At 35.9% G+C, this 72,089-nt stretch overlaps 1 protein-coding gene across 1 annotated transcript; it reads left to right on the forward strand.

Moving 5' to 3' along the window:
* Nucleotides 1–1,674: 1,674 nt before the first annotated feature.
* Nucleotides 1,675–31,563, forward strand: LOC121414355. The gene is made up of 14 exons (XM_041607510.1): nucleotides 1,675–1,838; nucleotides 2,509–2,670; nucleotides 3,337–3,501; nucleotides 9,734–9,898; nucleotides 10,566–10,730; nucleotides 11,396–11,560; nucleotides 12,175–12,339; nucleotides 13,005–13,169; nucleotides 20,804–20,968; nucleotides 21,635–21,799; nucleotides 22,091–22,255; nucleotides 24,402–24,778; nucleotides 25,532–25,633; nucleotides 29,375–31,563. The coding sequence occupies exons 1-14, from the start codon at nucleotides 1,749–1,751 to the stop codon at nucleotides 29,391–29,393; spliced, it is 2,235 nt and encodes a 744-aa protein (XP_041463444.1). The 5' UTR covers nucleotides 1,675–1,748; the 3' UTR covers nucleotides 29,394–31,563.
* Nucleotides 31,564–72,089: the final 40,526 nt, after the last annotated feature.

Below are 72,089 nucleotides of genomic sequence, written 5' to 3' on the forward strand. Positions count from 1 at the left end.
GGCAAACTGAAATTGCGACGTTTCGACTGCTCCTGCTAGTCTTCGTCAGGCAATAAAGTGGACACTCGCTGCGCGCTCCTTTTATACCGTAGGCTACGGGCCGTCGGTGCCGGAACCGCCGTGGTGTGATTGGTCGGCGCAACTGACCAATCAGAAGCCGTGGACGGTGCGATCGCCGTGGGGCTTGCGGACGTCGGGGAAAACCCGTCGGCTGCAGTCGGCGTAGAAAACAATAATAATTGAAAACGATCGGAAAAAATATTTCTTTTAGCGCATTCTCTACATTACCAATATGAACCAAAATTTGTTTAGGGTAAAAAGCTCATTTCACTTGAATTGTTCATGAGCACGGAAGATGAACACAAAATTCGTTTTTTTTTTCTCTCTGGTTCGTTTCTTTCCATTTGTTTCATTGAAACTTTACATGTATATGCATTCGTATCTCATGAAATTATGATGTTGTCTAATTATCTTTTGCATAAGGATTTGTAATGAATGTACCTCAGACAATGGCCCAAGAAGTGAAATTTGCGTCTACTGTTCAGTCAAAACTTTTATTTTGTAAAGTTTATATCATTTTGCCACTATGCTTCATTTCTGTTTAATAAAACATAATGTGATAAACACATCCAGAACTGAAGTTGCTTGAGTTAATAGACTCATCCAACATTAACAATAGTCTGTAGTATGAAAATCATTAATTTCAGTATGATTTTGATGTGGTATTTTTCATGGCGTAAGAAATGACGATTGTTAGATTTATGCTTTAAATGAAACAAGCATCTTGAGCACAGAACCCGTCTACATAATGATGAAAAAAATTGATAGGTATTTATATAGCGCAATCTATCAGGACATAATCTAATCCGAGGCGCACTGCTAATTATCATTACTCGACTTTAGCTATAGCTGCTTTTCAGCGTTTAGTGCGTTTGAGAAAATTAATTCTGCCGTGTATCCATTAATGGGTTGGGTTGGGTGCAGCACAGAGTGGATAAATTGCTTGCTGAAGGAAATTACGCCATAGCTGGGAATCGAACTCACGAGCCTCTGTTTCAAGACTAATACACTGGGCCACAACGCTCTACATGTAAATTATTAATACTTAAGATCCAACCTTATTATTCATTGTTTCTTACGTTATTCGAAATCAATATAGTTATTATGATATTTTTATTCTTATTCAGCAGTTAAGATATCAAATCATATTTTGGTTCCATTGTTGCTATTGTGTTCAATAAACCACTGCAGTTCTTGAAATTAAATGAATAAATCTATTTATCAAAACATAAAATCCTTTTAAAAGCATTTTAAATGTTAGTAACTCATGAACCCTCCAAGTAATTGTGCTATAACCAAACATGTGTTTCATCTTACTAAAAGGACTATATATTTCACCCTTTTTTATTGTGTATTTTCTTTCAGTTAATAATTGGGCTGATACTATCAAAAACACGGAGTGTGGTATGTTAGCAGATATGCAAAATGCGATTTCGATGAAGATTTTATATTATGATATCTTTTTGTATTACCATGATTACAGCCATGCTAGATTGGTGTGTTGTTTCCTGGGTGATATTCATGATAAATATGATTTTTATATACACATTTCTGTGTACGTTTTAATGAACAGTAACCTTGAATTCATCTTTATGTTACTATTATATCAGATTGAGATTCTTCATCACAATGAGAATCTCAGTGAACGTCCGTCTGCATCACGTGATCTCGCTCAGTTCATCTGTAAGATGAATCATCTGAAGAACCTCACACTCTACTACGGTCAGTATCATGATGACTTCTACTCAACAGCATCGTCGATGGCATCAACTTCAAAGGTAATATATATGTCAAGAGGTTTTTACATGTAAAGAAAGTAGAACTTACAAGCAAACCATACAAGTTCTGATTTTTGTTCATGCTCCTCATTCATGTCATTGTGCTGCCTTTGTCTATGGGGCTATGATGCCTCATATAAGGCGAAATTGTACATATCTTACTGAATTGTTATTCTTGTAAATGCTATTTGATTCCTCTAAATATATTTAGGGTATTCAGGTAGCACATATCTTATTCCAATTCATTTTAGAGTATTATGAACATTTTATTCAACAATTTGGTTTGATTGGTGCTATTGTGTTTCATATAGCACTTGCAATTCTTGATATTAAATGAATAATTCTATTTATCAAAACCTAAAATCTGACTAAAACGACTATATATTTCACCTTAAGTTTTTATTGTGTATTTTCAGTTAATAATCGGGCCGATACTTTCAAAAATACGGAGTGTGGAATGTAAGCAGATGTGCAAAACGCGATTTCCATTAAGATTTTCTATCATCATGATTATGATATTAATGTTTATTACCATGATTGCAGCCATACTAGATTGGTGTGTTGTTTCGTGAATAATATTCATGCTAGATTTGATTTTTATATCCCCATTTCTGTGTACGTATTAATGTACAGTAACCTTGATTCCATCTTTATGTTACTATTATATCAGATTGAGATTCTTCATCACAATGAGAATCTCAGTGCATGTCCGTCTGCATCACGTGATTTCGCTCAGTTCATCTGTAAGATGAATCATCTGAAGAACCTCACACTCTACGGTTGGTATCATGATGACTTCTACTCAACATCGTCGATGGCATCAACTACCAAGGTAATATATGTTAGGAGGTTTTTACATGTAAAAAAGTAGCACTTACAAGCAAACCATACAAGTTCTGATTTTTGTTCATGCTCCTCATTCGGCTGCCATTATTTTGTCTAATGGGGCTATGATGCCTCATATAAGGTGAAATTGTACATATCTTTACTGAATTGTTATTCTTGTAAATCTTATTTCATTCTTTCAAGTATGTTTCAGGTATTAAAGTAGCACCTTTCTTAGTTCAATTAATTATAGAGTGTTATGAACATTTTATTCAACAACTTGGTTTGATTGGTGCTATTGTGTTTCATATAGCACTTGCAATTCTTGATATTAAATGAATAATTCTATTCATCGAAACCTAAAATCTGACTAAAACGACTATATATTTCACCTTAAGTTTTTATCGTGTATTTTTAATTCATAATCGGTCCGATACTTTCAAAAATACGGAGTGTGGAATGTAAGCAGATATGCAAAACGCGATTTCCATTAAGATTGTTTTATTATCATGATTATGATAACAATGTTTATTACCATGATTGCAGCCATACTAGATTGGTGTGTTGTTTTGTGAATAATATTCATGCTAGATTTGATTTTTATATCCCCATTTCTGTGTATGTATTAATGTACAGTAACCTTGATTCCATCTTTATGTTACCATTCTATCAGATTGAAATTCTTCATCACAATGAGGATCTCAGTAAACGTCCGTCTGCATCACGTGATCTCGCTCAGTTCATCTGTAAGATGAATCACCTGAAGAACCTCAAACTCTGCGGTCAGTATCATGGTGACTTCTACTCAACAGCATTGTCGATGGCATCAACTATAAAGGTAATATCTGTTAGGAGGTTTTACATGAAAAATGTAGTACAAACAAGCCATACAAGTTTTAATATTTTTAAATAATACTCATTCTATTGACATCATCTCTAATGAGGCTATGATTAACTGTTCAAATCGATATTGTTCATATCTATACTGAATTGTTAATATATCAATTGTCAATTAATAGTTAACAGTAGCCATGAACCAATTGTATAAGTCTTTCGGCCATTGTTTACATTTTCGTTCAAGAATCTAGAACAAACAAGTAAGGGATTAGTGCCCCCTTATTTGATTCTTGAGCTCTACCAAATGATACATAATGAACTGATGATTTTAAGCATAATGCAATCAGATATATGTGTTTTTTCCTATTAATTTTCGAATCTTATTGTGTTTTGATGAGGGCTTTTTATGCAATGGAAAACTTACAATTTCGGAGGTTTGGACAGCATTTTATCAAAGCTAAATTCCTTTTGAAAACTTATCGAGTATTAAAATTGATTGACCCATTAACCTCGTCTACATTACTAGTATATTCATGATAAATATGTATCACATGACGAATAGGCCTGTAAGTTTTACCCAATTACGCAAAGTTGTTATCTAAATTGACTTTCGGATATATAACACTTACACTTCGTAATGCACGTTAATGTTTAACACTTAGCAGATTAAAAAAGGTGTGTTATGCGGGATATTTTAGCAGGATAAATTTTCCCAAAATGTGGTGCGTGACATTTTCGTTCTGGTCCTTCTCTATATAAATCAATTTCTCGTTTTCTTACCTCTGTATTGGGATCTGTGAATTAGATTTGTTTATTTTTTTATTCTAATTTTGATTTCAGCTGTTATGATTAAACTACAATCTTGATACATTGTACACTAGGGGGCATATCAGGCTCAAAAAGAGATGTAGATGTATTCGTCGGCATAGCAATAAAAGAACATCGGATTACAGATGAAAATCACAACATGATTGTTCCTTTATTACAAAGGCAAACAAATTTATTCGCTGCTTTCAATCTATCGCTGTTTTTTTTTTTTGCCTCTCTTTCCACGCTCGCCCCCCTCAAAATATTTAGTTCTTTCAGCCACAGATTGTGATTGCACTGATGAATGTACTAGGGTGTGGAAGAGAAATACGTTATGTTTTCTAGCCATACCGAGCCCGCATACCATAATAGATATTAGATAGATAGATAGATAGATAGAAGGATAGACATATTTAAACAGATAGATATATATATTAGGCAGAGAGAGAGATAGATGGATATATCATGTACCTTCTCCTCGTCCCGCCAACAATGGTGCGCGCCGCCTACAGGCCGAGAAAAAAGAGGAACGTATTTTTTTTGCAATGGAGTGAAATGAATTTGCAACACGAGTGAAATGTTTTTAGTAGCGAGAGGAATGGATATTTCCGTGAGGATAGTTACGGTCTAATACGGCAGCCTCATGTGTTATCCAACAAAAGTGAAAGGACTTGTTTTCTCTCAAAATTAAAATGTATCAAGTGAAATGCTTTTTTTTTTGAAAAGTGAAACATTTTTTTTCAAAAGTGAAATATATTTTTTTTTGAAAAGTGAAATATATTTTTTTGGAAAGTGAAATATATCTTGTAGAAGAGTGAAATATATTTCTTTGAAGAGTGAAATATATTTCTTTGGAAAGTGAAATATATTTTTGGGGAAAGTGAAATATATTTTTGGGGAAAAGTGAAATATATTTTTTTTAGAAAAGTGAAATATTTTCTTTTTGAAAAGTGAAATATATCTTTTAGAAGAGTGAAATATATTTCTTTGAAAAGTGAAATATCTTTTTTTTAAAGTGAAATATATTTTTTTGAAAAGTGAAACATATTTTTTGGGGAAAAGTGAAATACTTTTTTTTTTAAGTGAAACATATTTTTTAAAGTGAAATATATTTTTTTGATAAAGTGGAATATATTTTTGAAAGTGAAATATAACTTTCTTTAAGTGGAATGGTTTAGTGGAAGAGAAAGATATATTTTTTAAGTGAAATATATATTTAATTGATTCCCTATATGCGTGCCATACGCGTTTCAAGAGAAAGATCAGTTCCTACTAGTCGAATTCTGGTAGATTTTCCTTGTTCTTTCCTCAGCCTATAAGCACTAATCTCCAACTTGTAACGCTTCTCTTTCAATTTGGGAGGAAGATCTGTGCGAAGAGTGAAAGGCATCTTGGTTCCAGGGGGAAGCTTTCGCTGCTGTTCGTAGTATGCTTGGAGTATGGAGTCACCAGTGGCGTAGCTACGGGGGGCCTGGGGGGGCACGTGCCCCCCCTGAGATTTGGCGTGCCCCCCCAGGTGCCCCCCCAGAAAAAATTGGCAGAGCAAAAAAAAAAGAAAAAAAGGAGAAAGAAAAAGGAAAAGAAGAAGACAGAAGAAAAAAGAAGAGGAAAATAAGAGGAGGAAGACGACTGAATGAAATAATGTGAGGGGAAGACTTGCAATTCAAAAAGAAATCTTTTCATGTTTTCATCTTTTCATTACTATATAAAATTTTTGCTGGCGCTTCGAGCCATAATTGCCTGTTCGATGGGATTCATATCTTGCTCAATAGGCTGATGTGGAGCAAATTTTGAAGTCAATACGCAAAACATATTTTAGCTCGGACATCGAGCTTTCATTATTTATTTTTTCATTTGCAAATTTAAGTGCTCTGTAAAATGTCCGTTTTATGGTCTTCATATCAGCATTTTAAGCTCACGCTGCGTGGTCACATTGTTTGGTTTGCCAAGTTCTTATTGTCTACGTGTATTCCATAATGTTCCATTAAACAAATGTATTCAGAATGCCCAGATTTTAGGTCTAAATATTTAACATGCGTGATAGCGTGCATGTTCTTTATTTAAAATGTACTTATTATCCAGTTTTACATCAGAATATCAATAATTGTCTGCTCACGCTTCACGATCGCATTATTAATGATACCCAATTGACTATACACTCTAAAAAAAGAAGTGCTAATTCACCTCTTAAAGAGCGTGTATAGTGACTGCACTTCGGAGTGCTGATTTTTCTCGTTCAATTTGAACTAGACAAATCAGCACTCCGAAGTGCAGTCACTATACACGCTCTTTAAGAGCTGAATTAGCACTTCATTTTTTAGAGTGTATCATATTTATGACTTACAAAATATGAATAGAGCGTCCCGCTTTTAGGTCTAAAATCTAAATTTTCTTCCTCTCGCGCTTCGCGCTCGCATCAATTGTTTAGTTACATACCTATAACATTGATTAATACAAAAAGTGCTTAGAATTACCATTTCTTTTAAGGTCGGAATGTCAAAAAATTTGCTCGCGCTCGCATTATTGGAATATATACCGTCTTCGTGGGTAACTGTAAGCAGTCCTTGCAAGTCCCTTTTCGATAATTCTAGAACAGTTGATAAACATTTCTGTTCGCGCTTGGGGGGTACATATGAATCTTGTTCAGGATCACACATAACATTGCCCAGAAAATTAAATTTCAGGAAAAAATACATTTAAGTAAAAAAAAAATCGCTCGCGCTTCGCGCTCGCACTTTTTATAAGGCTTATGAGATTATTTTATGTTTATGTTGTTTTATAAGAATAAAACTAACAAGTAACTGATATAGGTGAAAATATAATTTCGGGCCCCGTCCCCTATTGGCGAAAGTCGGATCCGCCCTTGTGGACACATACACACCGGAAAAATGGCCGGTGCCCCCCCCGAAAAAGCAAGGACCCCCCAGTGCCCCCCCGGGACCGAAATTCTAGCTACGCCAGTGGGAGTCACGGTCGAACATCGTTACGAATCTTGCGATGATCGGATCCGGTGTTGACGGTGTCGCATCAGATCGAGCCTTCTCAGCTTGAATTCTTCGGGGTATGCGGTGGGCGTTCACTATCGGGATATCCTCCGCTTGCTGGGGCGAAAATCCAAGCTTGGAAATGGCGCTGCGTAATTCGGTGACTGCTTTCCTCTGGGACTTGTTGGTGCTTGTGGTGGGGATTCCGTAAAACAATAGATTCTGTTTACGGTCATGTATTTCCAATGCTGTAATGGCATCAGTCAGTCTCTTAGTCTTGGCAACATCCTTTCCCTCTTTCTCAACATTTGGTATTTTCACTTGCTCTATTTCAGTCACTCTATCTGCTGTATCTTGTACTGAGATTTGTAAATCGGCTAGGGTTGAGTTAATGGTCTTAATCTGCTGTTGAATACTCAAAATGCCGCTACTCAATGTATCTAACTTAGTACTTGCTGAGCGAAACCATCAAGATCTGTACGTAGACTCTTAAGCGCCTCCTCAGTTGTGTTCGTCGACGTTGAAGATATAGTGGTTGAATCTTCAGAACCAGAATCCGACCCAACCGCACGATTTCTGAGCAAATATTGTTTACCATGTGAAGGTTGAGAAGAAGCCATTGCTATTATTCATCTTTACAAAATATTATCAGCTGAAATAAATACGATTCGGGTGGATTTTGTCCCGGGTTTGAGGGCCGAAATCAAAACAAATCCATGCTGCTCTATGGTCGCGAAAAAAAAAAATGATGATCCAGGTTTGTTCATTTAACCGAATGTGGAATAGAGTTTAATGGTTCAATTAGACCCTTGTTTGATGACGTATTTTTTTCAATGTTATGTCACTATTATTCCAGATTGAGTGTCTTGACATCCATTACATTGATCTCAGTCAACGTCTGTCTGCATTAAGTGATCTCGCTCAGCTCATTTGTAAGATGCCTCATCTCAGGGAACTTAATCTTGGTTCTTATCCAAACAGTCTGAAATATCATGACGAGTTCTATTCAACATTATCATCCTTGGCATCGTCTGCAAAGACTTTCAGTTTCTTATTTTCTTCCAATTAGTGCAGTATGAAGTGATTCGGATATTCACTTTCTTCAACTCAAATTTGTCTAATGTTATATACCAGAGGAACGATATATCATTATAGTTCGAAGATTGTATATAGGAATAACGCGCTTTGCCCAGTTTGTATTATTTTATTATTCTGTTAAACATTCTTAATTATTATCATAATTTCATTATAATCCGTTATTTATTCCAGTAAACCGAAATGAGCAGACATTGCTTCAAAGTGGATTCCTTTTCTTTTATGTCCTTTATATTTCACTTGAGTTTGTGTTTGAATTGAAAGAGAAGCAGAATAAATTCAGTCAATCCCTTAATCAATCATGATAATCTTAATTTCACCATCTTAGAGTGACATACCCCAGCCCGCAACAATAAAGGGCTTTCCTTTCCTAACCCGAGAAGCGTTCAACGTTAGCCTATTGTCTGCGGTTTTGTGTGTGTGCGTGCGGGGGGGGGGGGTGCTTGTTGTTTCCAACCATCCGTCGAATAGGTAGAAATCAAGCATGTTTTCATCCAACCATTTCTTAACCTTGCGTCAATCATATTTTACGCTTTTGGTCTCATATGGAAGAAGAAGAGATGGCTGATTGATGTATGACTTTTTATAGAAACAGATAGCAGTAAAAGCCAGAAAAACTCAAAATTGCAAATTTTCTCGTGCAAATTAGATTGGTAGCACAATTTTCCATTGTTTTTACTCAGTCATGCATGCGTTATAGAAATGTTGAGGTGAATATCAAATACAAGAATCGAAGCATAATTATCTTTCCATTCATTTTAGGAGGAAAATTTATGATTCTAATGGCAAAAATTACATTTGATTCCGGTGTCCCTCTTTCGGTGACGCACTGTTCTTTACATTTTCCTTCTTGAATAATTGAAGACAATTACTTGTTACTCTTTTCCCCTGTTGACAATTACGTATAAAATAGAAACAAACGATTATAGAACAAACAACATCAGACGCATCCATCTAGTTATGTACATAATGTCTAAAATATTACGTTCAAATAATCTTTAGCATCATCTGCAAAGGTATATTCTATTTATCAAAACCTAAAATCTGACTAAAACGACTATATATTTCACCTTAAGTTTATATCGTGTATTTTCAATTAATAATCGGGCCGATACTTTCAAAAATACGAGTGTGGAATGTAAGCGAATGCAAAACGCGATTTCCATTAAGATTTTTTATTATCAGGATTATGATAACAATGTTTATTACCATGATTGCAGCCATACTAAATTGGTGTGTTGTTTCGTGACTAATATTCATGCTAGATTTGATTTTTATATCCCCATTTCTGTGTACGTATTAATTTACAGTAACCTTGATTCCATCTTCATGTTACTATTTTATCAGATTGAGATTCTTCATCTCAGTGAGAATCTCAGTGAACGTCCGTCTGCATCACGTGATCTCGCTCAGTTCATCTGTAAGATGAATCATCTGAAGAACCTCACACTCTGCGGTCGGTATCATGATGACTTCTACTCAACAACATCGTCGATGGCATCAACTACAAAGGTAATATATGTTAGGAGGTTTTTACATGTAAAAAAGTAGCACTTACAAGCAAACCATACAAGTTCTGATTTTTGTTCATGCTCCTCATTCGGCTGCCATTATTTTGTCTAATGGGGCTATGATGCCTCATATAAGGTGAAATTGTACATATCTTTACTGAATTGTTATTCTTGTAAATATCATATCAAATCAGATATCAAATCATGTTTTGGTTTCATTGGTGCCTTTGTGATCAATAAACTACTTGCAATTCTTGAAATTAAATGAGTAAATCTATTTATCAAAACCTAAAATCATTTGTAAAACATTTTGAATGTTATTTACTCATAAACCCACCCAGTTATTGTGCTATAAACAAACATTTGTTTCATCAGACTAAAAGGACTATATATTTCACCTTAAGTATTTATTGTGTATTTTCAGTTAATAATCGGGCCGATACTTTCATAAATACGGAGTGTGGTATGTTAGCAGATATGCAAAACGCAATTTCGATGAAGATTTTATATTATGATATCTTTTTGTATTACCATGATTACAGCCATACTAGATTGGTGTGTATTTCCTGGATGATATTCATGATAAATTTGATTTTAATATTCACATTTCTGTCTACCGATTAATGTACTGTAACCTTGATTTCATCTTTATGTTACTATTATATCAGATTGAGATTCTTGATCACGATGGTGATCTCAGTGAACGTCCATCTGCATCACGTGATCTCGCTCAGTTCATCTGTAAGATGAATCATCTGAAGAACCTCAAACTCTACGGTTGGTATCATGATGACTTCTACTCAACATCATCGTCGATGGCATCAACTACCAAGGTAATATATGTTAAGAGGTTTTTACACGTAAAAAGTAGCACTTACAAGCAAACCATACAAGTTCTGATTTTTGTTCATGCTCCTCATTCGGCTGCCATTATTTTGTCTAATGGGGCTATGATGCCTCATATAAGGTGAAATTGTACATATCTTTACTGAATTGTTATTCTTGTAAGTCTTATTTCATTCTTTCAAGTATGTTTCAGGTATTCAAGTAGCACCTTTCTTAGTTCAATTAATTATAGAGTGTTATGAACATTTTATTCAACAACTTGGTTTGATTGGTGCTATTGTGTTTCATATAGCACTTGCAATTCTTGATATTGAATGAATAATTATATTCATCAAAACCTAAAATCTGACTAAAACGACTATATATTTCACCTTAAGTTTTTATCGTGTATTTTCAATTAATAATCGGTCCGATACTTTCAAAAATACGGAGTGTGGAATGTAAGCAGATATGCAAAACGCGATTTCCATTAAGATTGTTTTATTATCATGATTATGATTACAATGTTTATTACCATGATTGCAGCCATACTAGATTAGTGTGTTGTTTCGTGAATAATATTCATGCTAGATTTGATTTTTATATCCCCATTTCTGTGTACGTATTAATGTACAGTAACCTTGATTCCATCTTTATGTTACTATTATATCAGATTGAGATTCTTGATCACAATGAGGATCTCAGTGAACGTCCGTCTGCCTCACGTGATTTCGCTCAGTTCATCTGTAAGATGAATCATCTGAAGAACCTCACACTCTACGATCGGTATCATGATGACTTCTACTCAACAACATCGTCGATGGCATCAACTACAAAGGTAATATATGTTAAGAGGTTTTTACATGTAAAAAAGTAGCACTTACAAGCAAACCATACAAGTTCTGATTTTTGTTCATGCTCCTCGTTCGGCTGCCATTAAATTGTCTAATGGGGCCTATGATGCCTCATATAAGGTGAAATTGTACATATCTTTACTGAATTGTTATTCTTGTAAGTCTTATTTCATTCTTTCAAGTATGTTTCAGGTATTAAAGTAGCACCTTTCTTAGTTCAATTAATTATAGAGTGTTATGAACATTTTATTCAACAACTTGGTTTGATTGGTGCTATTGTGTTTCATATAGCACTTGCAATTCTTGATATTAAATGAATAATTCTATTTATCAAATCCTAACATCTGACTTAAACGACTATATATTTCACCTTCAGTTTTAATCGTGTATTCTCAATTAATAATCGGGCCGATACTTTAAAAAATACGGAGTGTGGAATGTAAGCAGATATGCAAAACGCGATGATTGCAGCAATACTAAATTGGTGTGTTGTTTCGTGAATAATATTCATGCTAGATTTGATTTTTATATCCCCATTTCTTTGTACGTATTAATGTACAGTAACCTTGATTCCATCTTTATGTTACTATTATATCAGATTGAGATTCTTGATCACGATGGTGATCTCAGTGAACGTCCATCTGCATCACGTGATCTCGCTCAGTTCATCTGTAAGATGAATCATCTGAAGAATCTCAAACTCTACGGTTGGTATCATGATGACTTCTACTCAACATCATCGTCGATGGCATCAACTACCAAGGTAATATATGTTAAGAGGTTTTTACATGTAAAAAGTAGCACTTACAAGCAAACCATACAAGTTCTGATTTTTGTTCATGCTCCTCATTCGGCTGCCATTATTTTGTCTAATGGGGCTATGATGCCTCATATAAGGTGAAATTGTACATATCTTTACTGAATTGTTATTCTTGTAAGTCTTATTTCATTCTTTCAAGTATGTTTCAGGTATTAAAGTAGCACCTTTCTTAGTTCAATTAATTATAGAGTGTTATGAACATTTTATTCAACAACTTGGTTTGATTGGTGCTATTGTGTTTCATATAGCACTTGCAATTCTTGATATTAAATGAATAATTCTATTTATCAAAACCTAAAATCTGACTAAAACGACTATATATTTCACCTTAAGTTTTTATCGTGTATTTTCAATTAATAATCGGTCCGATACTTTCAAAAATACGGAGTGTGGAATGTAAGCAGATATGCAAAACGCGATTTCCATTAAGATTGTTTTATTATCATGATTATGATAACAATGTTTATTACCATGATTACAGCCATACTAAATTGGTGTGTTGTTTCGTGAATAATATTCATGCTAGATTTGATTTTTATATCCCCATTTCTGTGTACGTATTAATGTACAGTAACCTTGATTCCATCTTTATGTTACTATTATATCAGATTGAGATTCTTGATGTCAGAGAGAATCTCAGTAAACGTCCGTCTGCATCACGTGATTTCGCTCAGTTCATCTGTAAGATGAATCATCTGAAGAACCTCAAACTCTACGGTCGGTATCATGATGACTTCTACTCAACAACATCGTCGATGGCATCAACTACCAAGGTAATATATGTTAGGAGGTTTTTACATGTAAAAAAGTAGCACTTACAAGCAAACCATACAAGTTCTGATTTTTGTTCATGCTCCTCATTCGGCTGCCATTATTTTGTCTAATGGGGTATGATGCCTCATATAAGGTGAAATTGTACATATCTTTACTGAATTGTTATTCTTGTAAATATCATATCAAATCAGATATCAAATCATGTTTTGGTTTCATTGGTGCCTTTGTGATCAATAAACTACTTGCAATTCTTGAAATTAAATGAGTAAATCTATTTATCAAAACCTTAAATCATTTGTAAAACATTTTGAATGTTATTTACTCATAAACCCACCCAGTTATTGTGCTATAACCAAACATTTGTTTCATCAGACTAAAAGGACTATATATTTCACCTTAAGTATTTATTGTGTATTTTCAGTTAATAATCGGGCCGATACTTTCATAAATACGGAGTGTGGAATGTTAGCAGATATGCAAAACGCAATTTCGATGAAGATTTTATATTATGATATCTTTTTGTATTACCATGATTATTCACGCCTGATAAATGAGAATCGTGAAACTATTCGAATCGTGCGTTTTTTCGTGGCTTTTATTCAACATGATTTACTGTCAGTTTTACATGCCTCATTTTCCATGGTAATACATGAATACACATTAATATCATGAATCTTGTAATTGTAAAACCCACCTGAATTCACATCATATCATGAATATTGTAATTGTAAAGTCAGGGTAACACAAATACAGAACTAGTGCTGAAATCTAAGCTGAATGAGGAATTATGTGAATAAATGCAATCTGCACCCCATACATAAACCTTGAATCAAAATATGTGAAAACCAAGTAAGTAGCCAGAGAAGGGTTAACCCACGGCTAGAACCCCCCTCACAAACGAATGTCCCCCCTGCATTGCCACGAGCCCTCCTTGCTATCCGTCAGGAATGCCCGATCAGACGGGGAAGTTTTTTATGTACCCAGGGTGCACCGCCCATTCCCAGCTTTCATCAACGATTCCAGCAAAAGTTTTTCCAACCGGGGCCCCCATCACTTCCCTTCAGGTATACCTCCCCGCATGTAAAATCGAGCGAGGCTCCTGGTCGAAATTACAAGTATTACGACTGCTAATATCAATTCTAGTTATATGCAAGTGTGATGAAGGCCCAAATTGATAAATTCCGCCAACGAGCGAAAAGCTCGCCGCCAAAGAACACTTAGGCAAGATAGTTTGCACCTGAATATTTCACTTATTACATTCCAAAACCAGATAGAAAAATTCAATTCAAGTATATGAACAATTATCCATCTCAAGTATAATGAGAGCATGAAAAACACTTCAATATATTCAGCTGTTGGAAACAATCTCCCAATAGAAATACATTAAAACACAACCGTGTCAGAACTTTATTCACAATTAAAATCAAATTACCATGCCAAAACTAAACAATACATATGAAGGAAGACAAATTATGCCATTTTCTTAGGTATCATGATTTTTATACAACCTATTGCAAGCTTCAAATTGAAATTCGTTGGATCACTAATTTTGCTAAGTTAACAATGGTGGCTGAAGGCCCTCAGCTTGAACATATAATTAACAAATACTGGCATCCCAACATTGCTAAACCGGCAATGCATGCCGCACTGGGGGTACTGCCTCTTTCTTGTCATATTTGCCATAAATGTATAACAGTGCATAATTAAACCCTATGCACACAAATAATTCAATTGTGGACAATCGATCAATAAAATCCAACCACGGCATTTAGCTCATATCAAGTACTTTTACGCCTTTTGGACCCCTTGCGCCCGCCAATGCTCAGCGACGGCGCACGCACAGTCGCACAAGCGCAGCCCAGCCGGCTAGCGCTAAGGCTATATCAACATCTTTGCAAAAATTTCAATTATTTAATGGAAATGTTATATCATCAGCATTATATCATTGGAACTAGGGATAGAAGTGGGAACTTTTTTCAGGAATGACAAAATTGTTAACATGAAATTTCCAATGGTACTTTCCATAGAGTGGTAGACACTCGCGGAAAGCACGCGCAGTTAGTGTCCCGTAGGATTCGATATGATTCACTTCCCACTTAATTTCCAACAAATACGGTACATATCATACCATTCTGAGTTTATTCATTTATCTATTATTAGTATTTGTTATGGATTTCATATACTGTTCTGTTGCAAGATAAACTAAAATCTGAAACTGAAAACTTGAGCAACATCCACAGAATAACCCCATATAACGAATGGAGTATAACCATTTTTTGCACGTGGCCGCCGCGCCACGGTTCCACCCTCTTGGGCACGTGGACGGGACTCCACGGCTCCACCCTTCTTTTTCCAGGGCACGTGGACGCAAACCACGGTTCCACCCTACTGAAGTATTTAGTTAGTCACCTCACTCTTAATGCCAACAAACACATATCATACCATTCCTGAATTATAATGGATTTTGTATACTGTTCTGTTGGAAATAAGATAAAATAAAAACTGAAAACTAAAGTAACTTCCACAAAATAACCCCATATAACCCATGGAGTATAACCATGATAATTGAAGGCACTAAATCGATTTGAACATGAAACCTTCCCGTTCAGGACTACTCCGTTAGAGCTACACTCCTCATACTGCTAAACTAAGAACCAGTTAACATAAACTGGAATTTTACCCGGGATGTTTCATTTTTCGATTATGTATTCACATATCAACGTAAATGTCATATCAACATGAATGACTTTTTGTCTTATCATCTTCACCACATCCATGAAATAATTGTTTATTTCAAAATTCAAATAACATCCAACGAGTACGCCTTCAAATGATAATGAATAAAATGTGACGTGTCATACATTCATACATGCATACATATATTTATCCTGAACAATATATTTTTTGCATTCTTGTTGGCAAAAGCACGAGGCAAAGGGCTTTCTTCATGTGTTCAAGTTCCAATAACTTCCACTTGAATAATATGGAGGACCTCATAAAAAGTCTGAAAATGAAATCATAATGAATTCTTCCTCATATCATGGCTCATCATTCAAGAAAGCCCACTGTATCATGATGTTTCAAACATGAAATTGGTTTCCCTGCTGCGAAACTATTCCTTGAAGGCTAAGATGTGATGAAGACGTTGACCACTGCTCCAATTAGGGTAATTCCCGGCAGCATAGTTCTCAGGCTATACCCAGTTCAGTTCTATTTATTACAAGAGCGTATTAACGGCAAACATGACATCCATTACCATGGACTCTAGGCTATCTGGTCAGGAACTAGATCCAACCAAAGGGAAACTCTTTGGCAGCCAAACTTGGAGCGTTCCCGGTCATACTATAGTAGGTCCAATTGTCATCAAACCTTCCTGCCAGCCTACCTTGCCTCGCAGTAGTCCGCTTGAATCCATTTTACTTAAAGAGCCGACTCTGCAAAAGGAAACAAGAAAAAAGCCTGGGCAGAACACCTAAGTCTGTATCAAGCACCAAACGGGTTTGTCCCTCTGCTTTCCCTTTCGATTTATCACTTATTATGAGCTTAACACGAAAGGAGCAGCTTCCCGAAACATTTGAAAGCCGCCTTCATAATCATTGAATAATCAGTGATACTGCTCCTTATGTTTCATCTTTTAATGAAACATCTTCTAACTTTAATTTTCAAATTCATTACAGTACAAACCAAACCAGCGATGCAATATCATCTGCATACATGTGCGTGTCCGAACTTATAATATTTCAAAACCAGATTAAGCTTCAAATAATCTGTTTCAAATGACTATAACTATTATCGTTTTGATTATATATTATCATAATTATTTCAGTATTCAGTTTAGCTCTATATCACTGCAGAAATAATCGAGCCAAATTATTGCATCCAGCCCATTAGAAACATTTTCATAATCAACGGGCCACCAACAACATATTTCACACGCTGTAAAAAGGAGCTGTACTTTTGTAACCTGGTTTCTGATTGTGCAATCGGTAAATTTCGTTTGATTTGCCAGTTTACCTACATGGCTTATTGCATTAAGGCATCCGTACCGCGAAAGCAAAAGGGGGGGGGGATGACAGCATAGTGCATCTACATGTACAAGATTTTGGACTTTCCCATACAGGCCCATTACACTCAATGCCTTCCAGGAATTAGCTCCTCGTTTATTATTTTATTTGCCGCCTTAATCATTTATACCAAATCTATTATAATTATCCTTCTTTTTAAAATATCGTCGATATTATCTCAGTTCAAATCACTGACCAGCCAGATAGGCCTATTTGATATACCTTGAACCATGAGGTATAACTAGGTTCAATTGTGAAGTGCTTTTTCTATTTCCTTTTCACAAATAAAATCCACACAAATCATCGCACATAACGACTCCTATTAAATAAAGGTTTCTTATTAGGAGGCCTATAATATTATAACGAACTGCTCGTTGAAACCCTTTCGAAATTACCTCCCATATCAATTTGTTGTGTACAAAAAACGCTCCTTTTATAAGGCATAGAAATGGGACGTTTAACGCACAGTCACTAATACGCGCCGCTGTCTTCGCATCGTGCAGGCAATCGACGTGTATAGTGGCGGGCTGCTACATTGCGGTGCAGGGGTGTTCAACTTACATATCGTGAGCGCACTCAGCTGCGTGTTTTCACTTCTTCTCCTTTCTCTCCTTTTCTTATCATTTTTCCTCGCATTACTTGTTTTCATAAATTTCCCTCTCACTTTCCTTGTTTTCTCACTCCCTTCAGTTTTGTAACTCTTCTTGATCACTTGCATTCATTGGCACACCCCCCGGTCAAAAATGGTACGGTCCTATCCAACATACACTCAAGTCGTCGCTGTACGAATAATGAAAACGTGCAAAATTCTTCACGCGTTGCGTTGCCTAGCTATGCGTGTGTACTGTGTACACACAATGCCATCGGCTGAACCCGCCAAACTATAGTGACCAATTATTGCAAAAGCTTTTGCAAATGTGAAAAGTGACAGAGGTTTTTTTTATCCAATCAAAATAATTCTTAGGTATTCGCAATCTACAGCATTTTCTGCAAAATGTCTTTTTTTGATAGGGTCTATTGTGACGTATATATTTTTTACAACAATGTGAAGTCGCACCAAACGTTTCGTTTCCTGCACTTGCCAATTGGCTCATGTACAAATGGATTTCCAAAATCATCAAGAAAGGTTCCAAAAACCTCAAAAGTGACAGAACTTAATTTGACTAAAATTAAATGAAAATCATATCATGTTCAAGGTGAGAATCTGCTCTATTCTATTCTGTTTTGATAGATCACCTTGTTGACTCGTTTGGGAGATATCTTAGCAAGTCCGTCAAAAAAGGCGTATTTTTCTATTATTCTCCATAGGGAAATAATTTAACACGCTACGCACTGCAAAAAAGGAGCGCAAACAAATTGATATGGATTAGTATGTGCATGGTAAGTCTACTTTTACGTGTACCATGTTTCCTCGAAACCTCCACCAAGCATCGGCATTCAATTCATGCGCAAAGTGAGTTCCAAAAACCAATCCCTTTTCAAGGCGTAAATGTATAAACAGAACTGCTTGGTGCCAGGCGGAGGTATTTATATTTAATGTATAATCATTATCACACTGTACCGATAACATCAGCAATAATAGCATTATTTTCAATACTATAAACTGTAGGTCTAGTCCTTTTCCTTTAAAAGACTGTAAGAAATCCATACAATCACATGTCATAAAGCTAATAAGCCACATCCGCTACTTTTCAAGTGAATAATTCAACAATAATATCATGCCCGTTGCAGTCTGTGGATGTTCATTTGAAAACTGAGTAGACGTATACATTTCTAGTATAAGCTCTTCCACTACCGGTCTATCCACATAATCTTTTGACCGAGAACGCAGCTCTCACTGGCCCATATATCCAGAAAAGGTCACAGAGGTCAAATACTACTATAGTATTATAGGGCTAACTGAACCAGCTGATCTATCCCCAAAACAGACATGTAAAACCGCGTCTACTGTAAGTAGATCTAACGTTGGACCTAGCCTAACGTCCTCTGTGGTGTCACCATTAAAATGTAGTTCGAGTACCTGTAGTAGACTAGGCCCTACTTGTAAATTTATAACGAAGTGACATTTCTCACTCAGTTATTTATCAATACCGAAAAAGTTCGAACCTTTCGCCAATCCCTAGCAGACCCTCTGTAATTCGCACCAATTAACCTGTAATTTTAGAACCAATTTTTATATCGGCCTCTACTGGCCGAAGTTTTAGAACCTCAATGTAGGCATTTACTGAGGTAGACTAACCCCAATTTCCAACCACCGGCTGAAGAATGTATTTACATCCATATTAACCACAGCCATGCCTCTACTGGCCGATGAAATTGAAATGAAAAAGGACTCGGATCCTAACAACTGACCAATAAGAACATGATTTTTTACGAAATCTAAAGCCAGGCCTAGACAGACATACCTGCTCGTTACAAAGTGGGCCTCTTCTACGATTCATTTAAGCCGAACTTGTACTCTAAGACTAAGTTAGCAGTAGATCTAGGGCCTAGCCTATTATTTAACACCAAACCGTAGGCCTAAATCTAGGCTGAGTCTAGCCTAGATCTATTCCTGCTACCGTACTCACCGGATAGGCTAGGTCTTGTAGAGACAGGAACTTGTGAATTGTCTGGTAGTGTTACCGACCACAAGAACCCCGGTCCCCGTTCCGTCTGCCATTGCCAATCCAGACCGTCGCCTCAACTCACAGCCACAGGCAGACTCGGGAGCTAGGACTCAGGAGTAGGACCTCTGACTTCCGACAAACATTCAAGAGATCTACTCATATTGGATTATCATGATGAATCATAAGTCCACAGTATCAATGGCGTCGCCGACAATGTCTAACTTATGCAAGATTTCGTTGCCAATGTAGGCCTGGGCCTAGTGAGTCCCTGGCCTAGGGCCAGGGCCCGTGCTCAATTATTTTGTTGCCAGTCCCGAATCCTGCTCGATAACGACAAGAATCTCAGTCTCAATAAAAAGCCTAAGCTTATGAAAAGCCGAATGAACTGAATTCCATCTAGCAGCTTGAGTCACATTCTCATCATTCGTTCCAACCGTCGAAGCGAATATTTTGGACGTTCATCTCCGTTGAAAACCTATTTCAAATTGTTCCAGACGAGACATACACGTCCTATCTCGACAAAAGCCACGAAAAAATAACGCGATTCCGCGCCACCGGGATCACATGATGTGCATGCGATGTCCGTGTGCAACAGGGGCGCACATCCAGTAGCGCGCATGTTGTTGCCAATCAAATTTGTTACGTCACAATAAACCGCAAACCAAAACTAATCAGGCTTCTTGTTGCGTCACAATGAACGGTAAACCAACATTAGACGAGCTTATTGTTGCATCACAATGAACGGCAAACCGAAACAAACCAAAGGGGAGGGGCTATCAGGCGTGTATAAATCTTTTTGAAAGCGTTTCTGAACTCTTTAAAAATTTATTACAGTCATACTAGATTGGTGTGTATTTCCTGGATGATATTCATGATGAAATTTGATTTTAATATTCACATTTCTGTCTACCGATTAATGTACTGTAACCTTGATTTCATCTTATGTTACTATTATATCAGATTGAGATTCTTCATCACGATGGTGATCTCAGTGAACGTCCATCTGCATCACGTGATCTCGCTCAGTTCATCTGTAAGATGAATCATCTGAAGAACCTCACACTCTACGGTCAGTATCATGATGACTTCTACTCAACAGCATCGTCGATGGCATCAACTTCAAAGGTAATATATGTCAAGAGGTTTTTACATGTAAAAAAAGTAGCACTTACAAGCAAACCATACAAGTTCTGATTTTTGTTCATGCTCCTCATTCGGCTGCCATTATTTTGTCTAATGGGGCTATGATGCCTCATATAAGGTGAAATTGTACATATCTTTACTGAATTGTTATTCTTGTAAGTCTTATTTCATTCTTTCAAGTATGTTTCAGGTATTAAAGTAGCACCTTTCTTAGTTCAATTAATTATAGAGTGTTATGAACATTTTATTCAACAACTTGGTTTGATTGGTGCTATTGTGTTTCATATAGCACTTGCAATTCTTGATATTAAATGAATAATTCTATTTATCAAAACCTAAAATCTGACTAAAACGACTATATATTTCACCTTAAGTTTTTATCGTGTATTTTTAATTAATAATCGGTCCGATACTTTCAAAAATACGGAGTGTGGAATGTAAGCAGATATGCAAAACGCGATTTCCATTAAGATTTTTTATTATCATGATTATGATAATAATGTTTATTACCATGATTGCAGCCATACTAGATTGGTGTGTTGTTTCGTGAATAATATTCATGCTAGATTTGATTTTTATATCCCCATTTCTGTGTACGTATTAATGTACAGTAACCTTGATTCCATCTTTATGTTACTATTATATCAGATTGAGATTCTTGATCTCAGAAAGTATCTCAGTGAACGCCCCTCTGCCTCACGTGATTTCGCTCAGTTCATCTGTAAGATGAATCATCTGAAGAACCTCACACTTGACGGTCAGTATCATGATGACTTCTACTCAACAGCATCGTCGATGGCATCAACTACCAAGGTAATATATGTTAGGAGGTTTTTACATGTAAAAAAGTAGCACTTACAAGCAAACCATACAAGTTCTGATTTTTGTTCATGCTCCTCATTCGGCTGCCATTATTTTGTCTAATGGGGCTATGATGCCTCATATAAGGTGAAATTGTACATATCTTTACTGAATTGTTATTCTTGTAAGTCTTATTTCATTCTTTCAAGTATGTTTCAGGTATTAAAGTAGCACCTTTCTTAGTTCAATTAATTATAGAGTGTTATGAACCTTGATTCCATCTTTATGTTACTATTATATCAGATTGAGATTCTTGATCTCAGAGAGAATCTCAGTGAACGCCCCTCTGCCTCACGTGATTTCGCTCAGTTCATCTGTAAGATGAATCATCTGAAGAACCTCACACTCTACGGTCAGTATCATGATGACTTCTACTCAACAGCATCGTCGATGGCATCAACTATCAAGGTAATATCTGTTAGGATGTTTTACATGAAAGATGTAGTACAAACAAGCCATACAAGTTTTAATCTTTTTTATAATAATCCTCATTCTATTGACATCATGTCTAATGAGGATATGATTAACTGTACAAATCGAGATTGTTCATATCTATACTGAATTGTTAATATGTCAATTGTCTATAATAGTTAAGAGTAGCCATGAACCAATAATTGTATAAGTCTTTCGGCCATTGTTTACATTTTCGTTAAAGAATCTAGAACAAATGAGTAATGGATTAGTGCCCCCTTATTTGATTCTTGAGCTCTACCAAATGATACATAATGAACTGACGATTTAAGCATAATGCAATCAGATATATGTGTTTTTTCCTATTAATTTTCGAATCGTATTGTGTTTTGATGAGAGCTTTTTAATGCAATGGAAAACTTGCAATTTCGGAGGTTTGGATAGCAATTAATCACCCCTTTTTATCAAAGCTAAATTTCTTTTGAAAACATATCGAGTATTAAAACTGATTGACCCATTAACCTCGTGTGCATTACTAGTATAGTCATGATAAATATGCATCACATGACGAATAGGCCTGTAAGTTTTTTCCAATTACGCAAAGTTGTTATCTAAATATACTTTCGGATATATAACACTTACACTTCGTAATGCAGATTAAGGTTTAACACTTAGCAGATTAAAAAAGGTGCGTTATGCGGGATATATTTGCAGGATAAATTTTCCCAAAATGTGGTGCGCGACATTTTCGTTCTGGTCCTTCTTTATATAAATCAATTTCTCGTTTTCTTACCTCTGTATTGGGATCTGTGAATTAGATTTATTTTTTCTCATTCTAATTTTGATTTCAGCTGTTATGATTAAACTGCAATCTTGATACGCTAGGGGGCATATCAGGCTCAAAAAGATATGTAGATGTATTCGTCGGCATAGTAATAAATGAACATCAGATTACAGATGAAAATCACAACATGTTTTTTCTTTCATTACAAAGGCAAACAAATTCATTCGCTGCTTTCAACCTATCGCTGTTTTTTGGCCTTTCTTTCCACGCTCGGCCCCCTAAAAATATTCGGTTTATCCAGCCACTGAATGTGATTGCACTGATGAATGTACTAGGGTGTTGAGTTGTTAGCCATACCGAGCCCGCATACCATTTTACTGCACTTCGAAGGGTTACATTGAATGAAAATAAAAATCAAACGAGCTTTCTAGTTTGTTTCAAAAACTGGATGTCAAATGAGATTTTGCTCAAATTCATAAAATAGTTATGTACACATTTTAATTATCAAGCAGATGAGGAAACCAAAGAAGTCACCCACTTACAATTGTATTTTGATATACTTCTCCTCATGTAAAACAAAATTTGTCTCTAATGAAGGTAAATTGTCATTTTTGTAACGTCATTGTGCTTTGATGTAGAGTCTCTGTACTGTAAAAAAATATTGTTTAATTATAACGAGAAATTACGAAATGGATAGTGAATTAGGAGCATCGACTATATCGTTTGCATATCGGTATGCTACGCATGGTGTGTTTTGTGAAGAAAAATCTATGCCATAATTTTCTCATTTTAAATCCTTTTTTATGAAATCATCAGTGCTATGCTATTTCTTTCATTTGTCTCGTTTTATTTTATGTGCAATTATAGGTTCGCTGTTCGTATTCATGAAATAATTTGCAAGAACATGTTAGTAAATTTAGCCTTTAAATTCGAAAGCATATTCTGAATATGGGGTGCAGGAAAAGTTACTAGGAAACAATCTTAATGCATAAAAAAATGATTAAAATATCAATAATACAATCGTAGTAAAGAAAACACTTCATTGATAATTTGTTTTGGATGTTTTTTCTTCTTTAGCATTTTAGATAATTTCTCTCTCTCTTCATTATCTCCATTGTGTAAATTATATTGTTCAAGTTACATTACTTTGTGTATAAATAATCAATCTGTTGTCCTAATTATGTATTTGCACGGCATGTACACAATTTCATTTATTGACAATGTGTGAATAATTATACTTTCATATATAGTATGCTTATATATTGTCATCCGATGTGGATAGTAATAAATATAATGTTTCAACTAGTATGATGTGTTGTCATCTCTTTGGTTCACTATTATTTTTTTCATCTATTGTAGGATAAATGCAACACGAGCTCAACTGTAACTGATCTGACCGTTACTGATAAGGCACTAGAAGGATGGCAGGATTGTGGTTCGATGTTTGACTGTGTGAAGAGGATCACCATACAGGTAGAGGGCACGATCAGATGTGACGTCATCCAGAGGATCCATCTACCAGCAGCGAGAGAGCTCACTATTCCAACACATGAGCATGCTGATGAACCGGCTTCTCTCCACGATGATTCCACTTCACTACCTAATGCACTTCACAAAGTCTCATCTCAGCTTGTCAAGGTCACATTCACAGATCTCAACATCGGTAATAGTGAGGTTAGAGACATTATTCAAGCTTTCAGATCATCGGACGACCTCAAACTTCTGAAGATCGTAAGGTATGATATATTCAGTTTATTTAATACTCCGTTTGGTCATGACGAGCGTTTATCGGTTGATATATAGGTGCACCATTTTCAATTTTTCAAGGTTTGATTCTTTATTGTGGAGAATAGGTATTTCCTGAAATTATAATAAGAACCCCTTTTTGGAACTCCGTGACAATGTTAAACATGTACTTTTGAATATAATACATCATGCATATACAGTGCATGTATAACGTAAAATAAATGCTCATAAAAAAACGAATATGCGTTATGCTGCTCTTTACCATATAGAGATAAAAGCTATGATACTTTAAAATTCAATACCTCTTTGGCATGTCTGTCTACAATGTGGAACCCCACGTATTGACATGATTATTATAATGTAACATAGTTAAGATCCTACCAAATGTTTCCATACTTGAAATAGCGTAATGATTTGTTGTCTTACATTTCACTTTATGTTCATGGGCAATGGGCATGCATGGGGAAGTGCGCTTCTGGTTAAGGACGACAATACCTTGCTCTAACATTTTATTTCATTTTGATTTGATTTCATTTGTTGTAAATCTAGTTTTCTTGTAGTTACAATCTAATCCCTGCAACAAATAATTAAACTTATCAGTTTTGTCTCCGAAACTGATAAGTTTTGTCTCCGCCTTTGCCGGTGTTTTTACTTTGCGTTCCCCAGAGCAGACCCACCAAACACCAGCCTTCCCCAATATAAGATACACAAAATATTTCTTCTCTACACGTTAATACTATTAGGTTCATAAGATGTGGGACTGATGAGAGATTAGATCGTTTTAGTATTGATTCAGATGATGAACATAAGGTAAAGGTGGAGATAGAACATGGCAAACCAGTTGGGTAAGTCATAAGACCTCGTTTTATCAAACATTTCACTTTTTCAACATATTCAAGTTTCTTATACAGAGGAATTAGCTAGGTGTCTTTTTTTCGTGTTTGTTTCTCATGTACGAATTTTCTGTCTTCATTTACAATTGGCCATGATATATGGCAAGCATCATTGCCTTTTTTCAGATATACAACCAAATATAGTATGCAAAGTAAATCTTATCTTTGCATTGTGCTCTTCCATCTAATCTCCTTATATTAAATATTCTGAGAGAAAGTATGCCCTCGAATATTTATAATGAAGCAATATATGTGTTTTGGGTCGCGTAGTCTTAATCAGAGAAATCATATTGTAAATCTGCATTCGGGGGGGGGGGGGGGTAGTTAAAATAACACGAGCTGACTAAAGTTTAGAGTGTTTAAAAGAGTTGAAATTAAGATGATCTCCCATACTTTTTTTAGACAGGAATAAAATATGAACTGAAAATCAATGGCAAAACAAATACCTGAAATGAGCTAAAGTAACCAAATTCTTTCACCCCTGGCATGGCTACTGCTACTTTCTTACATTATCATGGTTATTTAGACATAGTCGAAATCTTCATGAACCTAAATGACTATTCAACAAAGAACTTGATCACTTGACCATAATGATAACGAGACCATCTGATGATGCTAAGTATACCTTGTTAGCTTACAATGCGGTACTTGAAAATCGAATATGATTAGTGATGAAATATATTTATCCAAACACGTTGTGAACTTATTAATGAGGGCCTTCTCAGCATGGTACACGCTGATTTACTACACTCATTATGCACACCCTATTTCGAAAATAACATGTCCTAATACATGTAAATAATCACTATTCTGACATTTCCTCTCTTTTTCCTCATTTACTTATTATGTTCTTATCCTGTCTTGTCCTGCATCTTGTTATGTCTTGTCTGCAATGTTTTGTCATTCCCTCCCTCTTCTTTTTTTCTGTCTAATGCGCAATATATCCTTCAAAACGGAGACATCTTTGTGTGACTAGCTTTGCATTTTTATTTATCAGTAATTTAAAATATGTTTACATTAATCTGATCTCCATCTTTTTGTTCCTTCTCTTTATTTCTTTCCTCTGTAATATGTACGCATATATAAATAGGTCGACAATATTTTTTTCATGTCCAAGGAGGATTCACACTTTACAAGCTTTGCTTTTAGCGGACCCTCCCCCCCCCCCCCTCATTTCCATTTTATCTCGACATGAAAACAGCACAAGTCATATTTTTGGTGAAATTGAGTTAAATATGGGAAATCGTTCCTTATATAATGACTCATCTTGGGTATAAATGATAAATCTAAAATCATCTCAGAAATTTCTTAAATAAAGGAGGAAAATCTGGTATGAGTGTAAGAAAAGCCCAAGTCCAGGACATGGGCTTTTCTTACATTCATATCATAGCGACCTCTCTGATTCCTTTACTACTTACTACAGAATTCTACCACGTATATGAATGTAAGAATGTTCCAAGTCCACATGATTCGTAAAGCGACCCAAGTTCACCAGACAAACGAACCCACCCACAAATATCGTGAACATTTATATTCCTAAAAAATATACACTTAATTTTTCATATGATACTTAAATTTGTTTTATGAAGTATTGTAATTTCGTCAAATATAGGCCTACATTAATTGCCCAAAATAAAATATCCAGTATTTTTTTCCGATTTTCTCGAAATGACGTCCTAAGGACTTGGGCCTGTTTCATATTCATATGCCCAATTGAATCGAATTGAATATAAAGTTCACTGTGTCGGGTTGCAAATTCCCGGGAATTTTCGCGGTGGAAACTATCCATGGGAATAAACGTGAAATTATTGGGAATTTTCGGCATTTTACTGGAATTTTAAAGAATGTTGGGAATTAAAAAAAATATACATTTTATGATATGTATATACAGGAATTGAAAGGGTAACCCTGGCAGATGAAGCTTGATTGTGTTTCGTCAGCAAGTTTATAGCCATATATTATGCTAAGACAGTCAGGGGGACAATGCAGAATTTCAATGAATTTCAAGTAACAGTTCATTACTGTTTTAGTGGCTGAATGCTACGTGCGATGGCAGTACATGTACACTTCGAATACACTGTTCATACAATGATGCCTATTGGATATTCTAATCATTTTGCAGATGAGGATAATCATTATTAATGATATTTATAACATTATTGTTAGTAGCATTATTAGTATTTTATCATCCTTTTATTCATCATTTATTTCTGCATAGCAGAAGTCAGAACTTTGTGCTGTTTGTGGCGTTAATTTACTGAGTATAAATACAGATTGCTGGTTCAAGCTTAACGTTTATTTTAGTTCAGTTAACAGAACAAAACATTTTGTTTGTTATTTTGAAAATACTGTAGACCAAATATAATGTAACTGATATTAGATTGTCATTTAATATCATAAAAGATATGAAATTAATAATAAGTTTTTTAATCTCAATCAAGGTCAAAGGTCATTTGAGGTCAACAAACTTCGTGCATGTTCTTTCTCCCTTTGTGAAAAATTATTCATCTTGATTGCTTTCAAAGTCAGCCATTATTGCTATTTCTTGCCCCCCATATTTTCGGGGGTGGAGGGGGCATTTTAGAAATAAATTAGCAATGTAACATTTTGTTCCTGGACCTGATATTTCCCATTTGAAGACTCAAGCCAGTACCATTGCCGCTGGTGGGATTAGTATGCTGTGCATACCTAGTCTGCAGGCACAGACCATGGATGGAACTTTGATCAACAAGTGGGTATCCACGCTAGGACTAGCACATAGAATCTTGCTGCTTCCTGAGCGAGAGGCCTTCAGTACAGAAGGAAAGAGTAGGCTGCACATTCAGATCCTTAACTCGAGTGAAGGCTTTGCACAGTAGACAAGTGCGAACCCTTCCTCGAGGAAAGTGGTCTGAATATGCAGCCTAAAGTTTCGGCCAATGACTCCAAAAGATCCTTTTGTTCAACAGAAAGTTGTATTTGTGCTCGTCTTGTGTGAAGACCCACTTGTGGATCTAAGTTTTAATAAGGGTCTGTGCGTGCAGACTTAGTGTAGGGGGGGGGGCAATATTGTCTTAATGCGTTATTATAAAATGGCATAAAAAGTATTGACATTCAAAGAAAAATGAAAAATAAATAGTGTAATGCAAAGTTTTATTTTTTTCCATGTTGAATTGAAAAGCATTAATGCTCCATCATGTAGTAGATACACGGACTATAATGTTTTTATCTACAGTTTGATAAATATTTCATACCCTGGGCAATTTAAAGAATGAAGAATAGTTTTAATACAAATGGAAATATAATATTTGAGGATATCAATTTATAATTTTGTTTTTAAACACATAATTTGTCACTTTTTGTGAAAAAAAATGAAAATTTCCAGCTGCTGAAAATTCCCAAAACTTCCCATGGAAATTTTCCAAGATCTCCAGAAAGTTTTAGGCCCTTTGCAACCCTATCACTGTTTAATACCTCCCCCCCCCCTCCTTGAGCAAACGCGCCCTCTCCCTTTCTATTTATTCATTTCCCTCTCCCCTCACTTTCTCTCCAGACTCTATTATATGCGAATCTCTCTTTGTATTACTCGTTAACTTCTCTTTCTCTATTTTCTCATTTTCTTATTGTATTATTAGTCTTTTTTTATTCCCAATAAACAACAACTTTATTAATATGTTTATATTTCTCTCTCTTCTCTCACACACCACTATACAGTAAGAACTTTATAGATTAAGTTGCGGCATCAAGGTCATGACGAATCAGACGAGCTTAATATTAAAGTATGATGGCAGCCAACAAGAAGCCATGAGTTATTTTATTTCGGAGTACCATAATTGGAACAGATTTATTGATAATGAAGATCCCACACCTCAACCATTTGTTAATGTGTCGGTTAAATCATGGACCTATTAGACATTCAACGCTATCATTTCTTTGATCGAACGAGATCCGCCGCCCAATGATAATGTGCATCTTAATGAGAACATACAGGTATTTTGACAATAGCGACTACCAAGGCGTATATCTCATTATTTTCAAAGCACAACTTTACTGGTTTAGTTATGTTGGCTGATGCCCTGTGTTAGAGAATGCTTTTCAGTCAACATGCTTTAGATTTGAAGCAGCAAAATTAGGAAGCAGCCGATTTTTCTGAATAAATTATATTATCATTTTATCCGCTGACTTCCGTACGCACATAATGACCTCAATCAAATTAAGAGATAAATGCTCTCTACATAATTTGAGCCATGCATATGTTGAATATTAGGATGAAACAAAAAATGAGATTATTAATATAAAGCAATCAATCACAGTATTGCATCTATCTTGAAATATGCATAGGGTAAACCAGAAGTGTACATTTCTTTCTTAGGATTTAGTGATCTTCTGCGCATGCAGGTTGTGCAATATCACTGACTAATCACGAACTGCTTCTTTCACCTCAAGGACGAATTGACAGCGGAACATGGTAGGATGAAAGAAGAAAACATATAGACCGAATGAAATTCAGCAACATTGGAATGATTTTGTTGGGGGGTTGAAGCCCCGCCCCTGCTTACGCGGACCCTGCATAATACTCAGGGTTGTATTTGATGGAATATTGTCATAGTTCTATTAGATATTTCATTCCTACTGAGCAGTTACAACCTTTAAAAAAACAATGAACGTTCGTACGCAATTAATTTAGAATGCCTTATACGATAGTTATTACTCTAAATTCTTTTGTAAACAGAATTACTTTTCATTGAACTTTTACATTGTTATAATCTTGTTTAGAAACAAGCAATCATTCTAATGTGTGATATGAAGTTGAATCGTCTGTAAATAGGGTAACTACATTATTTGTACCAAACGTAATCTAAGCAGAGAAATGCTAACTTCCTAATATGTTTATTAAAAAAGAAATCTAATTTTATATCGTCATTGCATCATTGGTTCGATGTCTTTCTTGTTTTGTAGCATTTTATATACTTTAGAGGTTGATGGGATGACCAAACAAAAACAAAATCCGATGAGTTTCTATCATCTCATAATTTCATTCAATTTTTCATATCACTCTTTCCAATTTCCCGCGATGGCATATAATGTTTTGTTTGTTCATCTTGAAATAATAGGCAAATACAACATAAAAGTATATAAAGTAAAATCATACAAAGTAGTTATGAATGGAGGATGCCGTCGAAAAAGTTTGTAGAGAGATTGAATGCATGAGCGCTGAAAGGCAGCTCGAGCTAAAGCTGGAGAAGTAATAATGACATCGCACCTCGGAATAAAATATTTCTACATAAATGGCGCTATATAAATACCTATTATTATTATTGTAGAGTGCATCTTTCTTTTAAAATATTGTAAATATTATGAATAATAAAACAAATCAGAAAAGGGAAAAACCTAATTGCCTACAAATTGCAAAAAATTAAAGAGAAATGACACAAAGAGATCAGCTTAACCATTTTTGTCAAAAGAGGAAAGTAAAATGAATGCGATGTACGTGACAAAAATGCATACTAAACCATAAACTGGCGTGCAGGAAAAGATGGGTAATCAGTCATAAATGGATCGCTAACGTTAAATAAAAAACGGATTATGTTCAACGATCTCTACAAACTCACAATATTGCTCGTTACTGTATTAGGATCAAATCACATAGTTTCTGATGTAAATAGTTTAAAAGTGGTGTCTGTATATTGTGTAAATACTATAGTACATAACGTCGAATATTATTTGTTCATTGTTCTTTTTGTGCATTGTTTTGCATTACTGTAGTTTTTTTTACTATGCCCCGCCAAACGAAGTTTGAAATGAAATATGGCTCACGCATTGGTCTCGAGGTAAAAGTGTGCAGGAAATAATGTTTCCATACCCTAACCCACAAATGGTGTTGCCGTGTAAACTACATATCTCAACAATTATGCAAAAAAACCCAGTTTGTACTACTTCATCAGTTTATTAACAATTATCATGATATGTATCTCACACATTAGTCTTTGGGTAAGAATAGTCAAGACATATATGTTCATGTGTTGGAAACTGTTGACATGGTAACGCAACACAGGTGGGGAATTGGTAACCTACATCGATAGTTCTAGTTCTTATGTTGGAAGTCTAAATGGGCACGTGACACAATGTCGTATATATATTTGTATGGTTATAACCTTACAGCGTGAGTTTATTAAATTTGTATATAGTTTGTTAAAAAAGTTTTTTTTAAGACTCTGTCTGCTCCAGGTATTATCATATATCATATATTGATCATCAGGAAGTTACATTAATCTTCCACTAAAGTTAACGTACTTGAGTTTTATTATAAGAATGTTTTAACGTTGTAAATTTTACTATCCAGTTCCGATGTTTAGTTTAGTTGAATACTGGAGTTCTAGCCTACAGAAACAAAGATTTTTGCTGTTGAGGCGAAATGTAACATACTGCATAGAAATCGAATCAATAGATTTGTATTCTTAGTATGCTGTATATACTGTGTTTCCTAAAAACTATACAATGTCATGTACTTTTTTAAAGGGCAAGAAGGGGAAGAATGTTGCTGCAAGATTAGTGTGTTTATGACATGTGTTACATACTGGTTACTAAGTGCTTCTTGCCCGTAACAAGCATCGTGGGTATTGTTGATAAATTTATTGATGAGTGAAAATAACGCCTGAGTAGGATTCGAATCTACGACCCTTTAATTAAAAAGGAAGACTCAGAAACACTACGATTCTTCGTTATTATCCAGGTTTATTTTGACTTGCTGAAATATAACAATTTTCTATACTCTATATTGCCTAGTGCCTTGTGATTCTTTTTAATTTGTGATTCATGTTTATATTGCTGAGTGAAAATAACGCCTGAGGTAAGATTCGATCCTACGACCCGATGATTGAGTAGGAAGAACCAGAACAACTTTTATTATCTGTTATCATCCAGGTTTATTTTGCCTCGTTGAAATATTGAATACTCTCTATTGTTTAATGTGTTGTGATTGTTTATATTTGTGATTCATGTTCATTCAAACCTGTAGGCCTACTAGTAGACATTATACTTTGGATATTTGTTTTTAGATCTATTCAAGGGCAGAATCATAAATGATTCATTCTGAGGAGGCATATTCATATTGTAAAAATCAATATCTAGGTACATGCATTAATCGTTATCGTTCTATGTGCGTTATACCACAGTGCTACAAACGGTTTATTGCCTTAATTATCAATTTCTGCCCGTCAATCAAAATCTGTCTTTCTACTACATATCATAAATTAAATGATTACCGATGTGTTACATAATTATTCATTGTATATTCCTCATTTACCGAATAAAGAATAAAAGACAGAAATAAATATTCAACATTTTTTTATTGAGTTTGTAAAGATATTCTATGTAATGAGATCTCGCCTCGAATACACATATATCATAAACGAAGAAACCCTACAGCGCCATAAAATAAAGGTTGTGTTATTCACGTCATAGCGCCACCTTATCTCGCTTTGGCTTGTTAAGTTTCTAACTGCTTGTTTTCGATGTAATTCGGTAGTGCCGCCGCCTACCTGTTGCGACATTTATGGTTTGACACCTGAGCCATTGGAAAGGGGGAGCTTATGTAGTTTAAAGCCAGTAAAAAAACGAAAAGAAAGGGGCAGGGGTCAATAAAAACATGAAGTCCATTTTGGACCCGAGAAATTATACAAGAACAGAATTAAAGAAACTAAGAAAGAGAGGTCTCACGACAAAATGAAGGTCACTTTGCTTTTATTTCTCCATTTTGCAACACCTACCAGAATTCCATGTGGTGCTGCCTATGGGGAATAACCACTGATCTCTCCCCTATCTGGATGGGAACAATAACGCTGATTGGCCTATTCCGTGTTGGAAGTTGGTACCTCCACACGCCGAGTTCCCCCCAAAAAGCCAAAATCGGAGTAGACTCTGGTTCACGACAATATAGTATCAATCTTAATTATACTGACATGACTGACCAGATCGACTCTTATAACAACACTTTTCAATGTGAATTTATACCTAATACAAAGTTTAAGATGTCGTCCTGTGCCACGTATAATTGCACTTATCGTGACGACCGTGGAAACAGAGAAAAGGGGATTACTTTTCACAGATAAGGCAAGCTGGTGAACTGCATAGTTCTTGACTTTATGTGTTCAAATACATCTGTGGTAATTCTAAATTACCAGAGCAAGTTTCAAAAGGTATACCGTTTCCAAAACTTTAAAACTCCAGGGGGGGGGGGTTATCGATTGTTGTGATTTCTCTGGAAGCGTGATGAATTTAAACCATGATTCAAATAAATATTCAGTTTATTAATATTCACAAATGTCACCAAGTTTTATGAGTTTATCAGTCACGTTAGAAGAATATCACGAGACACGAAAATACTGACCGTGTAGCCTGTATTCTGAAATTTGACTTACGTTAAAACTGAAAATCTGCCGTTTCGGAGGAGTTATTAAAAAAAAAATTGCGAAGCATAGATCCTGACCGAAATAGACTGATTTTTTGGGACAAGGACAGGATCTACAAGGTATTCTGAAAATTATTTTATCTTTTATTTGTGAAAGGACAATAAAATTTACAAGCTAGAGATACATGTACGGTAGGACTACTTTAGGGGGCTTATGTAACTTGTGGCATGTGAATTTGTGATATTTCTCTGAGTAGAGATCGAATTATTTGTTCCAAGAACTCATTTTTTAAACAAAAGTATGTAAAAAAGACATTAAGCCACAGAGAGGGATTTACAGACTTCGGAAATTTCACAGAAATTATTTTGAGATGCCGAATGTCTTCAAAGATAAAAAAATGTCTGGGTGGAGCAAAAAAAAGGGGGGGGGGTTATCAACCAGAAATTTAGGAGGTGACGCAAGAAAAATAACCTGACAAGCAAAAAAAAAAGGTTATCAACCCAACATTTAGGGAGGGATGCAAAACAAAAGAAATAATCTGACAAGCATCAACAAAGGATATCAACCTGAATTTTAGGGCGGACCACAATGATTTTAGGGGGATCCACCTGAATTTAGGGGGGATGCAGGAAAACAAGCAAAACGAAAAAAAATAGGTTGTCAACATAAATTTTAGGGGTCTATCCCCCACCTAAAATATAGGGGGACAGGACCCCCCCCCCCCCCCCCGCTTCCGCTGCCTATATGAACAAACTGGGTAGAGGATAATTGAAGAGGGTCAATCGATGTGACAGAAGGAGAGAGAGAGAGAAGGTCAAGTCCAACTCAGAAAAATATTGATTTGAATCAATAGAGAAAGATCAGACAAGCACAATGCTGAAAATTTCATTAAAATCGGATGTAAAATAAGAAAGTTATGACATTTCAAAGTTTGCTTATTTAAAAAACTTGTGATATGAACAAGCCAGTTACATTCATATGAGAGAGTCGTTGATATTACTCACTATTTCTTTTGTTTTTTATAGTTTGAACAATACAATATTTCAATTTTACGAATTTGACGATTATAGGACCTCCTTGCCTGAAGCACAAAATGTTAAAATAATGGAATACCAACCGCGATGTGCATATAACTGTTAAGTGAAATGAAGCGAAACATAAAAATGCCATAACTTTCATATTACATCCGATTTTGATGAAATTTTCAGTGTTATGCTTGTTGAATTTTTTTCTTTTTATTCAAATTAGGTTTTTGTTGGGGTGGACTTGTCCTTTAAAGGGCGAGTCCACCTCACGGAAACGATTATTTGAATAGAGAGAAAAAACACACAATAATGCTCAAAATTTAATCAAAATCAGAAGTAAAATATGAAAGTTATATTTTTAAAGTTTTACGTAAGCGATGAATTTTTCGGTGTTACACTTGTTTGATTTTTTTTTTTTTTTTGGGGGGGGTGGGGTGGACTTTAATTAAAGGGGGTTTCAAGCCCAGTGTTATAAGCCTGCATAACCTAGAAAATCCTCGCCCTATCGATCCTAAGAGGTTATTTGGCAAACCTCCAAAATACCCCTAGACAAGTCAAAGATTTCATCCATTCTTCCTTAGGTGAGAAAAACACCAACCCCTTCAAAATTATGTTTCCGAAATGTACTGGGAAAGTACCATGGTTTCAAGAAAATTGCGAATTCTGGCACCTTAAATATATGAAGTTTTGTATAAAAAGCTTCAGTGTGCAGACAGCTAGCGTATCGCTCACAATGCATATGCCAATGGAGCGATCTCGTTCCTTTTGGGGGAACTGGTATGGCGGACAATATAACCCGCGGACTTCAAATAAAGGACCCTCCCCGCATATCCAGTTAGGGGAGAGATCAGTGGGAATAACACATAGACCAGCCCCTGGAAAATTTGTGAGGGTGTTTCAGTGCTTCACCTCCCTGCTTCCCAGGGCCATGACTTACACGTGAGAGCAAACATGGCAAATGAGATCAAAATAAGAAAGTGCATTTGGATATGACTATTAAGTACAACAATGTTAATTTGTATAAAAGAGTGAATGGATATTTATTTCAATAGGGAATAATTACTTAATTTTCATGACAATTCATTTAGACCACTTCTCCATGATTGAATGAGTGGTATGTTTCTTACATTTTTTACTGTTTCTCCTATCGTGTGCTTAAATAAAGATGTCTGTAAAATTCTGCCTGAGAAAAAAAATCAGATACTACCTATATCCTCAATAATGCTTCAAGCGTATATTCATGTTCGAAGCCTTAGACAAATATCCTAAGGCGTATATCACTATAGCCTACTACATGTCCGTGCCCCTGAAATAATATGAATTGTAATGAATAAAGATATATATGTTTTTACAATAATTCAATTTTCGATTTTGTATGAAAATCAAAATAAAATTGATATGGTTGTAAGTCCAAACTGCGCGGATGTCCATATCTTACACATTAGTACAATACGCGATATAATGACTGCGGAAAGACGTTCGAAAAACGGAAGCAACCAACAAAAGTTCAAAATGCGACACGTAAGACGTAAGTTAATTCATTTTAAGTTCATTTTATGCTAGTAAATCATGATAATTCAATATTTCTGCTTTATTTGAAAGAAAAATCTAGAAAAATAACCATCAAATTACCAAAAAATTTATCGTTCATTCTCCCGTTGTCAGATACACCCTTATGGAACAAACACAGTGTTACCACAGTGTGTACCACAGTGTGTAACACAGGGTGTACCACAGTGTGTACCACAGTGTGTAACACAGTGTGTACCACAGTGTGTTCACAGCGTGTACCACATGTGTTTAATATATTATTTTGGGACGTGTGGTAACACTGTGTTTACAACACTGTGTAACACAGTGTTGCCACACAGTCGCCACATAGTCCGAAACACATATTAAACACACTGTGTACCACACGTTTATAACCACATAGTCCTTTACACTGTGGCATTCACCACATAGTCCACCACACTATGACATATACCACATAGTCCACCACACTATGACATATACCACAGAGTCCACCACACTATGACATGCACCACATAGTCCACCACACTATGACATACACCACATAGTCCACCACACTATGACATATACCACATAGTCCACCACACTATGACATATACCACATAGTCCACCACACTATGACATATACCACAGAGTCCACCACACTATGACATATACCACAGAGTCCACCCCACTATGACATATACCACAGAGTCCACCACACTATGACATACACCACATACTCCCCCACACTATGACATACACCACATAGTCCCCCACACTATGGTGCTCATCTTACTGTGATGTCTACCACACAGTCCACCACACGGACATTGACTACACAATCCACCAGACTGTGGTATGCATGTGCCACTAGCTCATTTACCACATGCAGTCCACTACATACCCATGCAGCACATACCATGTAGACCACTGCAACACAGGCCAACTGGAACGAAGCACAGTGTCCCGCAATCTTGACCACAAAAGTATACCATCATTGCCAATTAGTGCTGATCTCAATAGGAGTGGAAGCTAATAATAGTGTCACCAATTCAAATCAAATTTTAGAATATATCTTTCATCATTTTGCATACCCAGTTGTAAAAAAAAGAAAAAAAAATCAACACTAAAAATTTCCATCCTCCTGATCACAACATAATTGATTTGAGAATTTGTCTGTTGTCACTGGCTGTAGGTACTTGGGTGGTTGTATCATGGTAGACATTGTGCTTTGGTCCCAATCTGAAGAGTAGGGAGAGCAATCCACAAGACACGAGAAAATATAATTAGAAATAAAAAATGAAAAAATTCATTTCGTTCAGTTTAATAAACAGTTATAAAATAAAAGCAACATGAAAATAACTGGGTCATAAATACCAGCACTGTGAATACAAACATGAATTTTTCTCCTCGATTTTCACAAGTAAACATACGTTGTGGAATGAAATTGTTTGGGAAAACAAGCCTGGTATGAAATATTTCTTAAATGTAAACATATTAACGGGGTACTCCAGGCTGACATAATACAAGTTTAACAAATAAAGTAAAATGAGACAAATAAAATACTGAAAATTTCATAAAAATCTGACAAGGATGACAAAGTCATTACATTTTTAACTTTTGCATTACTAGGGCAAAACAGTGCTATGCATGTATTTCATGAATATGCAATGAGCAAGCTGATGATATCCCCACGTAATCTTTTGTATTTTATTTAAAAAAATTATATTTAGTCAAATTTTGTCACCAAATATAATAAAAAAAACGGATTGACAACTGATTTAGTTTGTAAGAAAATCATTGTGCCAACTTATTTTGTTACAAGGGAGACATGTCGTGTACACATGTAGGAAAATATGAAATGATCATGATTTTATTAAATAAAATAAGAAAAAGGAAGGTGGGGACATGACATCATTAGTCAACCTATTGCACATTCATGATGACTTGCATATGACTATTTTCACAAAATATTGCTAAGCTTGAAATTCTATAACTTCACTATTTGCTATCAGATTTTCAGCGTTTTGCTCGGTGGATTTTACTATATTTATTTTGATATGTACCCCTTTAAGGTATCTAACATTTATGAGTCTATATTCTGACAAATTTATCTTTGAGGTTGTTCTTTCATTCAAATGCAAGTATCTTCATTCGAAACAAGATTTGCAAGGTTACAAGTGATGAAAACACCGAACTAAAATAACCTGTTTAACCTTAAAAGAAAAGGTTACTTGAAAAAAAAAACAAGTGGAACGCCTCTGACAGTTTCGCCTGCGTCACGCAATTCAATATAGCAACAATGCTGACTTTGAATAAAAACAGTGATACTTGATTACCCTAATGTTCAAGTTTACTTTCAAAGTTATGAAGACATTTCTAAAATTACTCCCAACATAGTCAAAGTTAAATGACATTTGACCTTAATCATTTGACTAAAAACTAGTGCAAGACTATCAATGATACTTGATTACCCTTATATCCTATTCCAAATCATGGAATGGGCTTAAACTTTCAAGATATGTTCTTTGTCTGTAACTTTTGGATATCTAATCACTAAATTTATAAAATAAGCGCTTGAATGCCCATTTTTTAAATTTAAAACAAGCATCGCCGAGAGAGGGCGCTATATATCCAAGATTTGAATATTTGAAATTTTCTCAGAGAAGTGCAGTTGGAAAAATATCTAACGGTCTCTACGCTTCAGTAAGACTGTCATATTAGATGATATTCGATTATCAATCACATTATTGACCCTTTACCCAAGCTATACACAGGCTTTAAATACTCATGTCCAATTTCCTAAACTAGGTCGATAAAATTCCAAAGTTAAGATGACATCTCAAAAACTTTGGTTAAAGATTTTAATTTTGATAATCAAACATGGTCAAATTTTATTGACCATAAATGATCATTGGCCTTGACAATGTGACCTGAAACTCATTGTCAGTGGTACTTGATTACCCTTATGTTCAAGTTCATGAAATAGGATCATGATGATGACAGTTAAAAAAATTAACAGTTCAGGTTTCAGTGCTGTGACCTTTGACTTTGATCATGTGACCTGACAGGCTGACACTAATGTAAGATTATCAGCAATTTAACTTTTGTACAAGTTTCATAAAATAGGCCCTTATATTTTTAAAGTTATGACATAAAAAACTTAGACCCTAAATGAACTTGATCATTCAACCTGGACACTCATGCAAGATGATCAGTGATACTTCGTTACACTTATGTCCAAGTTTCATGAACTAGGTCCATATACTTCCTAACTCCTAAGTTATGACATTTCAAAAACTTAACCTTGGTTAAGATTTCAATGTTGACGACGACGCCGCCGTAGTCGGAAAAGCAACGCCTACACATGTAGTAAAGCAAATCCCTACCATCACAGAGAGTTGTGAAATTTCGAAACAGGAACAACCAACATTTATTTTTCAAAAATAAGAACACTTTGCATATATTTTGCCTTTTCACACCTATATACAAATATCAGAAAAATATGAACAAGAGCCAAAAAATGTCCACAAATCTCTTGCATGAAGTGCATATACTAGCGTCCATATAGCTGCATATAAGTATTCCTTTGTATTAGTTGGAACTTGGAAACAGTATCAAACGGAAGGCACATGGCAAGAAAATGATTTGTCATAGTATAAATATAAAAATATATCAATCTGAGTTTGATGAATATCACAAGGTGATAAAGCAGGAGTTGGAATGTCATGATAAATTTTGAAAGCACACACTCTATAAACCTGAGTTGGCTGTATTAGCAGACATGTCATAATACATGAAAGACATTTCCATGTAATATATACCCATGATCAGAATAAAATGGGTTTTTAATGACTCGTATGAGGCAATATTAAGGCTTATTTCCAAACAAAAAAAAAGGTATCACACACTTAAACCTGCTTTTCTGCACGTCTTCGAGATGCACGGACATCTTTCAGCTTCTGGCCCATGCGTGCACGTACTTGGCCCGTGGAAGTGCAGGGAAATTGTTGTCATGCTTGTTGTGTGTGCTGAATATAAAAAAATGAAAGGACACAAAAACTGGCTCAAAGTCTCAAACTTTTATCAAAGACTCTACATCATATATAAATATTAATTAAAGCCAAGTCAAGTTCCGTCTGTTTGTGACTGTTGGTTACTCAGCTGCAGTGGAGTATCTAAGAGTCACAAACACAACAAAAAACCATGCATACCCATGAGACAGGATTATAATATTAGGGGCGGATAAGTTAAAGCAAGAAAATCAAGATTTCAGGCTCGGTAATCTTATTTCTGTAGTCCTACTTGATTGAAAATATCTTATGAAATGACAAGGAAGTGACTTAAAGGAAATTAAGTTCTTAAACTGGTTGATTGTCTAAGCCTTTGACTCTGTGAATTTCTATTTTTTTTGGTCCGCCGCTCTGGAAGAAATTGTACCGGTGACAGGCAGCATCATTGTAAAATGTAAAATGACAAGACATTTGTGAAGATCAATCACTTACTTAAAACATTAAAATGTTTTCTATGGTTACGTAGATTCAAATCAAAGTTGGTGTCCTTTTCCTCAGTTTTCTGTTAGTTTGTTTTTGTTTCCACATCAAAAACTTATTTTCACCGTAGATTACCATTTGGAGAGACTGTGCTATTCTAGTACATGTAGTTTCTCTTTAAGGGAGATTCACCCTAACCCTCCGCCTTGAAATTATTGACAAGCTTGGTAATATGAGAAATTACAGAGCATCTTCCTATTTACAGTAATTGTGATATTCTGAATTCATTTGTAGATTCACGCAGAGACAATCATTCTTGGCAAAATACACAAGAAAATGTAAAAAGCTATCAAAGGGGAAGTTCACCCTGATGAATAATTGGTTGTAATAAGAAACAAAAAAAAATGAGAAATATATCAGTGAAGGTTTGATAAATATCATTAAAGAACAGAGATTTTTTTAGAATATGATTTTATGACATCAAAGACGATATGAATTGCCCAAAATGCAATTTTTTCAAAAATTGAAAGTGATTTTTTTATTTTTGCGGTGGATATATCCTCAGACACATCATTTCATAGCCCCTTCTACTAGAATTTACCATAATGCAAATCTGTGTGTGAGACACAGTGTTATTTGTGAATGTTGATATGCCAGGGCTAGCAATGGAAATTCATCCGTTTAGAGTGCCAATATCCTACAATGATATACCAAGAGAGTCAGAAAAAAACTTTAACATTTAAAAAAATCACCAATTTAATGAAAAAGCATGTCCGGAAAACATAACTCTCATCTCATATAGATGTATGTCCTGAAAGAGCATCTACTCCATCATAATTTCAGATACAATTTGTATGTGGTATATGTCTAACCTTCGATAATCAAGAGGCATTCTTTGTTGTAATGTAAAATTCTATTTGCACCAAAAGCATGAATGTAATGCTCTGGAGAAGATACTCTTTCTGGACATATGAGAATTTTGTTTTCTGGTCATGATTTTTCATTTAATTGGCCACAGAATCTTGCCGTAAATAATAAACTTTTAAACTGACCTTTATGGTTCCGCTGGTCTTCAGTCTTTTTCTTCTTTAGAAGCTCTGCCATAGCAGATCTGTCAGCTTTCCCAAACTGCAACCAAAAATGGAAATAAAATATGAACAGATATGGAATATGTTTAGAATTTTTTAAATTAAAATTTAATGTAGCCCCCCCCCCCCCCCCGCTCAACATTTTTCAAGACCATCCAGCTGCGATTTTTTGGGGTGACCGCGCCGCGCCACTCACATTTAAGTCTCGCATATCTTCTGAGTTCAAATTTGCGACACATGGGTACGCGGTCATGTGCAAATCCAATGCAATTCTGTATCTAGACTAGGAATCCAGACAAAATTCATAAGTGTATCATTATTTTTAGTTTTTCTAATGAATTTTCTTTTATTGAAGAAGTACCACCAATACTTTCCAATTCCATCAATTTTTTTCAAGTAGAAATTTAAGAGCAATTTTTTGAATCACCACTGGCAGCGATATCAAGTTATGTATAAGTCATTTTTTTTTTGCAAATCACAGAATAAAGTCTGGCCTGCTTCAGGTAAACACTTATCACTGCTTTGGACTAAATTTCCTGGCTAGTATGCTTCAAAATTTCCTGATCCATGCACGTCTTAAAAATTTAAGTTGAATGTAAAGTTTCAACGTACCCTCTTTCTCACATCTTTTTTTGAGGTTGAAACCTCATCCTCCATGTCCTCATCTTTGGCATCAGACTCATCCATAGCCTCATCTACTCTGGTTGCGGTGTTTAGGAACTCCTTCTCTTTCTTTAGTACATCAGCTTTTTTTCTGTTAGGGACAGGCACATTAAGGACAGACATAAATAATCAGAGTAATTTCAAAGAGCCATTTATGAAATGCATTGTAAAAATGGGGTTTTAGCATTATTAGAATTATTACTACAGAGTATAGACAAGTTATCAAATCAGAATTCAGACACCAGTTAATTTTATCTGAATTCTGTACCAGGGTGACCAGACGTCCCGTATTTCCCGGGATTGTCCCGTATTTTGCTTCTTTGTCCCGGCGTCCCGACAAAAAACTTCCCGGGACGCCTATTTGTCCCGTATTTCAGAATATTGAACAAAATGTATTTAAAAGTGACGAATTTTCATCAAAATAACCAAGAGATGACGAAGCAGAGATAACAATAAAATCGATTTGCAAGTTCTACGGTGATTTTCTTGCTAACCCAATACATCGTAAACTAACTGGCCTCCTGCTATTGTGTGGCATGCTACTAGATAGGCATGTAGGATCTGAGCAGATTCTCTCCACCAAACATGCCAAAATAATCACAAAATCGGCGGTAAATTTGTATGACTACATTATGGGTTCTCAGATTACTGATTTGGAGATGTAATCTCGGAGGAACAAGTTATTGAGTTTTCACAACTAGATCTAGTTGTTTCAGCTTTCGTTTTGAGTCTTGTTGTGTATGATGCCGCATGTTTCATCTAATTTTTAAGTAAAAAAAATCTCTTTGAAATTTTATTCATTTCTAAAACATTATTTTTAATTCTAAAATTATATTTGAAAAACACCAAATATCATTATGATTTTTGTTAGATGATTGGATTTTTTTTGCTTGAAGTTTGAACTTTTTTCCTCTTTCTTTCTTTTCTATCCTTCTTTCTTCATCCTTCTATCCTTCCTGCTTGCCCGTTTTTGTTCCATCTATCTTTATTTCCTATTTGTCTTTCCTGATCCTTTCTCTCTCTGTTCATTTTTCTTTCTTTCCCCCTTTTTCTTACCCGTCTTTATCAAATTTCCCTTTTTATATTTTTTCTTTCTTAAAACTTTTTTTTTTCTCCTCCCCCCTCCCTTCCTCTCCTTTTTCTTTTAATTCTTTCTCTTCTTCCATTGTGTTTTCATTCCCTCCTCACTTAAATTCTTTCTCCCTCTCTTTCCTCCTTTCTTTCATTCTTCATTTGACTTTTCCTTCTAATTCTTTCCCTTATTCTTTATCTCCCTCCCTCTTACTTAGTTAGTGGCGTAACTACGGGGGGCATGGGGGGCACGTGCCCCTCAAGAAACGTAGTGGGAAGGAAAAATTATTGTTAATTATGTTATATTATATTATAATTATGTTATATTATACATAAAAATAAAAAAGATATCATAACTTTATGAAACATAATTTGCTCAGGGCCTATGTCTTCATTGTGCCTGATGCTCGCATTGTCTGTTTAACGAGATATATAATCCTGTTGTCTAAAACACCCCGTTTTCAATTAAATATACACCAAATATATTTCCTCGCACTTCGAATTATTATTGTTTTATGCAGTGACATATCATTTTAATGTCTTTATATCAAACATTTCACGTCCGCGCTTACGTTCGCATTATTGGATTAATGAGATATGTCCGCTCTTCATGAATTCCTAAAATCAGTCTCTAAAATGTCCCTTTTTCTGATCTGAATATAAAAAATTTCAGCTTGCGCTCGCATCATTTGGTTAGTGAAATACGCATGGTCTACGTGAATTCCTACAAACAAGCCTTAGAATGCCCCTCTTCAGGTGTGAATTTCCTAATTTTCAACTCGCGCTTCTCGCTCGCAATATTTGATTAGTGAGAAGTGCATTTTAATCATGATTACAATGACTACAGGTGCTTTATGTGTTTGGATGCATATAATTCTAAAAAAAAAATCAGCAAGCGCTTGGTACTCGCATTAGATTACTATGGTGAGATATGTATACTCTTAATAGATTCCTACAATATAGTCATTAAAATGTCCGTTTGGGGTCAATATATACAAAAATTTCAGCTCGCGCTTCGCGCTCGCATTATGTGATCAGTAACATACATATTCGTTTAATGACACTGTCCTTAAAATGTCACTATAGGTCAGTATACCTAGCAACTGAGCGCACTTCGCGCGCTCACTAGATGAATCAAAATGTTTGCTGGTGCCCCCCCCCCAATGCCGTGACTCACGGTACGCCACTGGGTGTAACACTGTGTAGCCTTCTCTGTTGATCTTTCTTGTCGATTGTCCCGTATTTCATTTTGTGAAATCTGGTCACCCTGTTCTGTACACACAAACTATTTTGAGTTGTAGACATATTTTTCAGTAGATCTAAATAAGATAATTATTGTTTAAAAACTAGTAAGAATCTTTCACATCATTAAATTTGTCCCCAAATTTGTTAATTAGCCGATGTAATGCTAATCCAGTCTAGCCAGGAGGCTTCTAGAGAGTAAAAATCATTTACTAACGTAACTTACTCTCATACGAAGCCAGGGCTTCTATTGTATACATGTGCATGTAGGCAGCCAAAACCTGAAACTTTTGCCCCCGAGATTTCTACTTTCTCTCTAAAAGATCTAGCCCTAAATCATGTACCTGGGATACAACTTCATTTCCGACATTTCTATGCTATGGATTTTATTTTTAGACAAGAATTCATTAAAAAAATGAAAAATTGTCATGAAAAAAAAGAGACTTGCCCGATGTTTACACCGCCATCTTGTTTTCTATTGTTCTTCACCCACGATACGGACGCTTGAGTCGCGTAACGTGGGTGAGAGTAGCCAGGCGGCTTCTAGAGAGTAAAAATCATTTACTAACGTAAGGTTACTCTCATACGAAGCCAGGTCTTCCTTCTCATAGAGGTGTCATGAGCCTAATTACATCAGGAGGGCTCAAGATATTCGTTCGACCCAACCCATTCGAATTTTTTTCAATTTGATGTTGCTGATTAACAAAACTGTATGATTATGATCCAAAATCTAACACTGATTCTAGAAATGGTAACTACTGAACTTCCTTCGCCCAAATTGAGAAGATAAAAAAGTGACTTGGAACTATTTTTTTTGACTGGTGGACTAATTAGGGCTATTTTACTGTTTGAGTCGATGAATTTGATCCATTCATAGTTATCTTCATAAATGGCAATTTATTTTTAAAATGAGCTGGCTACGCTACCCTTTCCTGGTCAGATATGGAATGCCAGAGATATATCCTATCCAATGGTAGTAAACATTCCACCCTCTAATTTCACATTTATTTTTTATGAATTTTTCAAAAGTGCCATTTTAACACACAAGTCTATGGGGAATGTTTTACGCGCGTGACACCTAGACGCATGCATCGGGTAACGTTGGCGAAGAACAATAGGAAGTAACATGGCGGCGTAAACATCGGGCAAGTCTCTTCCGTCTTTTCACAATATTTCTCTCATTTTTTTTGATGAATTCTTGTTAAAAAATAACGAGAGCGTAGAAATGTCGGAAATGAAGTTTTTTCAATGTACATGATTTAGGCCTAGATCTTTTCTATTAAGGAAAGTAGAAATCTTGGGGGTGAAAGTTTCAGGTGGTTTGGCTTCCGTCGTGTGGGTCAATGAGAAGGAAGACCTGGCTTCGGATGAGAGTAACCTTACGTTAGTAACTGATTTTTACTCTCTAGAACTAGAAGCCGCCTGGTAGTCTTGAGGACGCAATGATGATGATTTTTTTTTAGATATGTCATATACTTCTTCATCATTGACGTCTTGACACTCTCTCCATAGTGTCTTAAGCGAAGGACCAAAACAAAGATGGATTTCCCTAGAAAATCCATCTTTTTAAACCAAAATCACAAGAATTCTATTCATTCTTACATCTTCCTACGCCTAATGCGTAGGAAGGTTTTAAATATTATTATAAAAAATTTAAAAAATGAAGATTTCTTACCTAACTGATGCCGCGTAGACCCCCCGTTCCACATGTAAACAACGGAAATACAATAGCGTCGACCCTTGAACCGCTTATGTATGACGTACTTCCGGAAAGCAATCCCGTCTTAACAATTTAGAGATGAAAATTCTTATTTAACAAATCATTAACCAACCCATTAAAATTTATATTTCCATTATAAATAATTCATATTAATATATATAAATTATTTATGATCACGAAATAAATTTTAAGATTTGTTGAATAAGAATTTTCATCTCTAATTTCTATCTCTAAATTTTATATTTTTATATAATACCTCCCTACGCATTAGGTGTAGGAAGGTGTAAGAATGAATAGAATTAATAGAATTCTTGTGATTTTGGTTTAAAAAGATGGATTTTCTAGGGAAATCCATCTTTGTTTTGGTCCTTCGCTTAAGACACTATGGAGAGAGTGTCAAGACGTCAATGATGAAGAAGTATATGACATATCTAAAAAAAATCATCATCATTACTTCCTCAAGACTACGCTAGTATAGTATTAGTAAATGATTTTTTACTCTTTAGAAGCCTCCTGGCTAGTAGAAAAGATGGAAAGAGCTTACGGCCGTGTTTATGTCGCCATCTTGATTTCGTTGTCTTTCGCTTGGCGACAGCACGCAAATCGCGCGATTCGTTTTTTTATGAATTCTTCTTTAAAAATGAAATCAATATCGCAGAAATGTTACACCCGGTAATCTACTTCACTTGGAAAATAAGTTGAACCCCATGACAGGTAGGCCTACATGTTTTAGGGCTAGATTTAGAGGGAAAGTAGAAATCTCGGGGGCGAAAGTTTCAGGTTTTGTACCAGTACGTGGGTGAATATAGCTCGTGATCCCAGGCGTCAGTGGGGAGTAACCCTACGACTACGTAGAGTACTATGTAGAGCTAAATTCATAGTAACCCAGGCCAGGAAACTCCCGCCCGCGTAGCGGGCGGGAGTTCCCTGGGTTAAATTAAATCATGACTTTCAGTTTCAGACGCCTCCAGGCTAGTCGAGCACCACACACTCATTCAATGAACAAGGTTATAATATAACCTTGTTCTCAGTTATATCTTCATGTCTGGCAAAATAAGGATGGCAATGTTTGGCCTATTTTCTCTTTTCTTTGGGGCAAATGCTTGATTTTTTTACACTGACAGTTTCCATTACACCTATTATTCATATAACTTGGCTCTTATTTAAATTTGATTCTCATTCATTTTTTTCTTAATTAAAAATAGAGATAAAAAAAATGAAAATTTCCTTGCTATATTACTTTCCACCAATAGAGGGCGTACCCAAAAATATGCCCCAAATTCAAGTTTTTGAGCGCTTTGGTGAATACAAAAAATATTCACAAGTTACTAATGAAAAATAAATTGCAACTGTATGGAAATTAGTAATTTTGGTCACAAAAGTGATATTTTAATGATTTTTTAAAGTGTGTGCCCTGTAAAACTTTGGGATACCATAGTCCTACCTGTAGATTCCCCACAGGCAGGGTGGTAGCACTGAACAAGTGGCACTACATAGCCTATAGATCTATAAACATACGGTTCTTCGGCAATTACCCCTGGACAAAGGAAGAGCATAAATAATTACATATTAGGTACAAATCAGGATATAATAATGTATATTTACCACTGGCCACTAACACCTTGGCCTTCCACATCCCAGCCAATGTTTCGGCCGTTTCTCTGCGGGGTTCCAGACTCCACCAGGCCCTCAAACTTCGGGTCCAACAAGTTGACCGACATCGTTTTGTTTGTTACAAAATCGCTAGAAGTAACAGTTCCTTGTTTCCACCCAGTGTACTAAGACGCACATGGTTGATATCCTTATCAATTCAAGAAGATTAAGACAAAGTGCAGTAAGATCAGATTCTAACGGGCGTAAATATTGGATGAAGCGATAAACTGTAACGGGCGTCGGTGAGCTTTAGCGAGTGAATTTGAAACGCACATGTATTACACTAGCGCGCTAGCATGCCTCGCCGAAAATAGATTTCCGAGGTCGAGATTTTCCGAAGAGTTCCGGATATCTAGTATAGATCTTTAACTCTATTAACGTTATAGCCTTTACTAATAGTTTATCCATTGCGATGATGATCTTAAAAGAAAATAAAAAAATCATCAAATATCAAAATTACCGGCAAAATTTCAGTGTAAATTAAAAACTAAATGAAGATTGTATTGGGAATAGTGCATCAAACAATTTTTCAAGTTTAGTACTCCTCCCTGCTCCCCCCCCCCCCGCCCTGCGCGAGCTTGAAGACCCTTGTTCTGCTTGTTAATTTTTTCTCGGGTATGATTGAAGAACTTACTGTGGTAACACTGTGTTTGTTACCCAACTATGTGGGCAATTATGTGATTAACAATGTGATCTGAAGTCTAACACTGTGACCACATAGTTTACACATAGTCAACTATGTGAACACACTGTGGTAACACTGTGTTTGTTACCCAACTATGTGAGCAAAATTTGTGATTAACTATGTGATCTGAAGTCTAACACTGTGTCCACATAGTTTACACATAGTCAACTATGTGAACACACTGTGGTAACACTGTGTTTGTTACCCAACTATGTGGGCAATTATGTGATTAACTATGTGATCTGAAGTCTAACACTGTGTCCACATAGTTTACACATAGTCAACTATGTGAACACACTGTGGTAACATTGTGTTTGTTACCCAACTATGTGGGCAATTATGTGATTAACTACGTGATCTGAAGTCTCACACTGTGACCACATAATTTACACATAGTCAACTATGTGAACACACTGTGGCAACACTGTGTTTGTTGCCCAACTATGTGGACAATTATGATTAACTATGTGATCTGAAGTCTAACACTGTCAACATAGTTTACACATAGTCAACTATGTGAACACACTGTGGTAACACTGTGTTTGTTACCCAACTATGTGGGCAATTATGTGATTAACTATGTGATCTGAAGTCTAACACTGTGTCCACATAGTTTACACATAGTCAACTATGTGAACACACTGTGGTAGCACTGTGTTTGTTACCCAACTATGTGGGCAATTATGTGATTAACTATGTGATCTGAAGTCTCACACTGTGACCACATAGTTTACACATAGTCAACTATGTGAACACACTGTGGTAACACTGTGTTTGTACCCAACTATGTGGGCAATTATGTGATTAACTATGTGATCTGAAGTCTCACACTGTGACAACACTGTGACAACACTGTGACCACATAGTTAACACATAGTTTACACATAGTCAACTATGTGAACACACTGTGGTAACACTGTGTTTGTTACCCAACTATGTGGGCAATTATGTGATTAACTATGTGATCTGAAGTCTCACACTGTGACAACACTGTGGCCACATAGTTAGCACATAGTTTACACATAGTCAACTATGTGAACACACTGTGGTAACACTGTGTTTGTTCCATAAGGGCATGTACATCATTTTGCCATGATTGAACCATAGAAACTAATCGATGTGTGTGCAGATATATACACCTTTTGCCCTGATATTGCTGTATGGATTATATGATGTATCTACAGATACATCATTTTGCCATCAACGTAGGACTAATGTGGACAGTTGAATAATTTGGCTATATGGTGTATCTATATAAAAACAGTTATTTTCATGAAACACTAAATTTAAATGTTATAAAAACTATCAAGGAGGATGAATTCAATGACATTCTTATAAATCTAACTAAATTCAACACTGGGAAATTTTCGTTTGAAGAAAGACAAAAGCTGTAACTTCAAAGTGATTTTTCTAAGAATGTGCATTTTGCAGTTACATCGTTTTGCCGTGTAACGACCGCTGTGTCAATGGAAGTACATTCAAGGATAACAAGGTGAAGACTTTTGTTAAAAAAAGCTTGATTTCTTTTCCCATAGACATTGTATAAACAATGAGTGCATATACGCTTGATAATAAGTAACCCCTTATTCAATATGGTGAAACTTTTTTTTCAAAACTGTCTTTAGCAATGTTATTTGGCAGTAATGTTGATTAATCTATCGGCAAAAGTCACTGCAAAAATTAACTCGATTTATGTATTTATGGATGAGTAAACACACATCACAGGGAAAAATTGCATTTTTTAATGTCACAGTCTTTTTGAGGGATTATAAAGGGAATATCGGAGGCAAAGCCAGTTTTCGATGTGACTTGATTGCTGTTGTTTTTATCATCAATCATTTTTATCACCAAGCACTTTCCAAACTTTTTACATTTTCATGGTTGAGCGCGAGCAAACTTGAAAACTTAGAAATGAATGCTATTTATATTGCATAAGTGCACTATGTTTTAGAACAATATCTCAGGATCAGTTAAATTTATGGAGTATTCAGTGATGGATCCAGAATTCAAATAAAAAAGGGGCCGAGGATTTGTGAGAGGAGTACATAATTAACTTTTCCCAATTTTAACATTTTTAGTGATATAGGATATTAACATGAACCCCTAAGATGATACGTCACCAAAAATTGTGGTCACTCAACCATGAACATACTATGATGGATAGTAAAACGACATTAGCACTCGAAAATTCACCAACAACATTCGCTCGACTTTACCCAATCTGAAAAACGACTCATGTGCTTTTATAAATGGTCATTTATTATTCACAATGCTGCTTGCATAGTTGAAAGACCCTACATCTAAATAATAATTCATAATATCATTAATCAAATCACCCATCGATATCATTGGAACGTTTACTTCCCTTAATAAATCAATTTTTATAGGAATGAAGTACTTTACCAATTTACAAGAAAAGACAGGTTTTTAATATTTGATGTTATGAATACAAACAATTTCTTAGTGTTCAACACAACTGGGTATACACAGTTGTCAGATATGATACTTTCATGTACATGTATGCTAACACCTCCTCCGTTTCTGCTTCTATATCTTCGGCCATGCGTTTTGAGTTTTGCCAGTTTTGTGTGACGTGTTTTTGCGACATGAAAATTCGCCTTTTTTTCTTCAATTAAACACTTGTTTAAAATGTTTATACAACTTCTGTGCGATTCACATATTAAACACTGTTGTTTACTACTGTGTAGTATTTAACGGGACCCATCTGAATCTAGCTAGTCGCTATCAAAATGATTGTCAGGACCCTGCTGTATTTAATCAAACAAATTAAGAATAAATTGTTTTTTTTCTTAACATTCAGTATGTCGTAACATTTTACACATCTATGGTTATTAAAGCTTTGATCTTTATGCTACCCAAAGTGAAGAAACGGATTTAGATAAAGGTTTCAAGGCAGTTGTACACATTAGGTCTCCATGACCCTCTTTTTCAAGAATGCAAAAGTTATCTATCTTAGAAAGATATATTCCCCAAGTTTGGATTTAGTACAATTATATTGCCTCTTCCATGTTTTTGGTACTTCCAATACTTGACATTGTCATTCCTTCCACTTACGTATTTCTTGATAAAATCAAATGCAGGACAATAATGTTAAAGTGATCTGTTGAGGGCTTCCATGTAACGAAGATTTCATTGCTGGAAATTGTCTTGTAGATACTCTACTCCACATATTTACTTGCTCAAATCAAAACGCATGGCCATACGTCACTATCTTACAGGTATATCAGTAAATCATTAAGCCTAGACGCTTTGGCGACCACAAATATATAATTTTTGCATACATGTAATAAATATATCACTAATTTCATCGAGGTTCTTCAATAAACTGACCCCATTCAATTTAATGAATTTTACATCGCTACCCCACAATTCCCTGAAATTACCAGAATCGTAGTGTGCTTAAAAATAAGAATTATTGATAAAATTGTGTGACTGTTTTCCTTTCCGTTTTCGTTGCAAAGGGTCTTACTCAGCTGAAAAGGGTAAATGTTTAAGTACACAACGTGGACAAATCCAGTTTACAAAATGTTAAAATGGATCATCTTTCCTGAGAAAGATGAGCACATAATAGGTATCCATTTAAAACGTTTCATGCATAATAGTCTTTATATTTTACTTTCACAATTTTTTGGCATATGCCGCAAAGATTATCCCTACCCAAAAACGAATTTATCCTTAAACATGTTAAAACAAAACTTACAACAAAAAAAGTTCATCACAATAAAAAGTGAGATGTATTACAAGGATGTGAATAGACCTGTAACATGGCCCTGGGAAGCGGGGATGCCGAAGCACCCTGTGGAGCCGTGATATGTGCAAACAACTGTATATGTGCAAAATTTCGCTGGGATTTGTGCAAACAACGGAATTTGTGCAAACGCCACGCCGGGAAATGTGCATATCGGTCAAAATTTATCAACGGCATCTGTGCAAACGTGACGACGGGATATGTGCAAATGAACAATTTTCACGGGAAAAGTGCAAACCTCCGGCATATGTGCAAATCACTGTTTTCATCCATATAAAGTCTATTTCTCATGAAATGTTTCATAATTACTGTTGAAATGAGAAACATGCCTGCATCTAGGGAGAAGCTACAGCTAGTGTCATCAGCAATGAAACGCTTTTTAGAGAGGCGGGGGGGGGGGGCACCAGGCTTAGTGGACATTCGCTCCGGCGACAATTGCTCCGATGGAAAATCTAAACATTAAGCGAAACATAAAAGGTAACCTCTAAAACTAAATACACCCTAATCGTAATCATGACAATATTCTGAACCAAAAACTATATCACAATTCTAACACTAATCCTAAGCCTTCTGAGATATTAATTGTCGCAATTGTCGCAGGAGTATATGTCGTGTCACCTTAACCCTATCTAGGCCGGGGTATTTTGGGAGTTCATATGGCCGGGGCGGCCTCCCAGGCCCCCCCCCCCCCTTAAGATCTCGGCCGTCGACCGCGCGATCGCGCCGAAAATCGGCACGCGGGTTGCCTGGGACATAATCTACAAGATTGTATAGTAATATTTTTCATGCGAATTGCTATTAAGTGATTATGCTAATTTATGCATAATTAGCATGCGAAATCATTTTTTTCCCCTCTAACTCCCTAAATAAAGGTTCAAATGTACTAATTTTTGGAATAGAAACTCTTTGTGGTGTTCTTAGCAAGTGTACATGAAAAAAATTGGGATATCAAATCATTTTCTTATGTATTATATTATTTTTTGCAATTTCTTATGTATTTCTATGTTTTTGACCTTTCATTTTTCATTGTTTTTTTCAATGAAATTTGTAGGGGACTTTTCTGTGATCATAAAAAGCATAAAATAAATACATTTAGACCAGCAAAACTAAAAATAATCATGCATTTATGAATTTTGGTTGAAAACACAATTTGCATTGACTTTGTACACGAAGTCACGTTTTTGAGCATTTTTTTGTCTGACATGCACTTACATAATGTTGCGCAATTTCGGAACCACATACCCAGGTGACGCAAAATTGGTCTCAAAAGTTGTGCAAGACTTGAAAGTAAAAAAGTCAGCGAGCGGCGCGGTCAAAAAAAATTGCGCGGCGAAAATATCACGCGATTCGTTGAGGGGGGGGGGGGGGCCTCCGAGCCCCCCCCCCCCGGCCTAGATAGGGTTAAAGGGACATTTAGTACTGTTTCGAACACTGCATGAGGCAATTAATTAAAGGGGGTGGGAGAGGCAAGCATGATTTCCACTGATACACACATTGAACTTGATCTGTTGATCTCATTTCCAGATTTCATCAGAAGTTTTCGAATTTCTTTAAAATTTAATTATAAACCAAAAATGTCTTGATTACTATGGCATTTGATATCAATTTTTATGAATCTATGATCATTCAAACAAGACATTGTTTCCTATCTATTTTAACACACCCACAGTGATGTATTGACACCAGCTTGTGTAATATCAACCACATGTGTAAAAACACTGTACCCACTAACGTATATAAAAATATTTCCCACACAATCATGACATACTAGCCTACTGTTCGAACAAGAATCATTAATTTTGAACTATATACCCACAAATGCGATGCACTTTATTCTCTAAATGCAATATTTTTAGGTTGCAATTCATACACCTCGATTTTACAAAGAATGTTCCATCTGATATGAATGCTGGGGCTGCGATCCCGGGGAGGGGAGCAGGGGGTTCACAGTGCCCCCACTTTTTGAAACACAAAATAGTTTTCCCTCTTAACCCAAGAAATTTGCCCCTTCCATCTTAGAAGGACCCGTTTTATGTATTAAAGTGTGCCCCTTTACCTTTTTATAAATAAAAGTGCCCATTCTCTTATCAGATAAGTTTCCATGCCTTAAAATCTTTTAATGACCTATCATTGCTCATTTTCCTTATTTCGCGTTCTTATCCCTTCTAAAAGTGCATATTTAAATAATAAAAACCCTTGTAAAATGTTCTTCTCGCCCCTTTTACCCTATCTAGGCCGAGGGGGGGGGGGGCTCGGAGGCCCCCTTCCCCTCAACGAGTCGCGCGATATTTTCGTCGCGCAAAATTTTTGACCGCGCTGCTCGCTGACTTTTTACTTTCAAGTCTTGCGCAACTTTTAAGACCAGTTTTTCTTCACCCGGGCACGCGGTTCCGAAGTTACGCAATGCTATGAAAGTGCATGTCAGACCAAAAATTTCTCAAAAACGTGATTTCGTGTACAAAGTCAATGTAAATTGTGTTTTCAACCAAAAATAATAAATGTATGATTATTTTTAGTTTTGCTGGTCTAAATGTATGTATTTTATGCTGTTTATGATCTTAGAAGAGTCCCCAACAAATTTCATCGAAAAAACAATGAAAAACAAATGGTCCAAAAACAAAGAAATACATAAGAAATTGCAAAAAAACAAATATAATACATAGGAAATTGATCTGATATCACAATGTTTTCATGTGCACTTGCTAAGAACATCACAAAGGGTTTCTATGCCAAAAATTAGAATATCTGGAGCTTTATTTATGGAGTTAGAGGAAAAAGTACGATTTCGCATACTAATTACGCATAAATTAGCATAACTACGTAATAACGATTACATGAAATAAATTACTTTACAATTTAGTACATTATATCCCAGCCAACATGCGTGCCAATTTTCGGTGCGATCGCGCGGTCGACGGCAGAGATTTCAAGGGGGGAGGGGCCTCCCAGGCCAATGAACTCCAAAAATACCCCAGCCTGGATAGGGTTAAGCTGCCCCTTTCAGAGTGAAATTCTTCTTCTGTAGTGTATACATTTTCACCTTGGATTAAGTGCCCCATATGAATATTCTGATAAATGCCCCTTCTCTTCTGGTTTGTTCAAATGTCCAATGTGCTAATATAAGGTATATGTATTTGCAATTAGCGTCCCTTCTTTTATGCAGGGGCATCTGAGCCGAGGTGGGGGGCACTTGCCCCCTTAAGAAATGGACCTCGTTCCATGGACCCCAAAAGTTTTCAAGACCAAGAAAAAGAAAAGGAAAGAAAAGTTGTGAAATATGATAGTGTTCTCTATGTCAAAATCTATCACAAATGTTTTTTTTTTCATTAAAAGTTTCAAAATTTTGCTGGCTCGCTCGCAGCTTTAAAGAAATTTTGTCCCATACGCCATGTTTGCCCCCCCCCCCCCCTCGACCATTATGCTCATTACCCTACTAGGGTTCATATGTTATTTTTTTTTTAAAGTTTTTTGTTTCAAGTGCCCTTTTCAAAAGAGGAAGTGCCCTTTTCCCTGTGCCCTCCCCTCCCCCAATCAATTTTGATCTGCTGACCCATGCTGGAAGTCTCCTTTTCCAGACACAATGCGACCTTACCCTACATAATGAAGGTTATTAGTCTACTTTTTAATACTCAGTCTTGGTTATATATTCTTCCAGACAACAGGGTTAACGCTATACATGGACTAGCTAAGCGTAGTCTTTACTCAAAACCCGGTGGTTAAAGAGAGAAATAAACTTTAAAACTTAGACCTCACCATCTTCTAAATCCATGCCATGTAATCTAGCATATGGATATAGAGTTATTATTTTCTCCAGACCTAGTCATTTGGAAAAAAATCAAGAATCTTCGAAACTTCAATCCCGTCATCTTCAATACTAAGACCCTGTAATGTAGCACATGGGTATACAGCGTAATTATACAGTGGGTGTACAGTGTATTTTTTTTTATAAATGGGTATGGAGTAAAGGCAATGCTATAGGTACCCGTGTTTTTTTATAGGCTATTAGTTTGGAAGATGATCGGGTCTTAGTATTTAAGTTTTTTTTTAATTATTATGTTTGGAGTTAAGACTACACTCTATATCCATTTTTCCCCACAGAGATGAGACGGTGGAGTCGTAAAATTGAAGATCTCCTATTTTTTTAATAGCAGCGTCTGGGGTAAAGACTGTGCTCTTATATCCATGCTTTCTTACAGGGTCTTATTTTTGAAGATTATAACATATTTTTTTTAAAGCGGGTCTGGAGTAAAGACTACGATATGTACCCTTGCTTTATAGCGGAGTCTTAGTCTTGGGTCTTAATTCTGAAGGTTTTTAATCAAAGGTCTGGAGAAAAAACAACGCTTTATATCCATCTTTTTTTCACAGGAATGAGACTGTGGGGTCTTGAAAATTTGTTTGAATAAACGGGTCTGGAGAATTGAGAATACGTTATATACACGTTCTTCATAACATAGTCTTAGTAGTGGAAGATGGCGGGGCTTAAATAGTTTTGAATTTTTGTAATACATGGACTAGCTAAGCGTAGTCTTTACTCAAAGCCTGGTGGTTAAAAAGTCATTTTTTGTAATCACCCGGTCTGGAGTAAAGACTACACTTTAAGCAAGAAACCACCGATAGCTCAGTTGGTAGAGCGGAGGACTGTAGATGATTGACAACTGTTAACCTTATGTCGCTGGTTCGAATCCGGCTAGGTGGATGTGTTTTTTTTTTTGGCGCAAATATTCACTACTAAATGATACGCGCCGTATATTAAACAACAACAGCAACTTATTCCATTAGACGGTGAGTTATCTTTTTTTTTATTGATACACCTAGGTCTAGGGTAAAGACTGCAGTTTTAATTTGGTAGACAGTGAGGTGTTGCAGTTTTTTAATTATTTTTGAAATGCTCCTTATGTATGCTTTAAAACAGGATCTTAGTTCAGAAGGATCTTCAATTTATTAAATGACCGGGTCTGGAGCATTAAAAGACTACACTCTACATCCATGTAACTGTGTTATTCCAAACGATAGTGGGTCTTCAATTTTAGGCTGGTGCCCCCCCCCCCTGCCTCTCCGAAAAGCGTTTCATTGCCGATGTCACTGTAGCCTCTCCCTTATGCAGGCATGTTTCTCATTTTAACAGTAATTTTATGAAACATTTCATGAGAAATAGCCTTTATATGGATAAATGCAGTGATTTGCACATATCCCGGAGGTTTGCACTTTTCCCGTGAAAATTGTTCATTTGCACATATCCCGTCGTCACGTTTGCACAGATGCCGTTGATAAATTTTGACAGATTTGCACATTTCCCGGCGTGGCGTTTGCACAAATTCCGTTGTTTGCACAAATCCCGGCGAAATTTTGCACATATACCGTTGTTTGCACATATCCCGGCGTTTGCACATATCACGGCTCCACATGAACTTACTTTTTTGTTGTGTATATATGAGGGCCATATCGTGTTTTACGTAACTGGAGACCTAACAAATTCTCGAGACATTGCATTTGGTGATGTGCTTGATTGATCTTCTTTGTGCTCGCGTGCGAAAAGTATACGTTGAGCTGAACAGGGAGTCTCTATCTCTCCCTGTCTCTCCTTTCCCGGAATTAAAACAGTCCCTCGATCAGACGCAGCTATTTAGACGCAGGACAAATAATGCTCTGACAACCAAACTAACTTCTCGTCAGCATCAGTAAAAATGTGAATGGACTTTTAAAACTAATCTTAAATTGATCGTAGATCGATTTTATTATTTTTTTTTAACAAGCATGACAAGTGCACACCCAGTTACCAATAATGCATATAGCATTTCCATTTATTCGAAAACAGGATAAAAGAGCGTTGTAGATTAACTGCCTTGCTCGCGGGAATAGGTGCCGCGGCCGGGGATCGAACCCCGGACTTTCCATGTATAGTCAGGCGCCTTAGACCACTCGGCCACGGCACCTCCAAAATTGATTTTAATAATCGATTTTAAATCAATTCTAAAATCGTAATTGTACCTGTTCTATCCCATCAACCCCTCTTTTCCCTCATCTTCAAAACCACTCTGCCACTTTTAGACAATTATAATTTTAAAATCGATTTTAAAATCGTATTTTAAATCGATTTTGAAAGCTCAAACATATTGAAGACAGTTGGCTAGCCATGATATCGCCTTATCGATCCCTATTATTTACTCCTCCTTTAGCGCTCTCCCTGTATTAACAAACATTAAAATCCCATAGACGGAGCCCTAAATGAGGACTGAATAATGATTAACAAGGCGATATCGTGGCTAGCCAACTGTCTGAAAGTGGCAGAGTGCTTTTGAAGAGGGGGAAAGGGGTTGATGTAATAATTCGGTTGATTATTTTTTATTGATTATTTTTATTTTAATTAATGCATATAGCATTTCCATTTATTTTCAAGCAGGACAAAAGAGCATTGTAGATTAAATGCCTTGCTCACAGGCATATCTGCCGCGGCCGGGATCGAACCCCGGAATTTTTCATGTATAGCCAGGCGCCTTAGACCACTCGGCCACGGCACCTCCACAAATTATGATTATGAATTTTACAATTGTGAAATCGAAATTTCAAATTGGTTTTAAAAGCTCAAACTCTTTCTAATAGAGTTGGCTAGCCATGATATCGCCTCGTCAATCCTTATTATTTAGTCCTCCTTTAGGGCTCCGTCTATGGTATTTTAATGGTTTTTAATACAGGGAGAACCTTAAGAGGACAAAATAATAGGGATTGACAAGGTGTTTTCGTGGCTAGCCTAGTGTCTTAAAAAATGTTTTAGCTTTAAAAATCAATTTAAGATACGATTTTAAAATCGATTTTAGAATTATAACTGTCTAAAAGTGGCAGAGTGGTTTTGAAGAGGAGGGAAAAGAGGGGTTTATGGAATAATTAGGACAGGTATAATTATGATTTTAAAATCAATTTCAAAATCGATTTAAGTTCAATTTTAGGTCTGTTTTAGTATTAGTTTTAAAAGCCCATTCACATTTTTACTGATGCTGATGAGAAGTTAGTTTGGTTTTCAGAGAATAATTTTTCCCGCGCTTAAACACGATGTGGCCCTTTTATTTATAAAATAATATTAATTTTATGAGAAATCGACAATTCTAAGAGCAACATTTTACAACGCCAATCGGAAAGATCGTTTTCACAGCTCATTACGTATATGCATTAACCCACGGATGGCTATGCCGCTGAATAAAATACTTTCGGACTGGCTGCGGACTGACTGGCACTGTATAACGTAAGTTGGATCTACCTCGGCTCGACTCACATTAGCTTGCTCCATGCTACCGATGCACGTCGTGTCCGACCGCGGCCGGGTCCCGCCTTGGGGCCATTTCATGGAGGCATGTCCGCCTATGGGAATTATGCGATGTAATATCGATCTGGCAAATATGGCAAGTTCCGACTCGGAGTCCTCGTATAGGACACAATAAAAATCCGGATCTGTTCTAAGTTTGTTGAGCCACATGGCTAATTTGCTTGTTTGTTATGCTAACATAGTAGTCAAGTACATTCTATTTAGGGCACCTGCCGGCTTAAAACGAAACTCGAATTTCAATTTCATTTTATTTTCCCAGCGTGTTTGTCCCATTGAAGACACCGTTAGAAAACACTCGTTTGATCGCTTGACATTCGTGATCGTAGGACGTGCAACTCACTATCTCCGAAAATATCAGAAAAATTCTATAAATTACCAATATCGCGCTGTTAGACTAAATTGTGCATTTGGAACATCCTTCCTATGGTCAAGTGACAGGGTAAGCGAGCATTTGTGGGCTTTTTTGAGCACTTCACACTTACTTTATGTCGTAGGTCGCACCTATATACGTACCGTACTAACATTCAAATTTCCCGCCCTTTTACCAAAGGCCAATCATGGCGACTGGGCCGGCGGCATCCGAGCCGGACCATACAATAACGAGTACGGATGAAGAAATCTGGATGATACAAAGACCACGTCGAAAAAAAAGCACTTCGTACCAACCAGAAAAAAGAAAAAGAGAAAAGAGTGATGATATTACAATTGAAAATATCAACCAAAACGCATCATCAGACTCTGACTCGAATTCATCATATCGTACTCCAGGTTTTACTTCTACCAAAAGATTGTCTGATTTCAAGCTGTTTATAGCACCTATAGATAGACAGAAGAAATTGAATTAAAGGAATATTGATCCCTTAAAAGTGACTTCACAACCAGTAGAGTTTATTAAACCCATTAGCACTGGGTTGCTAGTAAAATGTATCAACCTAAAGCAGATGAAATCCATCTCACAGATTCAAAATATAGGCAATATACCAGTAAAGGTCACGGAAAGTAGGTCGGGAACTAAAGGAGTGATATATGGTGTCCCAACTGAAACATCAGAAGAGGATATTCTTGAAGAATTGAGAGACCAGAAAGTGACAGCAGTAAAAAGAATAGTAAAGAAAGACCAAAGAAACAAAAATGACAAAGAAAGAGAAGGTGCTGATAATAATCAGCCTATTTTTATTCCTATGAGGAGTGTGATTCTTACTTTCAGTCTGGCAGATCTCCCTCATAATGTCAATCTAGGCTACCAGATGTTTACAGTAAAACCATATATCCCTCCTGTATCCAGATGTTTTAAGTGTCAAAGGTATGGTCACACTGCTGATACATGTATATGCAGATCTCAGATTAGGTGTGTTAGATGTGGAGATCATCATAATTTTGATCAATGCCAGAAGAAATTGACACCAATATGTGCCAATTGTGGAGGTGAACACTCCGCTGCATTCAAAGGATGCCAGCAGGCCAAAAAAGCAAAAGAAGTTCAAGAAATAAAGATAGGAAAGCTAACATATGCTGAAGCATCCCAGGTCTGGAAAACACAAAGTGAACAAAAAGTCACACAGACAGTCACTGATGATGCTAAGGAATTTTCCCAATCAGTACCTAAGGTAAGAGTAAAAACCTATGTAACAGATAACCAGAGTAAAGTTACAAATCCACAGGTAGCAACGGTTCCAAGCGAACTACCTATGGAGACTAACTTTCCTGTCAACACCCAACAAAGGGATACACCACTGTCTGAAGTTAAAGATCAGGCTACCAGGTCAGCCGGTACATCGGCAAAGAATACCACACCTAATTTCATAAGTCTAGCCAGTGATGAGCAAATTGTTGTTTTTATATGTCAATTAATTATGTCATTAACTGAAGGGAGAGAAGAAGAAGAAATAAATGCCTTAATTTTAACTGCTGCAAGAAGATTGCGGCAACAAAAAAAGGAAATCATAACTCAACAACGCAGGAACTAACACTTTCTTTGCCCTACTTTCCATCCTTCAATGGAATTCTCAGGGCTTATTAGGGCACGGACAAGAGCTACTTAATCATTTAAAAACAAATAAAGAATATGATTTAATTTGTGTTCAAGAAACGTGGTTTTATGATAATAGTTCACTCTGTATTCCAAATTATACATGCCTTCCAAGAAATAGGGAAGGTCAGCGAAGAGGGGGTTGTGCAATATATATCCACGATAGGATTAAGTACGAAGATCCAATCAATGATCCAAGTCTAGAATTACAACAAGTTAACATATATGTCACCAATAAAATAATATCTATTATCAACTTTTATAATCCATGCAAAAGATTAAACGAATCCATTCTAAACACATTGTTGAAGAATGTTAATGAAACAGATAACCTAATAATCTTAGGTGATTTCAAAGCCCATAGTACCCTCTGGGGCAGTGACAAAACCGACAGAAATGGACAAGCCATTCAGCAATTTATATATGAGAATAACTTCATTGTATTGAATGATAAAACAGGAACTAGACTTGATCCTTGTACTGGAAAACTTTCGTGCTTAGATCTGAGTATTTCCTCCCCATCACTGGCCGGTAGGGCGATATGGAAGGTTATGGAAGATTCTTTTGGGAGTGATCATTTTCCAATTATTATTCAAATAACACTTGGAAAGAAAGGAAAAAGTCATGTAAATCTAAGTAATCAGGCCAAAGATAACATGTCTCATGAACATATCTCTTTTAAGAATGTTAACTGGCCCATATTTGCATACAAATGTGAAAATATTAAAAAATGAAATAATTAATTCTGAAGATGATATTCAGAATATTTTTCATACATTTATGAAACGCTTGAAAGAATGTATTCATGAAGCAATTCCAAGAAAAAGAAAGACAGGGAAAAATCCTGTCCCATGGTGGAACAAGGAATGTACTGAAAAGATTAAAGAAAGAAATAGAATAAGAAACCATCTAGCAAGGAAAATTACACTTGATAGAATTAACGAATACAAAAAAAGAAGGCAGAAGCCCAACGAGTTCTCCGGAAAGCGGAAAGAGAATATTGGCAAGCTTTTTGCAGAAGACTAGACAGATTCATGCCAGAGACAAAGATATGGTCATGTATAAAACGTTTAAATGGCGTACCTGTCAAAAAATCACAAAATATGCCTATTTTGATTGAGAAAGGTAAAGCCATTACGTCCTTACCAGAGAGAGTAGAGATTTTTGGAACTTTTTTCCAATCCTTAGGACACGAAAAACAAGATATCAATAAAACATTAACAAAGGAAGTACAAAACTCTCTACCAAAATGAACATGTCATTAATGAACCTTTCTCGATGAATGAATTTGAGAAAGCAGTTAAATCTACTAAATTTGCTGCTCCAGGAAAAGATAATATTCCATACATTGTATACGAAAATATGCCAAAAAACACAAAAGAAATTATGTTGAACATTATTAATAGAATATGGGAATCCGGGGATATCCCGAGTTCTCTAAAACACTCAATTTTAGTGCCAATCTTGAAATCTGGTAAGGACTCAAAAAACGTTATCTCTTACAGACCAATATCACTTACATCTTGTTTTGCCAAAGTTATAGAGCGTATGATAAAAAATAGATTGCAGTGGTACATAGATAAAAATAACTTATTGCCTAATTTCATCAGCGGTTTTAGAAAAGGTCGTAGTACAACTGACAATATTGTTCTATTAGAAAATGACATTCAAAAATCTATCAATTGCAGTGAGCACACTCTTGCAGTATTTTTGGATGTCGAAAAGGCTTATGACAGTCTTTGGATTGATGGATTACTGTACAAACTAGCTCAATGTGGTATAGGAGGAAATATGTTACATTTTTAAGAAAATTATCTAACAGAACGTACCTTTCAGGTAAGAGTTACAAATACTGTATCCAGAACATTCCAAATCCATAACGGACTCCCCCAGGGGAGTGTTCTGAGTCCCCTTTTATATAATGTCATGATGAGAGATATTCCAATTGATCCTGAAGTGACAATATCCATATATGCTGATGATTGTGCAATATGGTTTTCTGGAAAAAATGTAGAGAATATTAGATTAAGGATACAAACTTATCTAGATAAATTATGTACCTGGTTGAAAGACTGGGGATTCAATTTTTCTATTGAGAAGACTGTTCCGGTATTTTTCACTAAGCTTACAAACGTTACACCTCCAACAGTCAAGTTTGAAGGGAGTATACTCACTTATAAAAATAATCACCGTTTCCTAGGAATGATATTTGATAGTAAATTGTCTTGGCTTCCCCATATAGAGAACGTAGTTTCAAGAAGTAAAAGGAAACTAAATATATTGCGAAGTTTAACAGGAACTAAATGGGGAAGTTCATCTAAGTCCTTACTCATGGTTTACAGGGCAATTATTAGATCAATTTTTGATTATGGTTGTCAAGCTTATGATAGTGCTCCAGTAACTACAAAAAAGTTGTTAGACTCGGTGCAATATCAAGCACTCAGAATATGTGCTGGCGGGCTGCCGTTGACATCGTTTCTCTGCAGGTGGAAATGGGAGAACCTCCTTTAGATTTAAGAAGGCAAATGTTATCAAGCAAGTACAGACAAAATATAGAAAGACATAGTAATCACCCATTAATAACACGTATCAAACCATGTTGGCAGTTCGATTATCTTAAAGGTAAGAACGTTAGTAAACCGTTTGGTTATAGGCTTCAATCCAAGATAGGAAAAGAAATTAGTATTGAAAATATTATTTCTCCAGCCTTTCCCCCTTGGTTATTTTGTCCACCAGTTATATCTACTGAATTAAGTTCACAAATTAAGAAATCGGACCATCCAATACAATTGCAACAACTGAGTTTGGAACTGATACATACAAAATGGTCACACCAACTCCATATATACACTGATGGATCCAAAGCTCCTGAAAAGGGAATTAGTTCAGCCGCTTTCTATGTACCTTATTTTTCTTTTCACCAAGGCAAAAGGTTATCTAATTTCACCTCCTCCTACAGGGCGGAATTGATTGCGATTATTCTTGCACTGGAATGGATAGAATATTTAGATATATATATATACAGGTGTTGTTATTTTCAGTGACTCATTAAGTGCACTTTTATCTTTACAGAATCGGAAAGACGATCCTATTATCACAGAAATTCTGACTATTACTACAAGACTAAAATATAAAGGTTTAGATATATACCTAGAGTGGATCCCTGGTCACTGTGGAATAAAAGGAAATGAAATAGCAGACTCCTGCGCAAAAAAGCTTTATCAAACAAAATAGAAATTCATAATCAAATAACATTATCAGAGATTATGCAAATTATTTCAAAAAGTTGTAAGATAGTTTGGCAAGAAAGATGGAATAAAACTAACTCTGCACTGAAAGAGTTGCAACCATCAGTGTTACCCACATATAAATGTAATCTAGGGAGACAGGAAACTGTGCTCCATCGTCTCCGTTTTGGAGTCGCTGGTCTTAACCAAGATCTACATAGATTAGGGATCCATCAAACAGGGTTTTGTGATACATGTCGTGAGGTAGAAACTGTCAGACATTATCTTTTACATTGTCCAAAATATATAATTGAAAGATCAATGCTCCTTGTAGATTTGAATGAATCACAGCCTGGACAAATAATGGAGTATTTAAAAAAAGATGATCCAGGGATACAGAAAGCATTTTTACGTTTCGTTTCAAGAACGAAACGTTTCAGTAAGGAGTGATGTACTATTTTTTATATTGTATTGTTTATTAAGAAATATGAAAGGATATGATTGTACAAGTCTAATGTGAAAAGAAAAAATATGTATATATACATAATAATGTATGATATGATATATACAATATGTTCTGCACATATAACTAACAAAGCCCACAAGTGTTTTCGCCTTGTTGATGTTTTTTTTTTTTTTTTTTTTAAAGGAAACAAATTATTTTAATGTTTAACCCATCTGTAAGCACAGGTACACTAGCGCCCCCTCGTCTATGCATGGGTGACCTAGGCATTTACGTCCGAAAAATCGGCACAATGTACCGTGCTGACCGGTATGATTGCATCTTGAAAGGACAGGGCAAGCGCAACTAGTTGGAACTGAGCTGAAGCGAGCGGTTTGTTTTTGGTGAAGATTTGTTTATATGCCATTTTGATTAGAGTTACGCCAGTTACGGCAAACTATACCATAATTATCCCTTTTTCATATTAGAAGGATGCACATGAAAAATATTTCACATATGTATTGGTAATAATTTTATTATGTGAGAAGTGAGATTTTTTATTAATAGAGTAAATGGCGACAATAATCAAATATGACTAATCGCCACTCAAACCAATCTAAGAAGAAGAAGAAGTATCAAAATAAAAAAAATGGCAAAAAATCCAAAACCCGAGTGATTTCGAACGCAACCCGTGTGATTATAATAAGCCTTCTAGCCAATAGGAAGGACCCAGTGGCAGGCAGGGCGTATCCGCAATACAATTGCTGGCATCACACATTATTGGTGCGCTTAATTACAAAGAGAGGCACGGAGCTGTGAACGATTTTCGAAGAGAAATGGAAAAAGAAGAAAAAGAGGTGGGAGGAATTGATATAAAGGGCCTAACTAATTGTAGCATGATTTTTTTTCTTCAAATTGATATGGATGATGGGTGAAACTAATACCACAATCTAATCTAAACAATATCATTATATCGTCGCTGAATCTACGAAGTGGCACAACGTCCCAAAATCACGTGAAAAGTAAATTTTCAGTTTCTTTCAGTTTTAGTCTTGTCTAGTCATGGTCTGTTATTTCACCGAAATTTAGAACCCAATTCTTTCTAATTAATGAGATAATTAAAGTGAAAATGAGACACAAGCCTTAAAATCTATTGTAAAAAAAATCCACGAAGTGGCACACAGGTGTGCGCCATTTCTACGCACAAAACGACACTTGTGTTTGAATAACTGCTACGTCAAGATTGGATGTTCATTTAATACATTTTTAACATGCAGCAGTAGATACCTGGATTTGGTATGTGCATTCTTCATTCTGTTAAACTTCACAATCATAAAGCAATGGGCAGTTGAAAATGTGAAAATCTTTATTCGCGTTTATCTCGATTATTGATTACGCGCATCAACTATCGCGTGTGCCACTTCGTGGATTCTTTGACGTCGCTGAATCCACGAAGTGGCACAACGTCCCAAAATCATGTGAAAAGTATAGTTTGAGTATCTTTCTGTTTTAGTATTCAATTTCAAGTATCTTTCAGCTTTAGTATGCCTTGGCTGTGGTCTATCATTTCACCGAAACTTTAGAACCAAATTCTCTGTAATTAATGAGATAATCAAAGTGAAAAAACGACACTAGCCTCAAAATCCGTTGTTAAATAATCCACGAAATGGGACGCAGATGCGCGCCGTTACTACGCACGCTGAAGTAATATTTTCCACAAAACGACACTTGTCATGCTTGTGTTTGAATCACTGCTATGTCAGGATTCGATGTTCATTCGAATTTTCTTTTATATGGGAAGCAGGAGTAAATACCTGGCTAGTAGTATGTGCATTTTTTTTGTGTTAAACTTCACAGTCATACAGCAACTGGCAATTGAAAATGTCAAAATCTTTAATCGCGTTTATCTCGAAAAGTGATTTCGCGCATCAACGGTCGCGTGTGCCGCTTCGAGGAATCGGCGACGATATGCTTGACATTTAGTCGACAGGCAATCGGGATATTTCATACTTAAAGATATGACAAAACTTATGACTGCTATCCCCCTGTCATAAATTGTGTCATATCTTTTGCTTGTATAGAAGGATTATGCACATTTAAAGCCGCCTATAACTGACGGCACCAATAAATCACATGCATGCGTTATTGCGAATGACAGTGAATCGCCCTTATAATTTATCATTCATTTAATTTTGTTAAAAGGTTGATAATGTGTCATTCTCTTGATAATATGCAGCTATGCCGATATCAGAGGGAGGAGCTATTTCACCATCAACGATACCGATATCACCCCTTTCAGAAGGCATTCATCTTGAAGAAACCCTCGGTTCTGGTTCTTCTGAAACAAAGTGAGATTCTGACAATAAATTTGCATTGAAAAATAAGCAAAACTTAACCAAATGCAATATTTCAATGGTTTAAATTTCAAGCACATAAACGAAAGGAGCTGACCTGTTTTCATGCTGTGGAACACGATCAAATAAAAAGGGATATAGGCATAATTTCCTTCCATATCCAATATCGATATAAAATCCAATATCCGTTGTAACAAAGAACTGTACCTAAAATGAAATAAAGTAACTCAGTATAGAATGAAATGAAGGTTAATAATTGCGAGCTATAAATATGAGTATGCAATAAAGTCATTGATAATGTGGACAATGTGAAATAAAAATGCCCTTTGCAGGATAAAGTTTACACCGTAGTATTTTACGTAAAAAACAATTTTGATCGAGTATTTGTAATTTTTCTTACATAAATCTATTTCCAAAACGTGAAATGTATTCAAATTTTCTCCTTTGTTTATAACATTCCGAAATCCAAGCAGTACACTTTATAAGATTGCTTGAAAACCCTTCTCGGAGGAAAATACATGTAATAACATCGCAAAGAGTGGAAACTAGATATCTATCAATTGAATATTGGAATTGAACTAATAGGCAGTCGAAAAATAAACAATCAACGGCTAGGTACGAGCCCTAAAAATATGATAATCAAATATGTTTTTATAATAGTCCTTTATAAAGGCTTTAACTGGTTTTCATTTTTCTTTTCAAACGTCGCCATAACTCATCTAATGCTTTATGTACTGATAAAATAGATAGACCGTGAGAGAGGAGTATATTCACTTATATGATTATGCACACACACCTTGACATCCTCACCACCCACATACACGAATATTTGCAGTATAAAAGGAAAAGCACAATTGTGAGTGGACTTCAAGACAGGACACTTCAACTCACCTGACCTCGAGTCATGTCCTCGAATTTACCCTTTTTAAACGGAATTTAGCAATGCACTTGTAACGTAGTGCGCGTGTGGCAGTATAATATGCATCCGTAATTGCATCACGACTGGCACATATCAGAATAGCTTATGGAGTCTTATTCACAGACCAGTGAAAGTTTGACTAATAATGATTGCGTGTTTTTTTATTAATTTCTTTATTTTCTTACGTGCTTGGAGGACGATCTCGTCTTTTTTGCGTCCATAACGAATAAGTACAATACCTGTTTTTTCTTGTAAATACCCCGCTTACAATTATAGTTGGAGCTACAACGGGGCAGCTGCGCCTATCTTTTTGTTTTCATTTATGTTCTTTCCATTTTAAGCACCTTTCACAATTGACGTACGACAGTTTGCAACATTTTGGTCGTGCGACAGGCTGCAACAGACATCAATCGCTAGTCATCTCATAAGATCGCACATAGGCTTTCACAAACAGCTGTCGTACAACAAAAAACACCAGTGAACCCCGTTGCACGAGTAATTCGCTTATGCTCGTACTATGATCGTGCGATCACATGCGAGTGCTGCACGAGGGATTGCGTGTGGTTTCATATCAGTCTCAATAGTTGCACGACTGATTGCATAGTAATTAAAGTCAACGTACATGTAGGACAATGCCATTGCTCGTAAGTTTGAATGAAACCAGTGCGAGTGTTCGTGTGATTGATGTGAGATATATAGACCAATTCGAATTCAGAGCAATGTAATAGCAGCCGTAGCTTTAATTTCGTGGAGTATATATTACACTTTTTTCTAATATTTTATGCCCTCTTTTATTTATTCCTAACTCCTATTTTATTACACCGAGGAACAATCGCATACATGAGAATGCAACTGTAGTGTAATGATGTAAGCCGTGTTGCGATCGATCTTGCAACAGTCTTATGGCCTATATGTTATCGCACCCGGTCGCAAGTACATGTGCAACTGTTGTACAACCTCCAGCATGTCCAGTCGACTAAATGCGACTACTCAGTTGTGCCTCCTCTCGCAGCAAGTTGTGAACACCATTCACACAATGATCTCCAGACCGATGGTACGATCTGATGCGAGTGAATCGATCGAATAGTGATCGTGTTGGGATTTTGAACATGTTCAAAGTTCAGATGCGACTAGTCACGACCACCTTGAGTTCGTACGATCGTCTACAACGACTGCGAGCGCTCGCAAGAGACCAAGATATCAATCGTGCAACATCAAGAGAAAAAAACTGCTGCAGGCGGTGGTAATCGATCTTATGTCAATTGTGAAAGGTGCTTATTTATTCTTAATTCCTATTTTGTTACACCGAGGAAAGGTTGCATACATGTGAATGCAACGGTAGTGCAATGCGAGTAAATCGCTTATGCTCGTACTGTTAAATCATATATTAGTAATATTCTAAAGATTTTTCCACATTTTAACATTAGTACAGATCCATTAAAGCAAATGACGATATAACTGTCGAAAAATATATCCGCTTGAGTGAGCACCACTTACTTTTGAAAAGTTAGTGAAAAATGATTTGCGCAGAACTTTGAAATAGTTATGCGAATAAAAGTAGAACTTAAACATGAAGAAAAAGTGGAATTTAGCTAGAAAAATTGATTTAAAGATATCTTTTAACCTTTTTGGCTTGTTTCCTTGCCCACAAACACTTCAAAGTGTGCATTGCGCCCCACCCCACTGTTGAAATTTCAATTTGGGTGGCGAAATTATACATCTCTCTTTTCCAAGTCGATGATACAAGTCAAACTGGTTTTGGAAAGTAGCGGGAATGCAGAAGTTGCCACTTCGGGGTCTCCAAAAGACATAAATTTAAACAAAGCTAAAATATGGATTGAGGTGGGGTACATTCGTCATGATTCATGTGCCAGAGCTTCAATTAAGCAGTAACCTGCAAAGCAATGTCTCCTGTAAATTTTCCAAGAGAAAAAAATTAGAAACAAAACATTTTTTTTTGAAGTAGTATTTATTAAAACATTCAATTCAAAATCATACATACAATAGTATATTAACAAAACATTGTTCACAAAGTCAAATAAACAATTATTCATAATACAAAAAAGAATTGAACCAAAAAAAATACATAATATAACATTCGAGTCATCAGGAACAAAATAGTTATAACAAATTAATTTATAGTGACACAATTGAACTGAATGAGTAAACAAAGTAAAGCCCTCCCATCCCAACTGCCCCCTCCCCCACCTCCCATCCAAGCTTAGGAAGCGCGACCTGCTTCCCTCCCCTCAACCCTACCCTCCATTTCAGTCTAACTGTATGCTTCAACTTTCTTAGCCTCAGCATCCCTAGAAAATAAACTTGTCCCATTTTCTGAAATGGTTTGTTAATAGACCTCTCTGTTCAGCTAGTTTTTTTCTTCAAGTCTATCTTCTTGTATTTTTTCCTTAATATGGTTAAGGGTCGGTGGATCTTTTGTGTTTCTACTATTTTTTTAAAATCATATACTTTATGAGGATTATTATGTGATTTAAAATTGAGCCTCTCCTTTAGTTCACCCTTCCACGCCTACGTGTACACCTTTTTTTATCTATATTTTAAATAAATATAAATATTTTTGTGTATAGTATATTGTGTAATATTTTAAATTGAAATTCTATGAGTCTGCTGTTCAGAGTCGATTTTCGTGGTCTTAGAAAAATATCAGATATATCTTTTTTGTTATATTATATTTTTCCTAAAGTTTTTTAAATGCTTGGGGTATATCCGATTTCATACTTACAGAATATCATATATTCTTTTTGATGTGATGTCTTGCAAGTCAAAAGTCCTGCCTTTTAATGG

This window comes from Lytechinus variegatus, chromosome 4 (assembly GCF_018143015.1).
Source record: "Lytechinus variegatus isolate NC3 chromosome 4, Lvar_3.0, whole genome shotgun sequence".
NCBI classification, from domain to species: Eukaryota; Metazoa; Echinodermata; class Echinoidea; order Temnopleuroida; family Toxopneustidae; genus Lytechinus; species Lytechinus variegatus.

Bases quoted from the DNA above. Each gene is read 5' to 3' on its own strand.
- LOC121414355 (XM_041607510.1), top strand. From the start codon at position 1,749: ATGAATCATCTGAAGAACCTCACACTCTACTACGGTCAGTATCATGAT. The intron at 3,502-9,733 runs GTAATATCTGTT...CTATTTTATCAG, and splicing joins CGATGGCATCAACTATAAAG to ATTGAGATTCTTCATCTCAG. The intron at 22,256-24,401 runs GTAATATCTGTT...CATCTATTGTAG, and splicing joins CGATGGCATCAACTATCAAG to GATAAATGCAACACGAGCTC.